Source organism: Xenopus tropicalis, chromosome 3, assembly GCF_000004195.4.
Source record: "Xenopus tropicalis strain Nigerian chromosome 3, UCB_Xtro_10.0, whole genome shotgun sequence".
In the NCBI taxonomy this organism is placed as follows: domain Eukaryota; kingdom Metazoa; phylum Chordata; class Amphibia; order Anura; family Pipidae; genus Xenopus; species Xenopus tropicalis.
The window spans coordinates 114015195-114087283 of record NC_030679.2 but is presented as its reverse complement, the minus strand read 5'-3'; positions in this window follow the sequence as shown (position 1 = coordinate 114087283).

The following is a 72089-nucleotide window of genomic DNA, read 5'->3' as shown; positions in this document are numbered from 1 at the left end:
AAGATGCCACGATGCCATGTGAATTAAATCATTTGTGATTTCTTGAAATAGGAGACAAAGAGACTCTTAATTCCCATCCCATAAAACAAAGGGTGAAGTGGGCTGGATGATATTTATTCCAGGCAGTTGCATCCTAACAAACAAATATATGCAGAGTTCTAAAGGGTTTCTACATTTCTGGAACATAACGATCCAGTTACAGTCAAATGTTCCTGTTATACGGGGCATTTCTGCATAGAAACCGAAGTATCTGCATAGAGCCTCAGCACTGGAGTTTATTTAGCATGCAGATAACTCTTCTGCTGATTTATACAGATATACAACTGGCAAATGTAACATGCAGAAAACTCATTTCTGTAGTATTGAGAAATATATTGTAGCTCCATAGTTAAGCAGAATATGTAACATGCAGAAAACTCAGTTTTGTTGTATTTATAAATTTGTTTTTTTTTTTTTTAATTGTGGGATTTTCTTTCTTTTGCATTCACAAGTATATTACATATATAAGGAAAAATCTAAAAAAATAATTAGAGCTGATTTTTGGGTCAGAATATGAAAGACTGGCTTTGATATGTCTTGAGTTGGAAACTTAAAGGAATACTGTCATGGGAAAACTTGTTTTTTCAAAACACATCAGTTCTCCAGCAGAATCCTGCAGTGAAATCTGTTTTTCAAAAGCCATGTGACCTGTGCTCTGATAAACTTCAGTCACACTTTACTGCTGAGCTGCAAGTTGGAGTGATATCACCCCCCCCCCCTCCCAGCAGCCGATCAGCAGGACAATAGAAAAGCAGCAAGATAGCAGCTCTCAGTAGATATCAGAATAGCTCTCAATAGTAAGAAACCCAAATCCGGCTTGGGACTCCTCCAGTTAAGGACCCCATACACCTTAAGATCTGCTCGCGGATCTTCTCCCGATGTCCCCCACCTACGGGTGGATTCTCCCGATGTATGTATGATCTACAAGGAATTTTATTGGCTTACAATCTCATAGTAACATAACAAGTTAGGTTGAAAAAAGGCACATATCGAGTTTTATATATAAAACCTGCCAAACTGCTAGATGAACCATAGGAAAGCAAAAAACCCAATCTGAATCCTTACTGACTTACTGACTAACAAAATGGCAATCGGACCAGTCCCTGGATCAACTTGTACTAAGAGCTATCTTCCGTAACCCTGTATTTCCTCACTTGGTGTAGGGGTACTGTATCTAATGTATCAGCCAGTACAACTGATTCAGGGAGAGAATTTCCCAACTTCACAGCTCTCACTGTAAAAAATTATTTCCAAATATTGAGACAGAACCAGCTTTCTTGTAATCGTAATGGGTGCCCTTGTGTCTGCTGGAAGGACCTACTGGTAAATAAAGCATTAGAGAGATTATTATATGATCCCCTTATATATTTATACGTAGCGATCACATCCCCCCCCCCAGAGTAAACAACCCCAATTTGGCTGCACCGTGGTAATAGAATACAAACCCAAGAAGCATGAGCCCCATGTGGGAACCAAGGCTTAAGAATAATAATTGCATAATGATTAAGGCATGGTCTGTTCATGTTCTGTACAAATATATATACAGTAATAAGCAGATACCCTTTTTCTGGTAAGGATAAAATGGCTGGCTATAGGCTTGCTTGATCTTCTGTGGCTCCAGTGGTCCAGCAGTCTTCTTTGTTTCCAACTTTTGACCCTTATAGAACAAGCAGACTTATTGTAATTGTACAGAAATATTGTTGCCTTTATGAGATGCTCCAAAGGCAGGGGGCAGTCAGCGTACCCTAGTTGTAATCTTGGTGTTAAACCAATTAGTACCCTGCTGAATATAAGGGATCCCAGTTCCCCTGTTCGAATAGGAACACAGAGCATGTGATTTGGCTCCCTGGGAAGCTGCTGTGGGGCTGAAGATCAAAGGCCTAATCATAAGCTTTCCTGGTACCACATCCAGTATTTTGCATTTCTTTTTAAATAAGTAGTTTAGCAGCATACTTTACATATTTATATCAGACATATAATTTAAAAATTCATTGAAAATGTAACACTAGGAAACTATAGGAGTCATAAATATGGGTAATATTGAAGATGAATTTCATCCTTTTTAGAGTATATATATATACTCTGAGGTATTTGGGTAAGTGTTTGGTTTGTGAGTGGGAGGCTTCATTGTACTATCCTGGGGCCAGGAGCAGGTAATGCGTATAGTCACTGAAATAAAGGAATATCTGTTTAACGTTCTAAGAAACATCAAATTAAAGTTTAAATCAGTGAAAGAAAAGATTTATAGAAAAATACAGTGCAGAAATGCCATGCCGTATTGGAGACACTAATAGCGATTAACTTATCCCTTTTATAGTATTTTTTTTTTAAAAAGGAGAGGTTACAGAAAAGAATAAAGAATAAAAGGGATTAAGTAAGTCTAATGACACATCGATATTTTGTGCTGTTTTGTCCTGGCAACTGTTTCCTAGGGAAACACAAGAAAATGCATTCTGTTTCATTACCCTCTCTGCTAATCTGATGTTGCAATTGACTGGGCTATTTCTAGGGGCACCTCCAATGCTCCCCATCCCCCCCCTAAAAATTTTTTTTTAATATAAGGAAGAGAATGAGCTCTTCAGACACTGCTGCTACCACTAATGACTAGTGATGGGCGAATTTGCCGTGCGTCCAAATATTGTCGCCCGTGTCAAAAGAATTGTCGCAAGTCTTTTGAAAGATTCGCAAATTTTTCTCGAAGCAAAACGGACAGATTCGCTCATCACTACTAATGACTCTTGTTTGTGCCGATAGTGGGCAAAGACACACAGAGCTACTTAGTAGCAGCTACTTGTCACGGCTACTAAAAGCCAGAGAATTGTCGCAAGTCTTTTGAAAGATTCGCAAATTTTTCTCGAAGCAAAACGGACAGATTCGCTCATCACTACTAATGACTCTTGTTTGTGCCGATAGTGGGCAAAGACACACAGAGCTACTTAGTAGCAGCTACTTGTCACGGCTACTAAAAGCCAGAGAATTGTCGCAAGTCTTTTGAAAGATTCGCAAATTTTACTCGAAGCAAAACGGGACAGATTCGCTCATCACTACTAATGACTCTTGTTTGTGCTGATAGTGAGCAAAGACACACAGAGCTACTTAGTAGCAGCTACTAAAAGCCAGAAAATACCCTGCCATAGACAGTACTTAGAATTGCCTCTGCTAAAACATACTTAGAGATAACTATTAGCAAATGATCAGCAAGGGCTGGGGAGGAAAGACTTTAACCCAGTTCAGTTGATAAAACATTTTGAATCCAGTGCAGGGGGGTGTTTTTGAACCCTCCATCTGCTGTTTTGTGCAACTCTAACAATCCTTGCTGCGAGAATCTGGAAGTAGTAGTTCAACAGCTTTTAATCGATGAATGAATCACTTTTTGTCTCATCACCTTGCACCTCTCATTTTTTCTCATGTTATAACACCAGCTGGTACCTTCTACCTATTCACTAAAGGGCAACTAAACATGCGTAGTACATTATTTAGTAATGCCACAATATATAAGTAGTCTTATGGTACAAAAATTGGCTTCTGAATATCTTCTGCAGCTGCCATGTTGGCCTCCACTCAGTCCCCTGACTTATCTGACACTTTAACAACTGTTAAAGGCAATCTGGGTCATTATGCTGCCTGAGATAACGCTGTGGGCCTTATCCTATCTATGATGGGTTTGGGAAGGGGCTCTGAATCATACCAAGGAGAGCATGTTCCTGTGCACTTATACATTCATACACTTTAGAACTAACTCTCTTGGCTAAAAGCAGAAATTTATCCTGTAGGCCAAGGGTGCATGCAGCAGATCATCCCCTTTCCTTTGCCTGGTTTTTGTATGCGTTTCTGCTGTCATGCACTCCTTCCTGCAGCTCCACCGAGAGGCATGGTGTCGGCCTTGTGTGGAGCAACATGGAGCAGATATTGGCAATGAAATGCAAAAGTATGTGTTCTTATGCAGGCAGAGGAAAGTGGATGATCCCCTGAGTGCCCTTAGCCTTAATGTTATTTGTCTCCCAATAAAAGTTCCTGTATCTGCTACTGTCTGCCACCCTATTGTAGAATGAGAAAAAATAATAGGTGCACTCTCCATAGTGTTTGATAATAACATTTAAATGAAATAAGACCAAAGAGAAGTCCTAAATTTCGATCCTGTTGTAGAATTTATTATTATCACTGGCTTTGTAAATATATATGGTTGTTTGATGCTAGATAGATAGATAGATAGATAGATAGATAGATAGATAGATAGATAGATAGATAGATAGATAGATTTTGGAATAATTGTATTGAACAAGGGTCATTTATTGAACAGTCAGAGAGAGTGACAGGAGACTTCTCCTAAACACAAAGTCAGCAGCTTCTAATGAGGCTTGTTAGTGATGCTAATCTATGTAAATGTTATTAATTGAGTACATCTATCTTTTATCTCCAACATTTGGTAATCAGGCAATTAAAAACAATGACATTCCCGGGGGTTGTTCTCCCAGCAAAAAAGCGATCAAAGAGTTTAGCAGAAGGAAAGAGAAAGTCCCTTATCAAGTAGCAGGCCTTGCCTTGGGCAAGCAGGCCTCATTAGAGTCAGAAAATCTCTGTTGATCACCAATTAACCTGATTTGCAGGAACTCTGATAAAGACCTCAAACAACATGAGTTTTCTTACTCCCTTAAATTACACAGTTTATTGACAAAAATAAAAGCTTTCACTTTGAAAGGGAACATAAAGGAAGCCTTTTAGGTTTAATGGTTCTACCAAACATGTGTTATGGAAATAGAGATGGTTTCATTTTTTTAACACCGAGGAGTATGATTATGGTCATTCCTTGTGCAGATAACAGGGCATCATGCTACAAAATGCCAAAAATAGCCACTTGTCTAGGACTGGTGCGTATCTTTAGCCAGGCAAGATTTATTTAATAAAATGTTAATCTATAATGGATTTATTTTCCTTTATGAAATAAAGTGGTTGTGATGCCCTGGTATGGTTCGGGCCCCAGAGATGGGAACACTCTGCTTACAATCAACTCTATCAGCAAAGGCAGAGATAATGGCAAGTACTGATATTCACCAACCAGATATGGGACACCATATACATAAAGCAGCAGCTGCAGTGGGCAGTGTGTGTAAACAGACAGAAGGCACAGGTAGGCGGGAGTCATTGCAATCAGAAAAAAAGGCTACAGGTCAGGGCAGATGGCAATCAACTAAATCCAAATCCAGGCAAGGGTCAAGCACAGTAAGAAGATTCAGGCTGAAACAAGGCTTAGAGGAGTCTCATAGATGTCTGCTTGGACAAGAAGATGCATCAGGCAGAAAGTTCACCTTTTGTGAAGATCTTTCCAATTTCCTAAACAATAACTATTGTAGGAACTTGTTTAAATTAATTGCTCTAGTTTTTTTAAAATATTGTAATAATGCCGTAACCTTATTGTGTTCAGCACTGTTTCCCCAGAAGTAGTCAGGAAAAGACAAGGCACTGGGAGCCCCATGTATTCTTTAGAAGGTTTATTCTAGGCGGGGGCCCCATTACCAGTGGGACAGCTCTAAACCCCCAAGATCATGAAAGTACTCACTTTGTTGTGAAATTTAAAAAAAAAAAAATATTGGGTCTTTTAATTTGACCCTGGCTGCATTTGCAGGAGCATTAAGTGGGGCAAATGTGCTCCCCTTAAGTGATCATTTAAAAAGCACTTGTGTTTGCAAATCTGGAACAAATGCAGAGCAGCCAACAGGCACAAAGCAGCGCTGCCATAAGGAAAGCAGTCAATACAAGGAGCTAACAGTAAATATAGGGAAGCCAGCATCCGGTTGTGGGTTTGAATGATGCACAAGTTAGGGGAAGGGTAGGGGGCAGGAGGGGGGACACTCCTTATGAATACAGCACTGTCAAACACAGGCATGTCCATATTTATGGGGTAAATGAAACACAGAGACCTGTAGACATTTTCCAAGTTGCAGGAATCAAAGTGCAAAAAACGTGGTTCAGCTCTAACACCCCCTGTTTTTACTTGCTATACTTATATATAAATAATTGGGATTATATATAATTCTCTATGAGATTATTGTTTTCAGTCAGGTGCTGTCCACAGCAGATATATGTTGAGTGCACTTAAAGAGTTCTTTCCCTTAGTAAATATTTTAAAAAATCTGCATTATTTCATTTGCCATCTCGGTAATTATTAGTGCCAGAGCTTTGATCGAGCTAGTCAGCAAATGGAAAAGATAACACTGCAACCTCTATGAAGAGGAAATCAAAGGCTTCTCTCTACAGATATGAAGAGGGTTAAAAAAAATCAAAGGGATTAGTAACTCGTCACATTATTTATGGGTTATCATGGAGAAGAGGTAATGAAACTGAGACCTGTAATACTGATCAATAAGAGTTTGACTGCATTTTGAGTTCATTTTCTTCAGCAGCGAAACAGGCAGTAAGTTTATTATTGATCCCTGAGTTAATCCATAAGGAGTCACCGCTACTGAACGAAGGTAGAAAAAAAAATAAGATAATAAGCAAGAACCCTTGATCTTTTATTATGGAGAGTTAGACAAATAGAAAGAAGTGATCAGGGTAGAACACTTAAAGAATAACCCTTTCCCCTGTAGGCCATGCGCCTCGCCACTTTGTGTGCAGTCCTTGTGCCGGATCAGTCAGCTCTGTGACCGGCTTGCTCTCCAGACACAAGGAGACTGGAGCTTTGCTCAGCTTGACCTCTGATGGAAAAATAGTTGATTATCCATAACAGGGCAGGTCATTATCAGAGGATCCTGATACGGAAACCAATGGGAGCGTGACTGTGTACATACAGACGTAGGCATGCATTTAATCTACGGGTAGGGAACATAGGAACAAAGCATGGACGGTCATTAACAAAACAAGATTCTTCCCTTTCAACTTGCTGAAACCTCGGGATTGTTTTGTAATGTATTATTTTACTTGCAGGTATATATATGTGTATACACACATTTATATTATATATATATATATATAACACAGTCCACACGACAGCACCACACTCCAAAATCTGCTGCTCTGCAGTTGCCCCTGTGCACGGGATATCATATAAATATCAAAATAAAACAGCCAGCACCAAGGGTCTTTGTGTTTCAAAAAATCTCTCGTGTATTATAATTGCATGTACAACCGACGTTTCGGTCCCTTTTGGGAAAAAGGTCCCAAAAGGGACCGAAACGTCGGTTGTACATGCAATTATAATACACGAGAGATTTTTTGAAACACAAAGACCCTTGGTGCTGGCTGTTTTATTTTGATATTTATATATATATATATATATATATTATTTTTATTGTCTAGTGTACTGGACTTACAGGTATTATGCAAAAGAAATCAGAAGTGTTTATTAAATAATCCAGTGATTGGTTACATATTGTAACCTTCCTCTATCTTTAATATTATAACCTGTCCCTACGAAAGGGCTGAAAAAATTAGATTTTTTTTTGCACAAGATATATATTATATACAGTGGTGTGAAAAACTATTTGCCCCCTTCCTGATTTCTTATTCTTTTGCATGTTTGTCACACTTAAATGTTTCTGCTCATCAAAAACCGTTAACTATTAGTCAAAGATAACATAATTGAACACAAAATGCAGTTTTTAAATGAAGGTTTACGTTATTAAGGGAGAAAAAAAACTCCAAATCTACATGGCCCTGTGTGAAAAAGTGATTGCCCCCCTTGTTAAAAAATAACTTAACTGTGGTTTATCAATTTCAATTTTCAATTTCAATATCAATTTCTGTAGTCACCCCCAGGCCTGATTACTGCCACTTCTGTTTCAATCAAGAAATCACTTCAATAGGAGCTACCTGACACAGAGAAGTAGCCCAAAAGCACCTCAAAAGCTAGACATCATGCCAAGATCCAAAGAAATTGAGGAACAAATGAGAACAAAAGTAATTGAGATCTATCAGTCTGGTAAAGGTTATAAAGCCATTTCTAAAGCTTTGGGACTCCAGCGAACCACAGTGAGAGCCATTATCCACAAATGGCAAAAACATGGAACAGTGGTGAACCTTCCCAGGAGTGGCCGGCCGACCAAAATTACCCCAAGAGCGCAGAGACAACTCATCCGAGAGGCCAAAAAAGACCCCAGGACAACATCTAAAGAACTGCAGGCCTCACTTGCCTCAATTAAGGTCAGTGTTCACGACTCCACCATAAGAAAGAGACTGGGCAAAAACGGCCTGCATGGCAGATTTCCAAGGCGCAAACCCCTTTTAAGCAAAAAGAACATTATGGCTCGTCTCAATTTTGCTAAAAAACATCTCAATGATTGCCAAGACTTTTGGGAAAATACCTTGTGGACCGACGAGACAAAAGTTGAACTTTTTGGAAGGTGCATGTCCCGTTACATCTGGCGTAAAAGTAACACAGCATTTCAGAAAAAGAACATTATACCAACAGTAAAATATGGTGGTGGTAGTGTGATGGTCTGGGGTTGTTTTGCTGCTTCAGGACCTGGAAGGCTTGCTGTGATAGATGGAACCATGAATTCTACTGTCTACCAAAAAATCCTGAAGGAGAATGTCCGGCCATCTGTTCGTCAACTCAAGCTGAAGCGATCTTGGGTGCTGCAGCAGGACAATGACCCAAAACACACCAGCAAATCCACCTCTGAATGGCTGAAGAAAAACAAAATGAAGACTTTGGAGTGGCCTAGTCAAAGTCCTGACCTGAATCCTATTGAGATGTTGTGGCATGACCTTAAAAAGGCGGTTCATGCTAGAAAACCCTCAAATAAAGCTGAATTACAACAATTCTGCAAAGATGAGTGGGCCAAAATTCCTCCAGAGCGCTGTAAAAGACTCGTTGCAAGTTATCGCAAACGCTTGATTGCAGTTATTGCTGCTAAGGGTGGCCCAACCAGTTATTAGGTTCAGGGGGCAATTACTTTTTCACACAGGGCCATGTAGGTTTGGATTTTTTTTCTCCCTAAATAATATAAAACCCTCATTTAAAAACTGCATTTTGTGTTTACTTGTGTTATCTTTGACTAATAGTTACATGTGTTTGATGATCAGAAACATTTTGTGTGACAAACATGCAAAAGAATAAGAAATCAGGAAGGGGGCAAATAGTTTTTCACACCACTGTATAGTATAGTATATAGTATATATATATATATATATATATATATATATATAGGAACCCTTATCCAGAAACCCATTATCCAGAATGCTCTGAATTACGGGAAGGCCATCTGCCATAGACTCTATTTTAAGCAAACTATCTTGACATTTTTTAATGATTTTCTTTTTCTTTGTATTAATAAAACAGTACCTTGTACTTTATCCTCACTGAGCTGCACAAATCCATTTTAGAGGCAAAACAATCCTATTGGGCTTATTTAATGTTTAAAGGTTTGTTTTTAGCAGACTTAAGGTATGGTGATTCAAATTACAGAAAAATTCCTTATCCTGAATACCCCAGGTCCCAAGCATTCTGGATAATAGATCCCATACCTGTATATATACATACATATATTACCATCAAGTATTTTGAACCACCATCATATCTTTTTGCCAATGTACAATTAAGAGCAAAGTACATTTGTCTATGAATGCAAATAAATACAAAAAAATGAATGTGAGAACATTCATAAAATTGCTAACCAGTAATTGTTATACAGGTATGGGATCTTTTATTCGAAATGCTTTCTAGATAAGGTTTTCTCTGTATTTTGGGTCATCATCCCTTTTGTCTACTAAAAAACATTTAAACATGAAATAAACCCAATAAGTTTGACTATGTCTTAGCTGGGATCAAGTACATTATACTATTTTATTATTAAAGAGAAAAGGGAAATCATTAAGCGTTTTCATAAGGGATCCCATTCCTGTGCCACTACATCACTTTGACATTCCTCCACTATTTCCCATACGTATATACAGTACAAATGTGTAAAAAATAAAGTTAAACATTAGATACAACGTTAAAACATGAACAGAAAATGATCTGTATTATTACTACTTTGCGCTTCTGTTAAGCAGGGGGTAATCTCTGACACCAACACAAGTTCTTTTCCAGTCAGAATCCATTGTTTATCATGAACATTAAGTGCATCTGAAGAAGCCATCACACAGCTTGTCTATTCCAGACTTTTACATGTCAACAGATAAAGGAAAGCAAGGGAGGGAGAGAGGGATCAATGTATTGACAAAGTGGTGTTTTAGATTTCTGGTACAGCTATTTTCTCTGGGCAATCTAGTGAGTATTAAAGAGATTCAAATGGTGATATATTAGATGTGCCAAGGGACGTAGGAGCCGATCCATGGTGTGTTTGTAGAAAATAATTTGTATACTTTAATAAAGAATGTAATCATTTGGGCCCGTAATCACTATGGGGAATTTCAGAAGCAGTAACAGTGCACAGAAGAAGTAAATAATAACCAGTTTAATAAACTTGGTGTGTATGTGTGTGTATAATATATCTATATATATATATATATATATATATATCAGCATGTAGAACACAGAGCACTCATAGGACTTAAATAATGTGCAAAAATGTAATGGTTTAAGTCAACATTTCGGTCTTACAAAAAGGACCTTTATCAAGACATTACAAGCAGTTCCCCAAACCAAACAAACTGAAATGACCAGTAGTGGCTGAAAATTAACACCAAGGCCCCACCTCCCATGACATAATAGGTGTGAGGTGTAAACTGTAGATTACATCACTGTTAAGCTGATGAGCAAAGGAAGATACGAGTAGGTGCAATAACTGAGTATATTCAAAAGTGTGCATATAGATTGCAACAAAACTGGGTGTTCAAATGGTAGATAAAATCATATAACCTCATGGCCAAGAAAAAGAGAAGCGGAAGAGGGGAAAAAAAGCAGTCAAAAGTGATATAGATAAGGAAAAATAAGAGGAGGAAATGAGTAGGTGACTGACACGTACAGAGTCCTAAACCCAACCATAGGTTAGCAGAATATGTAGCACCGCAGTATGTATGTATGTATGTATATCTTTATTTATAAAGCGCTACTCATGTACGCAGCGCTGTACAGTAGAATACATTAATACAAACAGGGGGTTATTAAGATAATAATAGATAAATACAAAGTATAACAATAAATACAGATAGATACAAGATAGATACAGTTGCAATAAGTTCAAAAATTAGAAAATAAGTTCAAAAATAAGAGTCAAAGACACAAGAGGATGGAGGTCCCTGCCCCGTAGAGCTTACAATCTATATTGTATTATGCAGTGTTATGTGGTTATCCTGGGATAATATATGATCATCCTCCTTAGCAGAAACACTATACTAGGGGGCTGATTTATTAATGTACGAATTGGTTTGAATGCTAAAAATTCGTAAGTTTTAGAACTGTGTTTTTCTTCGATTTTTTTCGTTAATTTTTCGTACTTTGCAACAAAATCGTAGTGGCATACTCATGGCTCAGACAGGCGGCAGTGCCCCGGCACATTAGTAGCGGCATACTCATGGGTCAGACAGGCGGCAGTGCCCCGGCACATTAGTAGCGGCATACTCATGGCTCAGACAGGCGGCAGTGCCCCGGCACATTAGTAGCGGCATACTCATGGTTCAGACAGGCGGCAGTGCCCCGGCACATTAGTAGCGGCATACTCATGGCTCAGACAGGCGGCAGTGCCCCGGCACATTAGTAGCGGCATACTCATGGTTCAGACAGGCGGCAGTGCCCCGGCACATTAGTAGCGGCATACTCATGGTTCAGACAGGCGGCAGTGCCCCGGCACATTAGTAGCGGCATACTCATGGCTCAGACAGGCGGCAGTGCCCCGGCACATTAGTAGCGGCATACTCATGGTTCAGACAGGCGGCAGTGCCCCGGCACATTAGTAGCGGCATACTCATGGCTCAGACAGGCGGCAGTGCCCCGGCACATTAGTAGCGGCATACTCATGGTTCAGACAGGCGGCAGTGCCCCGGCACATTAGTAGCGGCATACTCATGGCTCAGACAGGCGGCAGTGCCCCGGCACATTAGTAGCGGCATACTCATGGCTCAGACAGGCGGCAGTGCCCCGGCACATTAGTAGCGGCATACTCATGGTTCAGACAGGCGGCAGTGCCCCGGCACATTAGTACAGTGTATAACAAAAAAGAAGCTGCATCACAGGCAGATAAAAGCAGTGGATGAGGGACAGGTTAGCCCATTACTGGAGGCATATCATAGCAATTAGTGCTGCCTAATAAAAAGTAACAGTGAGCCAAAAGCACAAAGAGAGTTGTAGTTGCACACCATCCAGAATCAACAATCTCATCTTTTGCACATTATTTAAGTCCCATGAGTACTCTGTGTTTTAAATGCTGATATTATTTTTTGTGGCAGCACTTGGGCTTGTCTTGCCTTTTTTGGGTGAGTACGCTGCCGTCATATATATACATATATATATATATATATAAATTTATTTATATAATGCTGAGTGATAGTCTAATCCAGATATGTGAAAACATAGATAGATATATTATTATATATGATAAATGTTAGAATTTTTTTTCCTTTATTATATTTTGTATTTTAAGATAAACATAACCCTTTAAGATTTACAAATAATAGGTAAAATAAAATTAGTGTAGCAAGCAAGGTGGCTGGTAGTTCAGGTAGGCACCAATCCCCTCTTCTTTCCCCTCCTAATGCTCCTATGCTTGCCAGTTGGGTCGCTGACAGAGCCTTGTTGAACAAGGTGGCACGAGAACCCTTTGCATTCAGTGATATAAATGCTGTACAGCAGAACCCAGAATTAAACCCCCTGAAAACTCCTTCACGTCTGTAGACCCTTTTATTGTGACAAATAACTGCTATTTATCATTATTATGGATTTAAGAGCAATCATTATATGGCATTATGGTAACATTGTCGAGCATTCCATTAATTTCCGACAGATTGATTTATCATACTAATGTGTTAAAAGCGGTGCATTAGAAGACAAAATAAGCCCTTCTCATTGTATGTGTTACATGCTGACCCCGGCGCACTGCTCTTAATACCGGCGCAGTCATTGAGGTGCCTTTGCCAATGGGCATTTGTTATTCTTGGAAACTAGACTGCCCCTGCACATCTCTCAGTGACACCGCCTGTAAATTAACAAGGCATAGTGTAAACCCTAAGTGTGTAAGTGAGCCAAGCACCGTGCATTGTATCTGTGGTAGGAAAAAAAATTGCCTATTTCAATGCAAACCCTATAGAAGAAGAATTCCATTTAGTCTTTTTACTAAGAATTCATTGATTTTCACAGCTGCAACTAATGTAAACCTACAGTACATGTTGGTTGTAAGGATGAGATTATTTTAATAGAATCACTGACATTTTAATAGAAAAAGCACTCAAACCATTTTTCCCTTCTATGTTTTTGAAAAAGCTTAGACTGGAGGTATAAATACATACACACAGATGCAGTTTTATTCCATACCCAGCTGACTGCTGACCAAGCTGACACTAGTACTGAGGTTTTTAAAAATGTCAGAGTCTTCTTTTCAGAGGGGTATGTTAGCCCTACTACTGTAACCCGAAGCCTGATACTGGGGACAGGTGGCCACCTTGATGTCACGCAGTACACTTGAATTGGCTCTGGACATTCACATGACCCCCCCACAACTATGACCTGGAATATATGGATTAGAGAGTTATGTATTAAAAGGACCGCTCCACAATTATGTGGTCTGAAATCACGGCACTGTAATGGGGTGATTTTTTAAGCCTGCTTTGAAAATTCTTATTGGACTGCAAGGAAGGACCAGCGATTGGGGTCACAATATTCTAGCTCCGTTACAGACCTAGGGAAGTTTTATAAGGTTGTCGGCCAGCAATTGTTTGGGAATCTACCTGTCTATTTAGTATTACGTGGGTAGTATTATGTAATAAACAAGAGTCATGAATATCTTGTGAATTCTATGCTTATAAATAGTGTCGGACTGGCCCACCAGTATACCAGGAAAACTCCCGGTGGTCCCAGGTGTCAGGGGGCCCTCCTGCTCATACAGCCATTTGCCTTGTATGCCTATACCATGGTCATTCTTCATTTGTACATGAGAACAAAGAGAAGAATGGAAGGAAGGATAGATAATAATATGTACATAGAAATGATTAAGGGAATGAAGAAGATGAGTGAAGAGAGAAGGAGAAATTGAGAGTGGGCCCACAGTCTAAGGTTTCTAGTGGGCCTCTGGTACCCAAGTGCTTCTTATAAATGGTGCTTAGTGGTGTCATCAGTGCTTAGAGATGAAAAGTGAGTCACATGACTCACTGAAACTAGTGGATTATAAAAAATAATGCTTGGGACATTGGGTTTTCTGGATACGGGATGTTTCTATAATTTGCATCACCATGCCTTAAGTCTGCTTAAACGCAAAAGGATTGTTTTGCCACCAATATGGATTCATGCAGCTTAGCTACCATCAAGTACACGGTATTGTTGTATTATTACAGGATAAAAGGAAATCATTTAAAAAAATATCTAGTTATTTGCTTAGTTCTTATATCTATAGTGATTTGCTTAGAATGAAGTCTATGGGAGATGCCCTTATGTAATTCAGAGTTTTCTGCATTATAGGTTTCCAGATAAGGGATCCCATACATATAAAATATAAAATTGGATGTGCTGAACTTGATGTAAAAAAACGAATGCTGGCTTAGATATTTCGACTATTAATAAAATCACTTTTTTATCTTTAATTAAAAGAAATCAGAATATTTATAGATTTTTGTTGCTGTTCTAAGGGCTCTGGCACACGGGGAGATTAGTCGCCCACAACAAAACTCCCTGTTCGCGGGTGACTAATCTCCCCGAGTTGCCATCAGTTGCCATCCCACCGGCGACTTACATGTTCGCCGGTGGGATGGTAGTTCGGGGAGATTAGTCGCCCGTGACAAGGGAGATTTGTCGCGGGCGACTAATCTCCCCGTGTGCCAGAGCCCTAATTGGTTCTCTTTGTGAAATATAGTCTAGGCGAGGCTACCGGTGACTCATATATTTAATAAAGGGTTATTATCTAGTGTTTGTTTAATATTGCTATCTACTGAGTCTCTTAAAGATTTGTACATTAGTGGTGACAGTGTTTATGTAAAATGCTTCCTTGATGTATTATGGTTTGTGTTTTATTTTGGATTTAGCACCCCTACTCCTGTCTAGATAAATAGATAAGTAGTGGACATATAGGGGTTAGTAAACAACATCAAGTTATGATGGGTGCAGTGTCACTAAATTAAAGTACTAAGAGCTGACATAGAGCTGTAAGCAGCTGCCAAATATTTGGGAACTAGAAAACCATGGTGACAATTCTTCTTGCCTTTGTTAATAAAACCCTTTAGAGGCTGTCCTACATGGGTTTCAGCAAGATGATAGAGAACCTGTATCAGCACATCAAATAAACATAAAAGGCATTAGCTTTGTCTCCAGTGTCCAAGATCTGTTACTGAGCTAAGAGTGAATGAATCTTTTAGTAAGAGGGTTGAGGAGATTTGCCTACTCAAGCTTTTTCTCCTGCCCTGGGAAAGAGACAATGGCTTTTCTCTTTAGATGTGAAACACATGGTCCTCTCTACATGTAGACGTCACTGGCTGCAAAGAAATATATCCTTCTGAAGAAGATACTTGTTGTGTTACTGAGATTCTCATTGCCAAACAGGTTTATTGTTCATCCTGACCAATTGGTGCCATAATAGGGACTTAGACATTCAACCATTTTTTTCTAAACTAAATAAATATACATCAGCTGTCCTGCAGCATTCTGAACACCAGCTCAACTTGTAGGTCTGTCTTGTGCAATTGTTACATGACAATGAGGAACCCATCTAAAGATAATCTATGTCCCAATGGCTGGTGGATCCCCTTTCACTGTAATCTTCCACTAATTAGCATGACTCTATAGGCATGGAGCACAATGGGTGCCCTGCTCTATGTGATAGTTCCCCGTAGATCAGCAAGGTCATGGATTGCAATTATGGTGGAGATTTCAATGGTTTGCCCATTCTCTAAAATAGTCCTTGTGGGGGATGGGGGGGGTGGTTAATGTACAGAGCTGAACATAAATCAGCTCCCATTTCTAAAATGCTTAAAAAGTGTCTTTCTCAATAAAAATAATGAAATAAGAAATATATATGCACAGGCCATCAATTTTCCAAACACCATTTACTGAATATAAATAGCCCAGGAACTATACAGATATGCTGTATTCAAATAGGTACAAAAAAATAGGTGCGCCCTGGGAACCTTTGAAAAAATGTATTTCGTTCATTTAATATATATATATATATAGTTAAGTCCCAAGAGCTGCACTCCCTTAACCATATGTATCAACTTGCCTGGGTGCACATGAAACTGTAGATATGAAAAAATGCCATTGCACTTTGCAGGTCTATATAAAAAAAACTTCATATATTAGTGAAAAATTAGTTTGGTGACCATCTGGTTTGCTGTCCCTGAAGAAGGTCACATACTTGTGACCACTAATGGCAATGGCCTTTTTTCATATATATGTGTGTGTGCGTGGGTATACATATGTGTATGTTATTATTTTTATATATTATATATGATATATATTGTTGTATGTATGTATGAGTGGATAGATAGATAGATGATAGATAGATAGATGATAGATAGATAGATAGATAGATAGATAGATAGATAGATAGATAGATGATAGATAGATAGATGATAGATAGATAGATAGATAGATAGATAGATAGATAGATGATTGATAGATAGATGATAGATAGATAGATGATAGATAGATAAGAAAGAGTGAACATTATGGATATTAAAAACAAAGTAATACATATATATGTAAATATATATATATATATATATATATATATATATATATATACATATATATATACATATATATACACAGACAGTGAGCCGCACACACAGGGACTTTGCAAAAAATAACACGTTTATTTGGAAAAAAGGTCCAACGTTTCGAGCACCAACTGTGCTCTTCCTCAGGGACAAACCAGGAAGAGCACAGTTGGTGCTCGAAATGTTGGACCTTTTTTCCAAATAAACGTGTTATTTTTTGCAAAGTCCCTGTGTGTGCGGCTCACTGTCTGTATAATTATTTTTTTGCCAGCCTGGGCATTTGAACTCTTATAGGGTGTGCTCTGTTTGTTCCTATGTATATATATATATACATACACATATATATAATGTAATAATAGAATAATTAATTATTTTACGGATATAAAATTGCTAATTGTTTTGGACCATCAGAGGCAGCCCAGTGGGGTCTGTGATTCCCCAGGCAGAAGGGGGAGAGTGCACATGTTCCCAGCTATTCTAATGCACAATAAGATACATAAGGTGAATCTCTATGGGCTTCAAGGCTGCTGTGGGAGAAGAAAAGCTTTTAAAGACCCACACAAAACACACAGATGCAAAACTTCATTTATTGAACAGAAAAGAAAACTAACGTTAATTACTTTCTAATGGATAATTATCTTTCAAGTAACCCAACAACCTTAAGTCCTTGTGAAATACCACCGTAGCTGTTATCTATGAGACTTTTCAAAAGGACCTAGGGATGCCTCAGACTCTCGCAGAGGTGGGGAGGGGGGTTGTGAATCGAAAGCTTAATTAAGAATTTGCTGGTAGAAAATGAGAAAGCTTTAGGTCCCAACAAATAGGCTGGCTTGGAAACTGATGCTGGGGTCTTTTCAAGTGAAACAAAGCTAGGCCTGTTTTGGGGTTTATCTGTGGGAAGGTCAGTACCCCACCTGCTTGTAGCCTAACCTTTCTCTGCCCTTGGCCGTCACTAACATGCATGCTATATTGCATTTAAATAAGGGCTTTTCTGCTGCTGTTGTTGTTTTCTCCCCAAATCTCACAAAAACTGTGCTGCAGAGACAGATATGTGCCCGATGTTCAGACCAGCACAGGGCTCCCTTGGGTGAAAATGTTCATTACAATCCAAAAGAGTTATTATTTTGTTTTACAGTGCTCGTTTAAGTATATAAATCAAGGACCTGCCTCCTGTTGTCCTGCTGCCATGCAGCTGCAACTGCCAGCATCCATTGGAAAAGGATGATGGGAGATGTAGTCCAACAGCTACTAGAAGGTAACAAGTTCCCCAAATAGTATGTGTTTTTCCAAATACATTGGGACCCCTAAATCCTTAACTGTAGCTCTGTTGGTCTGAAATTATAAATCATCATTTGTTTATTTTTTCTCTTTTCTGTTTCTAGTTCTGGGGATTTTTTTCCCCTCATTTATTTCCTAACATAAAATAATGAACATGAGAGGGCAAATCCCATTTCAATTCATTTCTGAGCTCAGAGTGTGTAACTCTATCATACTGGCTGGTATGGAGTGTATAAACTGTTAAGCAAATGCAGAGGTTGATCTAGGGATAGATGTATGTGAAAGCTTTAGTCAGTAAAATCTGTCCTTACATTGGCGGGACAGATAAATAAGGAATAATGTTGTGAATTATAAGGATACCAGTATTATAGGGCCCTTTAACGTTCATTAAAGATACTTAAGGCAAAATGCACTCCTTGCACTTCCGTATAGTTGTGCTCTGCGCGGCTCAGTCCTTCCTGCCTTCTGTTCCGACTCATACACTGCTGCTACTTATTGAGGCAGAGGAATCCTAGTGCTACCGCCACCTCCTGACCAGGCTGTATTTCCAGGGTCTGCCATTATGCCCTATGTCAACTGCGCAGTTGCGCCAAAAGAATGCCAGCAAGCACCAGAAATTACACCAGGCAGGCTTAGAAAATATTTGAAGCAATTTGCACACACCTCTTACACTCCAAACACCAGAAATTACACCAGGCAGACTTAGAAAATATTTGGCTGATTTGATATTCAATTGTGTTCATTTTGGTGAATCACACTCAACTGCAGTAGGTGCAGCGCAGTTAAGTCAAGAGGATCTCCTGTTTGTGTCCGCAACGACACCGGAACTGGAGGACAGTGGTACATTGTAGGAATAAAAACATGGAGATTGTGCTTGAAATTGCAATTTGCTCGCTGCACTTGAGTACATAAATGTGCCCTTATAAGTCACTGAGAAGTTCCATGGCTATATTAAGGTGCAAGGTTGCAGACCTAGTTGTTTTATACTGATCATGGAACAAAAAGGGTAAATTATTTATTACAATACACAGGTTTCAATGAGTAATGTGACACAAATTGTATTACTAAGCACCGATTATAACTGATGACATCACTAAGCACCATGTATGAGGATATTATTTGCTGGATATTCATGCCTTTTGTGTAATGTAATATAATAAACCCACAATATAAAAGCTCCTTTGAAATATCCTGTGATCTGTTTCAATTTAAAATGTGTGTTATTTGTCTCCACTGGTGGATAGTGCTCAGTGTCTGTCCTGCAAATGACCAATGAGCATTATGTGTGACAATGGTAGGATCCCCTCTTAGTTCCACTCCTATGACCCTTAGCGTGATACTCTCCTGCACTATTTATTATTGATAATGTACCCAATGTACCCCTGTTGCTAATATATAAGGGTACTTGAAGTTTACTAGATCTTCAAGCCATTGCTCTAATACCTTTATATGCTCACAGAACATATCAGTAGCTTCTAATATTATTAGATTTAACTGTAAGATGTACATTAGAAAACACACACACACACACACATATATATATATACCTTGGCTGCAAATAGAGGAGACACAGAGAGACACTAATTTAATCAGCTCTTTTTCAGTGCCGATCTAAAAGCAAAGAAATAAACAGTTCATCCAGAAAATGGAAAAAGTCTATTTTATGTGGAAAAGAGAATTTGCCGAAGCAGTTAAAAGCCTTATAAAGATCACCGGCATTAAAAATAAATCCGTTTCTGTTCATTAGAGAAGTTACAGTCAATTTAATTAATACACATTAATCCAGAGTTGACATTAAATTCATCTATAAACCAACATTGATATAGATGATTACAGCTCCTGCAATGCTAAAGGTGACGGGCAGGATCTTGAGGGAAATCATTCGGCAGGATTTGCAGCCATACAGGTTATGTGTAATTTAGAAAGCATTCAGTAATAATGTGCTGGAGAGTGTCTCAGGCGCCGTGCCGCAGCTTATCCCAGTGCCTTTCCTGGATGTGCCGCCCTAGTGCATTCCCACCACTTGCACTGGGTTGATTGGGGTCAGTGCACTGTTGCACCCACTTCTTTACCCTATGCACTGGGGATAAGCAGGCTTGGGCACTATATGGGTGTTAAGTTGTGTGGTGTCAGACAGAATTCTCAATAGGACGGTGTTCAGTCTGTTTAGAAAGGTGTACATGACAGGTGCAGCATTGAGACTGCAACCCACCACCTATTTTATCCAAAACCTCCCAACCAATAGGGAGCAGTTCACTACATCTCTACCAACCAATTCTGTTTCCCTATTAAAGACACTTTAGTTAAAAAAGAGAAGGCTGCAGTTAACATTTTATTAACCATGACATTTAGCATCATTAACATGTATTATATTAGAAATCTGTAACAGAACTGTTTGTGTAGCAAACATTTATATAAGAATCAGTCCTTACTCAAAACCTAATCCCCATGCAACGTCTGGGTTCTGCTTCCTTTCTCCCAGCCCTAAACCAAGGCTGGCTACCTTCCCGTCAGGACCCCAGGCCTACCAAGCTGCTCGTGCTCCTTGTGAACTATCCTATTTAACTCTCCCCTGGTGCTCAGTGTAAAGGTACCCTCCTCCAACTGTAATGACAAATAAGGCCCTCACACCTCATAGGGAGACAGGGTGGGATGTTGCGAGCTGCTGGTCCTCTCGCCATCTGGGACCAACTGCCAAGATAAGACCCACATCCCTTATCTTGTCTCTTCCTCCACTTACTCTAAGGACCCTTAAACTGGCCAATCCCCACATAGCATCAAAGAAGAGGGAGAAGCAGGCTGCCCTCCTAACCCCATCATGCCCTGCTTCCCTACACTATGCTTGGGTCATTGGGTCCCCCTGGTGCAACCCTCCTGCTTTTACTTTAGTAGAATTTAGAGGATCAGGTGGGAGGTTGCTTAGATATATTCAAATTCTGCATTGGTAATGGTTAGGATTGATAGATAAGGTGTGGCAAGGTTCATTTACAAAAGGGTTGCCTAACTTTGCCATTGCTTACATAACTCATATTCATGATCCTGTAAAATATGTTTCAGGGGTTGAACCCAAGAGGAGAGGAGGGTGGGGTACAAAACCAATAGAATGGAATGAAAGAGTGAGGAGATGGGGAGAGGTAGTAAGAAAAGTTATTAAGATATGGGCAGTCAGTAATAACAGTGAGAGTTGGGAACCCTGGCTAAACACTGCCTAATGGTGCAGATGCCAAAATAAGCCCTTGTACCATAATCTAGAAGCACTGTATAAAACAGTGTGGTAAATGTTTAAATAAAAGCATGGATTTCCATTCTAAAACATTTGAGCTGGCCAGTGACAACTTTATGACATCCCTGAAGCTAACTTGTAACCTGTATTGGCTTGTTATACACCAAGTTCTACACATCAGTTTAAAAGGAAACATTTGGTTGGTTGTTGAGGGTTACTAGACCTGCCCCACTATTTGTACCACTATAGTCTTTTCCCTTCTACTCTAGGATTGTGTATGCTTTTATTGTTTTCTGTTACATTCTGTAAAGTTTAATGCCTTTTTTTAATACATAAAAGTGATATTATCTGTTGTCCTATACAGTATCACTGAAGAGAATGAGATTCATTTCTCACTGGAGATGATATCAATGAGTACAGCGCTTACAGCTATAGCCCAGGCAGTATAAAATCATTAGAAGCCACCATCTATCTTATTGTAGTGACTTGGCAATTCCTGAAGATGGAAAAAGTAAATATTATAGCTGATACAGAATGTTTTCTTTCTAGGCTGCACGTTCTAACAATATGGGTCTTCTACATCTCTAGAAGCATTCAGTATTTGTATTATAAGACCTGCAAGACACAGGATGTCTGCAAGCAGCGATATAAAGGTGGTGACAGAAACCCAGAGAAGTGCTGTGCGCAAAGGCCTATTAATTTCAGCATACTAGTGAATCCAACATGGTTCGAGCGAGATGGGCTAAGTGTATGGACCCACTGAACTATTTCTGGCGACTAACTGCTCTTAAATAGCTTTTTGCATCGCTTCTGTATTCCGAAGTCGCGCAAAGTTTCCTCTGGCAGCAAATTCACGCGACTTTGGAATCGTAAAAGGAGCTGAAGAGCCCTTCACAATGCAAGACATACAGTAAGAGCCTTCTTAATATTGAAGGTAATCCAGGTAAGCCATGTATCCAAACTTGCAGCCCCAGATTTCTCTTTTGGGTGCCCAGAGGCTGCCCCCTTTCTCCACTTCCTCCATCTGTTTCTATGTTGTTTAATCTCATCAGTACAAGAGATTGGAACATGGCTTTGGAGGGGGTAGGAATTTGATCAGGGCCTTTCCTGCCATGAGGTGAAACTGGCAGTAAGTGGCCAGTAACCAGGGGCAGCAAAAAGCCACCTCTGGTAACTTTTAGAGCTGAATTTCAGCTTTTAAAACATACAATTGTGTGCTTTTCAGACAACAGGTGTGAGCCCTTTGTATGCCTGCGTGCAGCACTGCATTCATGGCATGAAGGCAAATCTCTGCACTAAGTTTTTGGAGCATAGAGGCCTACCACAGTTCTTCAACGTGCAGTGCAAGGTGTGAAGTGCAAAAACATGGCAGCCGGCACACTTTTTTGCACTTTGCACCCTGTCCTGCACATAATAAATGATCTGTAATGTGAAGAGTATAGTGATCTCTGAGAACCACAAAGGAGGGCCCTTCCAAATTAAAAGAGTCCAATTAATTTCTATGTTCCTCATCTCAACCCTCTCTTTAATCCGCTCTCCATCATTTCATCTCTGTCTTTCATATTTTAAAGAACTTTTAAAAACACAGATAAAACACTGGTTTATTAGACTTGCCCAAGCACCTGGCTTCCCCTTATCTTTGAAACACATTACTGTCTCCTTCATACTATTGCCCTGCAAATACTGAGAGCTGCCTGAAGCCCTCGCCAAAGCTTCCTTTATGCTATATCTCTATATATTCAACACTGAGCTGGGAAGCTGATTAACTTTAAGTTCTTTGGTCATTATCTCATTTTGATAACAGTGCTATGGAAAAGGTAATACAGCAGAAAGGAAAGTGAGTTAAAATGTGTGTGATTACTTAAGGGAATAGGAGAAACAAAGGGATTGTTTCATCTGTACGACAAGAAAATGAACAGCATTTTCATGCATACATTCTTTTTTTGGTAGGGAGTTGGGGAGAGAAGAAAGGAAACAGCAGGCAGAAGAGCAGAGATTGGAAATAAAGTCTGATGAGAATTCATGAGTATTGAATAATTATCTTATTATTATCAAGTATGTATATAAAGAGCTAACACATATGAAGGTCTGTACAGCAACTATAGGACTAATAAGAACAAATACAATCACCTGTGAAGGAATACTTACAAAGACAGCTAACCCAAAATTTCTTGCCTATTACAGGATGACGCACTACACCCCTTGGTTTACTTGGCCATAGATTCTGATGGCTTTGGGTTACTATAGGGGAAATGTAACAAGGAAATAATGGTTGGAACTAGTAAGAGAAGGGTTTAACCAAATCTTCCCCCATGTCAATTATCTTGATACTCACACTTTCCTGTACACTTAAGCTCTATTATCATCTTCATTTTCCATCCCTTTGGATATATTTGCACCCAGCCACGATAGGGTTATATTTACATAGGATATTGTTTTCAGCCCTCCCTCCTTTTATTGCATATACTTTGTCATATCATTCAGTATGGATGCCAGGGATTCTTGTAAAAGGGGTCCTTAATCACTAACTGGGGCACTGGGAATTACATCCTCCAATTTGTTACTGTGACTTTTCAAGCATCAAGGCACGATGGCAAAATGCCTGGAATTGTTTCCCAGCAAAGTCTATGGGCATTGTGTTAGCAACTGTCCCCTCTGATGCCTCCCACTGGCTTTGTTGGCACACATTGCCAGGTGCTGTCACCACATCTTGAGATAACTCATACCAGCTCATTTCCTTATGGAATATAAGCACAGCAGATTCCATTGCTGCACTAGTTAGTGATCAATATCAGCAAAATAAACATATTTATTTCTGCCCTAAAACAGCTTGCAGTGTACAACGTTGTTATTTTAGAAAACTGGTATCCCATTTGTGTATGCATTGAGAATCATGCAGTATTTCCTAATAGTCATGTGGCTGTGTCTCAACATAATTCCAGCTATGTTTAATGACTGAAGCTATTTTTATATAACATCAAGTCACAAGAACCGAAGAACACATCAATGAGCCGATGCAGTACGATGGGAAAATCAAACCTGCCTGATCGACACCTGGCTGATTTTCAGTCTAAGCGTCTCGAATCAGCAACTTATATCTGCCCATGTTTTGCCACCTTTAGCCTGAGATGCACTACTATTAACAATGTTGTCATTGCTTAAAAAAAATAAAGCAGCAGAAATGATGGTTTTGGGTTTTTTTAACAGAAACCCTCACAAACAACTGCACATATATGGGAATATTGGTAGGATAGTTGTGTAAAAAAAGCACTATATTCAAATAATATCCAAAAAAAACAACATTTTTTTAAAGTATCCCACGCTTCATCGACTACTTCTAAAAAATCCGCACAAAGATAACATAGAAAGGTGCGGGGTAGCTCACACAAACACTCTGCACTTGGCGCACCTGCGTCTATCACACCGTGTGTGTTTGCACTCTAACAGGCTACACATACAGGTGAGTTCTGAGAATAAGAGACTGCCTCCACTGAAGAATAATGATCCCTAAACATTTTAGCCTGTGCGAAACAATAGGAAACATTACAGATTAACGTGAACTGTCAACACTCCTTTGACCCATATGATTATGGGAGATCTATTAAGTGCCACCTACATTGCACTTTTACTCACCTTGGTACGACTTTGTACCCCTAGCCACAGTTGAGTCATAGGCAAATATTTTCCATGCCAGGCCGCCCTTTCTCTTTGGACCCTTTGTGTACTCACTTTGATAACGACTGTTTTCTTAGCAGAAAGATGGACCTCCTGGAGCCTTGCAAACATTTTTGTCATCCAACAATATCTGAAGTACAAACACCAAACCCCTGAATGCAATGTCCAACAATGACTTATCAGCGGTGAGGACGTGCCACTATGGAGACTGGGGTTTGCCAAACCATCAGTGTATTTATGATATAAAATGACCTTTGGATGTATTTATTTTTGTTAAAAGCATCCAGATTTTCCACATGGAAGTAGCGTGCTTTGTTAAACCCAGAGACATAAGGCTGCCTGCGCCTGCAATGATTTGTATTTGTAGGAATATCAGTGGCGTCTTTTTGATTAATAAGGGATATAGATGATGCACCATAATGAGAGTGAATGTGTTATTCGCCTTGTGTTGTACACACAAATGGTTTTCTAAACATGTTTTATTATTGCACTACAACAAGGGAAATGTATACCCCAGATTACAATTCACATCTTTGCATTTCACCCCATGGGAATGAGAGCATATAATCCAGTTATTCCAAATGAAGAAGTTATCAGGGCCATTGTCAGTGCAGTGTATTATGGGATAAGTGGGATCTTTGCTGCCAGATCCCAATAAGGGCCTCATTTATTAAAGCTTCAGATGCAAGTGCTCAGGATGCCATCAGATTTGCACAAGGGGTACTGTATAAAGGGGCCCCATAGCAAAGGGGGGAACAAAAATTGAATCTGAATCCTTAAAATCACAAAACTCTTTGTCTTGTAAATACGGCAGCGGCATTTAACCCTTCCATAGCCTAATGTGCATATGCAAATAGGGTTCGGATTCGGTATTCGGCTATATCTCTCATGAAGAATTCGGGGTTCAGCCCAATAAAAAAAAAGTGGATTTGCACCAAATGCATGCAGAGCTGTGTGTATGGGGGTGTCTAAGGGTACTCACCCATTATGCAGGGTACAAAGTACACAAAATCTGGCACTTTTCACCCTGTCTTGTGAGAGATAACTGACCCCTTATGGCTTTATATAAGTATATAAGTAATTTTAGTCACTTCTGCTAAACCACTGCAAAACCACTGGTACCCTCTGTGGGAAACAAGTCCCCCCAACAAATGTGTAATGGCATCAGTACAGGGGCACTTTGCACTGATATCACAGGGAAGCATGCTGTAAATCAAATTAGGGAGCTTATCTTCCTTTTATTTGTTGTCTAAAAACAGCCCAGTAGGACAGCACAGCTTATTGTGTGCCTAGGATTTTTCTTCTCTGTATAGTTGCATTTATACAAATGAGTGCTGGTTGTCATAAATAGATAGTAATAGTAATATCCATATAGAATACATCTACCTCAAGGCAAGCTATATAGCAGCTCCCATTAATACATACAATATGCAGAAAAATCAATACCCTAATTAAAATAAATAGGGTCTAGTTTGCCTTTACACTTAATTTGGTGAAGTCTGCTTTTGTCAATGCTTAGTACTAGGGGTGAATACCTGCCTAGACTCTATCTGTTGTATACAATTCACTGCAAGCACACACAGTTAATATTGCTGTATCGGTAAATCCCACCACCGATTTGCAGTCTGTTTTCCAATGAAACTCTTTTATGAGAGTTTTTGAAATGGAGCCTGTGATGTAGAACCTGCTGCGTTAAATTATGATCCAAAGGCTTTGGGTGGTAACAATCAATCAGTGTACCTGGGGTAGTGTGTAATGTGTGTGCTCCTAGCAGCATGAGCAAAGTGACCTGGAACACAGTCCCCCAGCAGGTTAAATAAATATGATACCATAGACAAGCAGGGAGGATCACATGGCAGCTTCAATCAGCTGTTGGTAAAATACAATCTTGCTTTAATACACGCTGAGAAAGTTATTTAACACTTACAAAACCTGCATCCCTTTTATTTCTCCCAGTGCAAAAAAAAAAAAAATAGATCTTTGAAAGTATTGCCCTTTCAAGTGTTGGGAAAGAGATGGCTTTCTGGGCTTTGATGCTGGGTGCAATAGGCAGTTTAAATTAAGTCACATAAACTGAAAAAAGTACATCTGGAAAGGGACACTGAGTTATAGCAGAGCTGCGGGAAATCAGGCAACATGTTAAGAACTTAAGTGGCTTCAAATTGGGGAAGGTCCCTTCTCTTGCACAATTCAGCAGTCATCCAGGATCAAATATAGGCACTCTATGTTTTATTTAAGGATTTGGTGGCTTTGATCTGCAGGCAATATGCTGTTCTGCTCCAGTTTAAACAAAATGCATTGTGAGGAATGTAGAACTTGCCTAGAAATGGGGTTATTTGCTTCTGCTTTCTCAAATGGCACGTCCCTGCTTCTAGAAGATGTACAGCCGACTGGGAAACTGATGTAGCCATATCTGTGCGGGTGTGTATTTATATGTACTGCATGTGCATGTATGAGCATGTGTTTACATATACACACACGCATACAGTACATATGAATATGCACATATATTATACAGTATATATAACCAACATGAATGAATGAAGCAAGCAGAGAAACAATAAGTACAGGAATCAACTTACTTGTATTTACGGGTTATGAGCACAAGACATTTTGTTGCTTTTGTGAGAATTGCCTCCACTGCAGGCAAGAAAAAAATTATATCCTGCATGTTCTTACCATAAGTGCCTTGAAAGGGGTACATTTTACCAATCATTTAAACTTCACACCCTCGGGTCTCTTAAAACCAGGTCTAGACTGAGATTTAAAATAGGTCTTGGCATTTAGGTAAACACATAGCTACAGAGCCCCCCACACATGCCCAATAAATAATTACTGTCTAACTCTATAGCATTATACAGCAGTCCCTCTGGCATTTGCCAGAATAAGAGTTCTAATTTTACATGGGCTGTCCCATGTCTGCAAACTGAGCAGGCATTTCCCTTGATTGATGCACAATTTAGCCAATTACAGGCTGCATGTCGTATTCACACCCCTAAATGTCATTGGCCTGCCTCTGACGTCAGTTCAGCATCATATATGCAACTGAATGAACTTTTACTTAACAGCTGCAATTACACTGGAATTATGAGAGAAAATACTGAATTGTGGGTAACAAACATGGCAATTTATGCCCGAAATTGCACTTTGCACAATGCATCTCGGAAATGAAATGACACCTTCTGTCATCTATTGCTAGCAGACAGCACTAAGCATGAAGACAACAGAGTTCCAGCACTTCTACTATAGAACAGTATTCTGCTTGATTCTACCCTGGCATTTACATATTGCCTGGCTTGCTAGAGTTGCTGACCCTAGTAACAAAAATATAGCTTTGATGCCATGGTAGTTTTGTTTTCCTAAAGATTTTTTTATATTATTTAAATTTCTGTTCCCCTCTTGTTTGTCTTCCAGCCATTCATTCATAAAAACAACAGCCAGTGACCCAGCAAGCAGGCAGCAGTTTTAGTGCCCCATTGTCCATTTTGTTTAGTACACATTCTTGGGGGCAGCCTGCTCATCAGAGTATCCAATAATATCTTATAAATATCTCATTGATGTCCATAAATTCCAGACAGTGGCATTTTCTTGCCAAATGTCCAAAAAAATGGTAGATGTATTGCTTAGGTTTTCCAAGCATATACTGTGAACACCATCTTTATTATTATGGGAGTTTCAATTCAGTAGCAAAAGAAAAGCGCAAATTTGTGGAACTATGGCATCTATGTACAGTTTAAATTGGCTGAGCATCAATGCAATGTTCAACTACTGTGCAACTATGGCAGCTTGCATACATATAGATGAATACAAACAATTTATTAAGCGGGGCTCCCTGTGTCTGTTAACTTATGTTAAAATGTTATATTACTAGTACTAAACAGGGTAAATTCTCCATTTAATGTCTGTTAATATGTCGTACATGATGCAGGTTTGGATGCCTATGGTTCAGAATTATTAGGCTGCTTCTATGCTATTTGCCATTTGCCTAGTTGGAGGAACATTTGCATTCATTTTTGGTGGAAGGCTTCTTGCTGCATGTCTTGCTTTGCAAAGGGCCCATTTGACTCCTTAGGGCCCTTCTCACGCTTTACCATGATGGTTTCTCTGCTCCGTTATACACACAAAACACATGTAGCTCATCAGTCAAAACACATGTTCAGTCCTATATATAAACAGAATATTCTAATACCCTGGACCAGTAAGATTTGAATGATGCCTTTAAATTATATAAAATCCACAAGCTGCTTGACTGGTTAGTAATCAGTTAGTGATCAGATGCCTGCAGCAAAATGCCTTGTTTCCTGGTGCAGCCGAGTGGTATGTAAGAGATCTTACTAATCCAGGGATGCTAGGTAACCTGTGTCATTAGGGAGATCATTTTTTTAAAACCTAATTCCTCTTCACACTCAAACCTAAAAAAAAGGTCTAAAAATGTAGGGAGTGGATCAATCTCATCCTAATGACATCTCTGTTACTAATCACCCATACAATCAGTGCATATTATAGATGTTCAGTTTCAGTTCATGCCTAGAACAAATCCTGGCCTACTGAGTGTAGCACATATAACAGCTACTAAGAACTATCTGCTAGATTCAGGTAGCATTTTAGCAGATGCATATTTTCACTATTTATCAGCCTTGAGTTCTTTCTAGCTTGGGGATTGATGGCATATGTAACCTGCCTCTAACCCTGCACCAGTTCAGTAATGGTAGAGGCTGAGAAAGTATCTTGGCCAAAATCAATTGGCTATTAACCCTATAAATATTAGGCATCATTTCTAGTGTGGGCCATTTAGTATTTCCAACTCACAGGCTGATAATATTTCAGTATTGCAGGAAAAACCTTGCTTGACCACAGGTGGAACAATCAGAGGTTCAATGATCTTCATTGATTTACATGGGCTCACACAGGGATATGTTTACATCCCGGCCGGTCTGAAGCCGCCGTGTCCTTCCACAGGCTGGGACTATGGGAACCACACATAAGTGACCTCTATCTAATGCAAAAGGACAAAGGGTAACTTACACTCTTCAGTGGCACAATATAGAATATTGAGGATTTTGACCCCCCCTTTAAATGACTTGGAACAGGAGGTGTTATTGTGGTTGGGGTGGTTGATTAAAATCAAATACAAATAACTCACATATTGGCTGGAACAAGGCAAGTGCTAAAATACCTTAACACGTCGCCTGGATGGCTTGCCCATTGCCCATCTACTCCCTAATGCATGAGTGATATCAGTGATTATTTATCCTGAGAACAGAGACACTGAGATTTCCCATGAACGCTTCCCAGAGTACTTAAGACTGGCTCCTGTTAGGGCTTGCACTAAAAGGCTCTTTACCTGTAATAGACACCCTCAAACACTCTCCGGAGACTTGTTGTGCAGATGTAATGGCGAGGCCATGAGGGCCCTGTTTGGCTAGACACAGGGACATTTGTCATAAATGACCCATGAACTTCAGCCAAGTGACTTGGGCTAATGCAATAAAGCAGGACAGACAAGAGGAAAGGTCTCTCCTGCCCCAGGGCCAACACATGTTCACTCCCTTTTACTGTCACTGCAACATAGAAGCTGTGGCTTCATTTCATATTCCATTAATATTTACAGCATCTATTGAATTTCCCATCACAAAGTTCACCATACACACTGCTTCTATGAAATATTAATGCTATTGTGAGCATTATAAAAAGTCTCGCCATTAAAGAGGGAGGGGTTGGCAAGCAGTTTGGACTGGAGAATTCATTACTGTGTCACCTTAACCACAACGCTCCTTTAATGTGGGCCCCCAATAACGTATTCACATGCATTTTGTTACTGCAAAGCTAGATTTATTAGAGACCCTCTGTTGTAGATCTTTAAGTGGAGATTCCCAGGTACATAAACACTTGTTAACTGGGGTTTTAGTGTAGTTTCAGTAAGTGCAAATCTTTATGAGAGGGTGGGCCAATTAGACTGGCAGTATGACAGTTTCCTGGAAACAAGTTGCAGTGAGCTGCTGTTTGTGGTCTTCATTAATGCACTTCTTCTCAAAAAAAAATATATAGGGCCTGACAGATACAGTATATGGTTAAAAATCAGCAATTATTGATTAGGCAGGTTTGAGGAGAGGACTATATCAGAACATTGATTCAATCCTTGCATAACAGGTCCCCATAGGCCTGATCATGATCTGATCATTGGCCGCCAGGCTACATAGGGCTGATCAGACCAGCATGATTTGCCCCAACCAGAACTGTTGGTGGTGAAATGGGGAAAGATCGACTGATTTGGCAGCCTGACTTATGTCATGCTACAGCACCATGCCGTGCACCTTGCACATGATATTGGGGAAAAAGCCTTACATTTGGCAACCTCACCAAAGGAGTGGATCTTACAATGGATGGCCAGCTTTAGTCTGGGGAAGACTACCAGCAGAGTCAGTTGCACCTACACAAAAGCTAGAGAAATGCAAAGCAAGAAGAAACTTATTATACATTTAACTTGCTAATTAACGTTACATGAAAAAATAGGCTGCTGATTAGTGGGGTCATCAGTGGACCTGAGAGACTGGCCGAGGGTCAAACAGATAAAATCACTGACTGTCTCTAACTGGTACCAAAAACCCGTGTGGTTAGATTTATATTACACATTTGTTCTAAACTCATAGATAGTATCATCCCTATTTAAAGAGCCAATAGAAATCCAGGCAATTCTAAACTCCAATTCCCAGCATCCCACAACAGCCATTGATAGGCAGCTTTAGTTCAGTAGTATGTATATATACTGTATATATACTGTATATATATATATTAAAAGTCCAGGAATGGTGCACACAGAGAACTCCAGGTGCCGCCTGGGTGCATGGTTAACATAACATAATTAGTAAGCACACAGGACTTGTATGAAGCAAAAAAATGGTGTTTAATGCAACGTTTCTTCTTAGACTCAAGCAGTGTGTCCTGAAGACGGCTTGAGTCTAAGCCAAAACGTTGAATTAAACACAATTTTTTTTGCTTCATACAAGTCCTGTGAGTGCGGTTTGTTTGTGCTTACTGTACATATAGATGATAGATAGATAGATAGATAGATATAGATATACAAACATAATTACATTACCTCATAAATGCAGTGTTTGTGTGTGGGGGGAGTAAATATTCAATTTTACACAACTTATTTTTACACTTAAGAAGGCCAGCGTATAAAATAAGAGCATGTAGCTATATACCGCCTCACTTCTCTTGTCCTTATCTGTAACATTGCCCATAGCACCATAGCACAGATGAAGCAGGACTGGGAATGGAAATGTACCAATCAGATCCATGGTCTGTACAACAGGACACCCAGACACCCACAGCTTTCAAAGACACAACCCCTGTATGTATGCTGAGTGTGACTGTAATAATGAATTTGCTCTTGCAGGCTATTGATAAGAGGCAGATTCTCTAGCTTGCTAGGGGCTGGGGAGCCCTGTGAGGGGGCTCAGAGGAGCTGACATTTCAAGCTAAGCATTGCTTCCCCCCATCCCCTCTGTTTTTCTCTCCAGCCCTAAACGTGTCAGGCTTTGTCACATGCTCTGTGTGTGTTTTTTGAGAGCATTTGAATAAAAGGCTCTATGCCAGGTATTGGTGACACAGTGGGTGGAAATTTCAGCCTCTCCACAAAGAGTTGGAAGCTCCTATTTGCATAAGGTCAGAGTGGCGCTTCTGACAGAACTTTAGCAGCATCTCTGTCGCTTAGCAACCCTTGTGCACTCTTGCTCCCCGCATTAAATTGACTGGTCCTTCCCTTTTCTTCCTTTCACTGCCAAGCATACAATGAAATGTCACCCTTCCAACCTGTGCCTGTCACCCTCTGGGTCAACTGTGTCACTCTCTCCTCCAGCCCAGCTCTTCTTCTCATCAGCCAAGGAATGAGCTGATTCATTTGTAGTCTTCCAAACAGGAAAACATGCTCTACTGCATTTTCTTAATTAATATTAATAACCCCCCTTAATGTTGTAAAAAAAAAAAAAAAAAAAGTAGTGAGATAAACAGCACAGTGAAACCAAAGGGGCTCTTAATGTTCTGATAGGATGATGAGGAATTAGGTTGATACAAGGTAGGTCTCAGCATGGCCCCCATATATATAGCAGCCCCTCTTGGCGCTGAGATGAAAGTTGGTGACAGGATACAGATGCTGAGAGGTGGTGTTAATGGGGGGTCGCCGTCAAACAATAGTAGCCATGACTTCACTGTCACATAAATCCATTCCTGACAATCAATCACACATAAGAGGGATCCTATTATAATAGACACAGGGGCAGCAGTGGGTGCCAGCCAGGGCACTGAGATGCATCCAATCCGCACTGCCAACAGGGCAACCCTCCCAGCTCACCCTGCGCAGCTGAGCCAACTGTTTGCCGCTAACCAGGCACTGACACATGGCAGCCCTCCGGCTTTCCTTCATAACTTATCTCCTATTAGAAACAAATGAAACCGTTCCCTTCTTTGGGACTTTAGCAACACGGTGGGTGGGTCGGTTATTAATATTTCCATTACTCTTTGCCAGATGTTCATCACCTTAAAAATAAAGTCAAATATACCTGAAATTAAGTGCTGATCGGCACTTAGCGTATATCGGAACTTTTACCCCGAATTTAAGCCCAATTATAATCGGGGTATCACATATCCCCCTGAGTAAAATCGCATTGCGGGCAAAGGGCACCGTTTTCAGGCAGGGAAGGCGTTAATAATTTGCTGGGAATTCTCCAGATAGAGAGAAGGAACAGTTTTCATGAATATGAACAATGGCATTTCTATAGGGTTAATGACCCCCCCAAGCCAACTGAGATGCTGTTCTCTCTGTAGCATCTCCAAATAAACTCTTAGGTAACTAAAGGCAAAATAATGTTCCAGGATCTACAAGTCAACTGACATTTTTTTAATAATTCGTAGCTCATTCTTCAATCCTCCCAGCAAATATGCAGAATTGGATAGTTAATTGTAAGTTCAGATCTCCTACAGTGTCATATCTATGTCATGCAACGATAAGAGATGTTTCTAGATAGGCTTCCACACACATTGTATTGGTTTATAAACAGATAAAGATCATAGATAGATAGATAGATAGATAGATAGATAGATAGATAGATAGATAGATAGATAGATGATAGATAGATAGATGATAGATAGATAGATAGATAGATAGATAGATAGATAGATAGATAGATAGATGATAGATAGATAGATAGATAGATAGATAGATAGACGATAGATAGATAGATAGATAGATAGATAGATGATAGATAGATAGAACCTATTTGTAATAAATGTGAAATTCGTTTTAATTTCCACTTTCCACTAATTTCCACTTTTAGTTTTTACAGCATGTACATGTATGTAATCGATATGATAAATATAATTTTTCAATGTATTTATATACCCTTATGCTATTATCTATTTATATATGTCTATTCAAATCATCTCTTTTAACTACAATAGAAAACTAAATAGATAGATGATAGAAATATGGACAGATAGATAGATAGATAGATAGATGATAGATAGATAGATAGATAGATAGATAGATAGATAGATACATAGATATATAGATAGAAATATTTTTTTATATAAATGATTTATTGCTAAATACGTTTAGCAAAATCTATACATCGGTAAAATCATTTTTAATTGAATCCGTTTTTTGCAGTGAAACTAGGGTTTAAGGTGTCAGAACGATATTTCTAATTTTCCCTCCTAATTCTAAATCCACTTATTACTGCTGCTGAATTTATCCACATTGAATTCAGCGTTTCCACAAATCACTTCTAACGAGAAAAGCATTCTCATCCATTATGTTTCATGTGCGAATAATTAACTGCATTATATAATAATTCGAGATAATGTAATGAAATTAATACTAATAGTGTCCCCATGATATAACGTTGTCGACATACACTCTGTTACAATGATGGTATATTTTTAGATTTTACTTCTACCTGGAAGAATGTTTTGCACCATATTCAGTTGGTTATAGTAAATTAGACCTTACATTAATATATATTAAATCCTGTACTCATTTCCTGAAAAATATTCTGTAAATGATAGAGTACAATAGTATGTTTTATTTCTGCTGAATGTAATGAACTGTACCTGAGTGCTGTTGTACATCACATACTGCAGTATATTAGAGGGCTGCATTCTGTTACATATCCTACCTGCTATTTAATATCACTTTATTACATTCTCTTGTACGGTGTATGTGATGATACCTCCCAATAGGGTAATACAGCTCTACTTAATTTTTTGCAATAATATCCTATTATTTTACACAAAATTTTGAAAAATGAATAGATTATGAATAAGCGATTTGTATAGATTATTATTATTAGATAGCCCAGAGAAATGAAAATGCTTGGCATAGCTTGGAATAACCCAGGGGTCGTTCAAAATGAGTGAGAGAGTTGGAGTTCAAACGTTCCAGAGTGAAGCAGGACAAACAGGGGCTGCATTTGCTACAGAGAAGAGGCAGCAGTCCTGCCACATTACACAACTAGTCCAGTACTCGTACCTAGTGAGAGGCTACACGGGCAGCGTTGTGCAGCAGCTATACATTAACCATTTCAAAAAAGCGCAAGCAGAGTTATAAAATGACTATACACTGTATTATAGAACCCCCGTATACAGGGCAGCATGGCGCTGCCGATAAAGCTGCTTAATAGAACTATATATTGATTTTCCCTTTGCAAGGGACCCACAAGTGAGAGAAATCGCTTCCTTTAGTGGGTGACGTGCAGGGGAAACGAATATCTGGGTTCTAGTTTTATAGTTTGGCGCTTGGGACGAGAAAACTAGTGGGTTCCACGCATGCGCAGCAGAGGGGGATTTCATTCCATGCAATGATACAATGTGTTATTAGGTGTCCGGCAACTGGCTAGGAAGGGATACAAATGTATGTGCTGTGTTCTCTAAATTAGGCACTGCCAACCACCCCATACTATCTTAACCCCTTCTCTAGCTACTCAGCACAAATGACACCTGTTCTAGTCTCCTCATCCCATACCCCTTGCTCCAGCCTCCCGACCCCAGGTATCATAACCCCTGCCTTAACAGCCCCCAGCAAACCTAACCCCTGGTCTGGAGCCCCCTGCCCTGCTTTAGCCTCCCAAGGTATCATAACCCCTGCTTTAACAGCCCCCAGCAAGCCCACTAGTTTTCCTAACCCCAGCCCATCCCACTCCCAGTACCTGGGGCTATTCCAATCACCTAGCCCCCTAACCCATGCACCAGCCTCCCCAGAACCCCTAACCACTGCTCCAATCCCCCAGAACCCCTAACCCCTGCTCCAATCCCCCAGAACCCCTAACCCCTGCTCCAATCCCCCAAAACCCCTAACCACAGAACCCCTAACCCCTGCTCCACTCCCCCAGAACCCCTAACCCCAGAACCCCTAACCCCTGCTCCACTCCCCCAGAACCCCTAACCCCTGCTCCAATCCCCCAGAACCCCTAACCCCTGCTCCAATCCCCCAGAACCCCTAACCCCTGCTCCAATCCCCCAGAACCCCTAACCCCTGCTCCAATCCCCCAGAACCCCTAACCTCTGCTCCAATCCCCCAGAACCCCTAACCCCTGCTCCAATCCCCCAGAACCCCTAACCTCTGTTATAGTGTCCTACTCTTAATTGTATTTGGACTTTCTCATTGCAGTTAGCTGCTGTTCTACATGGGCCCATTGCAGATCTGTCTGAAATCATTCCTGGGATTATTTATAAAAGGGTGGCATGTGCAAAGTGCACCAAAGGGACACAAAGAACCATGGGTTTTCCCAAAATGCATCCTGCCACTCTAAAGGCATACCTTGTGCCCTGGGGCTCTCTGCACACCAAATATTGCTCCTCTGAATGCATGGGGCACTGCTTACTAGGGATGCACCAAACCCCCAAATCCATCCCAAGGGATTCAGCTGAATACCCAACTGAATCCTAATTAGCATCTGGGTGAAGTAAAAAGAATTTTTTTTCATTTCTGTGTTCACATGGACATTTAACCCTTCCAAATCCAAATTAGCATATGCTAATTTATGCTAATTAGGATTTGGATTTGGTTTGCCCAGGACCGAACCCTACCAAAAAAGGCCAAATCCTGGCCAAATACTGAACCAAATGCTGGATTCAGTGCATCCCTACTGCCTACCCTTACCCACAGTGCATGCTGTGCAGCACATAGAAGCACATAACCCCTATCTCCTGCCTAGCTTGCACTGTATTAATGGGACACAAGACCGAAGTGCTGGGGGATGCTAGGAAGCCCTATGCTTGCTACCTTGTTATGGCAGACATTAATCCAGTGTATGGCACAGATAGCAAAGTGCAAGATCTAAAACAAGTGCTCTACTTGCACCCAGCCCTTTATAATGTGCCTGTATCCCTTTATGTGTATGTTTGTGTACACTTACATGTGTCAGTTTATGTGTATGTGTCTATATGCTTTGTGTTTTGCAGCCTGCGGGTGTGTGTTTTTGCAAATTTGTCTGTATTTATGTGTCTGTATATTTGCACTTTTCAATCACTCATTAAGTGTGTGGGTGTATGTTTTCAAGTGTGTTTGTGTCTGTCTAATTCTGTTTGTCAGAATGTGTTGGTGTGTATGTGTTTATATATCTGTTAGTGTACTTCCATTTGTCAGCGTGTTTGTGTGTCTGCAAGTGTGCATGTTACTGTATGACTGCTTGTCAGTTTGTTGCCATGTGTACGTGTATCTGTGTGCCGTACTTATCTGTGTATGTTTTATGGTTCAGTGCCTGCACCTTGTGGTTGCCAGTCTCGAAAGGGTTTATTACATGTGTATTTGCTACAGCTGTTGATGCTTGAATGCAATATTATAAATGTAAGTACCTATATCTGTGTTTGTATATGTTTAGGGTACTTTGAGTGTATGCATTTATATATACTTTATATATATTATGAGGGGTGGGAGTTTATTACATAATAAAAACACCATTTATGGTAGGGTTTAATGTACTGGCCACAGAACCTAGAAACATACAATCTACAAGACTGGTGCCCTGGTACTTCTGTGTCGGTGCTGTATATTCTTCTGTATACACAACCTTATGCTTAAAGCAACCTCTGGCACTCACTACACCTTTTACCAGAAGCACAGAACTGGGGACCCAAGCAATCCTGGACTGGGATTTAAAATAGGCCCTGACATTTCAAGCACACAGAGCCCCAAATAGGCCCACAACAGCCCACTTAATATTGACTGTCTATGGCATCTTACAGCAGCCCCTCTGGCATTTGCCAGAATCCACAGATTGTCAGTCCAGGCCTGGACCCCACAAAAACTCCATAACTTCTCAGCATGACCTGTAGGAGCCACGTTGTTGTCACACTTTACTGCTGAGCTGCAAGTTGGAGTGATATTTCCCCCCTCCCTTTCCCTCCCAGCAGCCGATCAGCATAACAAAGGGAAAGGAGCAAGATAGCAGCTCCCTGACACCTGTATTACTAAAAGTAGTACTCAGTAGTAAAAACCAGTTACATGGGAGTAGGAGAAACAATAGGTTACCTGAAAACAGGTGTGTAGCACTGGCTCCTTCTGAAAGCTCAGACTCAGGCACAATGCACTGAGATGGCACCTACACACCAATATTACAGCTAAAAAATACATTTGTTGGTTCAAGAGAAAGTTTTAAATGGTGGAGTGTGAAGTATTTTCTATGTAAACAGTGTAATTTAGAAACAAAAATTATACCATTAAAATCACGACAGTATCCCTTTAAAGGGATGGTTCACATATAGGTTAACTGTTAGTATGTTCTAGAGCAGTGATCCCCAACCAGTGGCTCTGGAGCAACATGTGGCCAACCCCTTGGATGTTGCTCCCAGTGGCCTCAAAACAGGTACTTATTTTTGAATTCCTGACTTGGAGGCAAGTTTGATTGCATAAAACCCAGTGTAAAGCCAAACAGAGCCTTCCAAATAGCCAATTACAGCTCTTATCGGCACCCCAGGAACCTTTTTCATGCTTGTGTTGCTCCCCAACATTTTTTCCATTTGAATGTGGCTCAGAAGTATAAAAGGTTGGAGATCCCTGCTCTAGAATGAGCAATTCTTAGCAACTTTTCAATATATTCCTATTTCCTTTTCATCTTTATTTTTAATTTCTTATAGTTTTTAAACTATTCGCCTTACTCTTCAAAACCTTTTCAGCTTTCAAATGGGGGTCACTGACCCCAGCAGCCAAAAAATCATTGCTTTGTGAGGCTCCAATGTTATTGTTATTGTTACTTTGTATTACTTATTTTTCTATTTAGGCCCTCCAAATTGTCTCACGACATGGCTCACGGGTGGGCAAACTTTTAGGCTCAGGGGCCACATTTTTAAATTTTGACAGACAGGCCGGCACCAGACACCGTCTCCGCTCGCCAGTCCCCTAGGTTTTGCGTCGCTGCGCATACATGCAGTCTTGATCCAAGTCTCGCCTGATGAGACTCGTGGAGTCGGGATTTTCTGAAAGACAGAAGATTGCTGACTACGGTCTCTGTTAGGAAAAACGAGACACACCAATCCTCGGCGGGCCGTATTAAAAAGACTAGTGGCCGTAGTTTGCCCACCACTGGTTTACATCATACTAACAATTCATTTAAAGGGGAAAACCCCTTTAAAGGACATGTAAAACCTAAATTTTTCTACCATGTATATAAGTTGGGCACATCTCCCCCACCAAAACAGCATCATTTGTATTGCATAGTTCCCCTTATTTGCCAGTATCATCACATTTTCCTGAAACAAATAGCTTTCACTTGGTGGCCATTTTCCCTCTCACCCATTTTCAGTGATATTTACATCTGCAAACAGCACATGAACAGCTAGGGCAGAGTTTCTATGGAAACCAGAAATGCCATCTCTTCATTGGCTGCTAGACTAGAGGGGGGCATGTTTAGTAAACTCTGTTTAAAAAAACTGAGCATGCTCAATGGCCAACAGCCAAAGCCAGTTGCTAAGGGAGAAGGTGGAGTGGGTTACAGGGGGAGAAGGAATCCTAAGTGATTAGGGGGATGCTGTAGCCTTACTGTTAACCTTTAAACAACCAGAGTGGCAGGTATTTAAAGATTTTAAAGAGGCTGTTCACTGATTATTTTTTTTTGTGGGGGGTTTATCTGTCCTTTAATAGTAATAGTCTTTTATTTTTTGCAGAGCTGATCTGGTTAGAGAGGGCAGACAGTCTCCTTGTCATCTTTACTCTCATTCTCTTTCTCTCTGTGTGTCTCTTTCTCTCTCTAGGCCCCGCTCAGCATGGCAATGTCTCATATAGCTGATTATATCAAGAATTCTGCTAACACCTATCATTTCAAGCCATCTAGTCATCTTCGTTCCGTCTTCAAAACATCTCGAGCATTTTTATTCCACTTGCTGTTACTTCTTATTGAGTCCTTCGTGTCTCTCCGCAGCTTGTCATAACCCATAATGAAATACCTTTCTGTCGGGAGTTTTAGTCCACAGGCCATCAGATCTCTTTCCAGCTGACGGAGGAGCCGAGGAAGCGACTTAGAGCTCACATTGTGTTGAGTTTTCCATATTTCCACTATTGGATTCACTGGATTTGTGTGTTTTATTTAATAAAATCTGTTTAACACCTTTATTAACCGTTAAGACTTGTCTTGCATCTACTAGCTTTATACAAATACTTGTACAAGTACACAAAACACACAAATGCACATACATAACACAACTCAAAGCACTGGTACATTAGACTCCCTAATCATGCATGTTGCTTTTTTAAAGGGCAAGTATAAAGTTTACTTTAGTAATGATTTTACTTTGTTTGCAGTCATTTTCTTATTACCTTGATTAAGCAATAGATAGTCAATGGCTGAAAAGGCGAGAGTCCCATTGACATCCCTAACAGGCAGACATTGGTTGCTACCATATCTAGACATATCTTACTTGCAGAGTCAGTAGCCATATAAAGAGTAGAAAGAGTAATTCCTTTGGGATTATTGTCGGCCTAATAATACTTATCCTGTGTAACACTCCGAATTATATTCAGTTCTATGCAGAAAACTATGAAAGGACTGTTCTGCAGCGCCCAGTTTAGCCATCTTTGCATATATATAGATGCCAGCTTACTGCTATCGGTTGAATTGTTATGGTTTACAAAAAGATAAGAGAGAATTCACCTAATGAGAAACTCAGGGAGGCCCATGCCCTTTTCATTGTCTGGCGTATGACACAAGTGGGAGTCTTCAAAGCATTATGGTGCAGCTTGCAGTTCCTCTGCTGTTTGCATAGCCAGACTTTTTGCATTGTATTTGCTCTCAGTGTTCTGCCTCATAATTTTATCAGGCAAGCAAGCGCCGGCTGTATAGTCTCTGTGATGATATCAGAAAGATTTGTTTCTTGGTCCAGCCAAAGAAAGGTCATTCTAATAATACCCGAGGTCATTGTTGGGAGCCAGAGTGTCTCCCAGTCATTTTTCATTTGGTTGCAGCACTTAATGACAGTTGCAAGCAACTTGGAGCTGGTGTCTTGTGATGTCACCAGCACATGCCAGGAGATTATAAGGGCAGGCAGGGGACAGACTAGTGGATTAATCTGTTGCAGAAAACATTAACCGGTTCATTTCAGGCCTTAGCAAACAGCCTTGTACAGCTAAAACTAAGCAGTCTTGAGAGTTACCTCCTTTTAGCATCTCCAATTCTGTACTTGTTATAATACAAAGTGCCCATGTCTGAGTGTCAATGCAATACATGGTGCATTTCAGTACAGGGTAAATGTGGGAATGAGTACCACAGCATTAATATTATCCATATGCAAACTGCAAAATAAAGTGTGGGATCCATCCAGGCCCCAAAAAACTGAGTTGGCTCTAAAGGTGCCCATACACCTGGGTGATATTGGGAGAATCCAGGCTAATTCGATTGGCCCTGGGGCCAAGCAATCGAATTATAACGACGGGTATAGGCAAAGTCGGTCCGGGGACCACATCAACGAGCCGATGTGGTCCCCGATCTGACTAGATTTTTTAACCTGCCCAATCGATATCTGCCCGATTTCAATCCATGGTGACCATGTAGGTTAAGCAAGGTAGATGGCCCTGGAGATACAACAAAGACATTTATATTTACAATCTTTGTGTTGCGCTGTAGTGAACACAAAGTGATGTCGTGTACTTAGCAATCCCTTTTGCACTATTACAAACCCTCTTGGGCCCAACATGGAGGGCAGATTTGAGGCCCATTGTGACATTCTGAACAGAGCTAAATGTCGTTTTTCAAGGCCCTGGCAACAACATTGACCCCTACAGAGGTACCATCTGTACCCCCCTGATGTATGACCTGATTACAACCATCTCTTTCTTTAGGAAAAAGTCTGTGTTCAGGTTAGGAAACCCACACACTGACCTACTGAAAGTCCTCCATAAAACAGGATCCTGAATGGGAAATTGGGCTACCTCCATAAATCAGTTCTTTCAGGGTACCTGCACCCTTCTAACTGGACATACGTGGAATCATTAGGACCACTTGGCAGGACCTCTACAAACCACAGTTACTGCACCATCTCACTAATGCTAATGCTAAACCCCAAAATCCAGCCATACCTTTTCCTATTAATAATAAGGGTGACTAAAAGTGCAGATAATATACTGTATGCAAGAACATATCTTTTCAAAATCACCCCTGGGGAAAAAATCACAAAAATACAATAAAGAGATTGGCCCATTTAATAAAAGAGGAACAAATTTAGCTCACTCCACTAACAGTCACCTATTATTCTAACACCACTTGCCTAATAAAAACTAGCTGCTGATAGGATGCTATTGATTATTGAATTAACCCAGTTTTTTTGTTTAGAAAATGAGCCCTGGTGCAATAAGGAAACATAACCCCTTTGTTTAGACCAGATTTACACTAAGTTATAAAATTCAATACACTAGCTTTTCTTATATCTGACAGTTAAAGGCAGAGGTATGCAAGCAGTCTACAATATAACATGGCAATTGAAGCAAGGGGGTTATTGTTTCTCAGGACAATATTTAACTGCTTCCAGAGGAATTGCTTGATGAGGAATTATATTGCAGGTTCTATACCAGAGGTACACAAAATATACACATAAATATGGCTAATTTTTTACTGAAGATATATAATTGCTAAACAAACTTAAACACTGCTGATATATAGGATATAATTTCTCATCATTAAACTAATGCTCTTCATTACTGTAGTTAAAAATTGAAACACCCTTATTTTAACATTCCTGCTCTGCACTTGGCATGGTATGTCTGACTTGTAGCTATTTTACTGTTAGAGGACCACAATTCCCAGCAACCCCAGTGACTTACTGAGTGAATGCTACAGATAAGCCTGAGTAGAACTGACTGCTGAAAAGAAGTCTGCACTTGTTGTTTTGCCCCCCCCCCCCCCTTTTTTCTCCACTATTTGTCTTCTCTTGGTGTAGCAAGACCTACAGCATAGAATGCTCCATTTGTAACTCCTGCCTCTTCTTGTCAATAACTCTTTGTTAAGCAGCATGTCTAGCACCTCGCACAACATTTAACTGCCCGTCCCTTTAGAGAATGAAACCGGAGAATGAAAAATGTAATGCCCTCTTATCACTTCAATTACCCAAAGAGGACTCCGAGAGTCTCCTATCAGGACTTCATCAAGGTACTTTGCTTTTCTCATTAGCTTCATTCAGAGCTGGGATCCAAGACAGGCGCTGCCATAACGCTGATGAAGATGACAATTCAACAACTTTATGCCTCACTTTAATTACTGACCCTCTCTTTCAGCAGGGCAAAACTGAATATTAGCTCTACGTTTTCCTCTATGTGGTATTTGTCATGGCTGTCAAGATCATTTTCCTGTATCAATGAATATTGTCTTTTCAATGACAGGAACATAGAAAAGGGCTTTGCAAACATATTGACACTTGTCAGGTATATGTTGCCTGCAATACACAGGTTCTACTGTCTACTCTTATTATCAATACATATATATATATATATATATTATCTTCAGACAACGTTAGTATCCTGCACACAATACCCACGATAACTAGACATACTGTATATGATATCTTCATCATGAATTTTGATATTGCTTTGTACTCCTTCGGGGCTATGGAAATCAAGGGAGGGTTCTGCCACAGAATATGGCTTCCCATAACAATGGGTGAGAAGGGCTCTTGCTGATGGCAGAACCACACGGAGGCAGACTCCAGATGACTGGTGTTACAGTTTGAATATATTGAACTTTGGCATGGAGGCAGGTGGCATCAATCCCTGCCCCCAGTATTTCAAATTTTCCCTCTAGCTTTTAACCCCATAATGATAATTATCAGAGAGCTGCAAATCCCCCGATGTTCTTTGTTCATGCAGGAGGGAATTATTGCATAAAAAGGACACATCTCAAAGACATAACACAGTTGGAAAAAAAAAAAAAAAGAAAGAAAATTTAAGGCCTGTGGGTTGCAGTCTGCAATGGATCATACCCTAATTTTACGCCTGTAGAAGTAATTTGCAGGGGTAATTGACAATTTCATCTACAATCTATGGATAGATACATACAGGTCATCCCATTTTTTTGTGATATTATGAACACTTTATTCATTTTGCTACAGAATTTCGATTTTATGTTGGAAACATTGGGTCTTAATTTGAATTTTTTCTTTGTCAGTTCACCATAAATGATCTGTGTGAACACACTTTTCTACATATATTTCCCCCTCAGCATTTTCTTTTAGTTAGAACTAGGCCCAAGTTTATTCATGGTCCTTAATAGGATTAAACTGTCAACTTCTCTTTAGAAGCTCTAACTTCATAGTGAGAATCCTACTGAGTCGCCGGTGTCTGTTTTCCTTCCTAATGTGCATAATGACTTGGCTAAAAACAAAGGGGAAATGTTCCCCGAGTGAGCGGGTGTATCATTTATATCTATAGAAACAAGGCACGCAACAACACTAGACTTTGCCAAACCTGAAGCTTTAAAAAAAGCAATATATATATAGTTTTATTGTTTCACCATCACACTCTTCATGTGCCATTTAATTTCTGATTGTAATTGAAAGGCTGGAAAGCAAACATGTAGACAAATCCCATCTTTGTTGAGATCTGTTTCTTCTTCTCCTACCACGTCCCACCATTAGATAGTTTCACTCCCTGTACAGAAGGTCAGAGAGTATAAATATAAATTGCATTTTCCATTACTTCTAGATGAGTGAAGCTGTCAAAGCAATAATATGAGCTTTCAGTCCCGCATTTTACCACTTCTTTACCATTTCTGGCCAAGAGGTCATGTGCAAATGAAACATGACAGGCCAGACGGCATGTCCAACAGACTGATATTGTTTGGCTGCCTTGGCCACAGTGCTCACAACTACATCACAGACTGAGACGCACATTGCTCTTGGAGTTGCTCAGCACCCGGAGATAATCTTGTGCACTTTTAAAAGTTGATTATCCACATCGGATGGTTTATATTTTTTGTGTTGCATTGATATTGTGCATTTATATTAATGGGAGTGGTGGAGGTTATAATAATTGCACATTAGAATGTACCATATCATGGACAGGAGTTCAAAAACATTCCACCGAGTCCAAATGTCAACCCTCTGCGACATTGGCTAGGCTAGATGATGTCTCTCTGCCTCAGTAACCAAAAGTGGTTGGAAGCTCTGTTGGAAAGGCATTCATCCTGCTATTGAATGCTACAGTCAATGAAGCAATCAGTCTTATACAGTACTGCCAATCTGGCTGCATGTCATCAGAAGACATCTGTCGAGACCTTGTGTTCTAGCTCCTGTGTATTTTACAAAGTAATAGTATGGTATGTGGATTACAGGGAAACGCAGAAAAACCGAGAGGTTGGCAATACCTGCAAAACAGCAATCTATGTTAATTCAACAGCATTAAAAATGAAAATGGCCTGAAGCAGAGTGTCATACAAAATATAGGCCCTTGTCATAGAGTGAGAAGATCCTGGACATCCAACATGATAATTATTTTATTTAACAGCTCCATCTCTGCTGTCTCGTTTAATTCTTAAATGCAGATGTCAATAATTCTGTTTTTTTAGTAATAACAATGTTCATTTCAACTCCAATATCAATTATATTTTTTTTCAATACAACCAATGTTAGAACGCTGGGATAACAATAATATTGTTAAACCACTACTTGAAATGGCCACAATCTTATACTGCCCCCAGGCAATCACAAGTCACAGAATGACCCCTGTCACACACAGGGCTGGGCTTGCTAAATAAATTCAGTGTCACTTGCTTCCCAGGTGTTTTATATGACACCTAGTTGTTTTTTTATATGAAATGTATACCATGGAATAAAAATGAATTATTTCTTATGTCTTTTTATACAATTTCATTTTGACTGTTATTATCCCCTCAATACTTTCTGCATATCATTTGTATGCTCATGGGGTGTATTATAACTGCTTTTAGATGGGTGTGAGCTTACTGTAATCACTTTTGCACCCTCTTCATTCATGTTTAACCCAATCTGAAGGGGTGTTAGAAAAAAATAATAAGGAACATATATGTTTGGGAACAATGTCCAGCATTACTATAAGCAGGACCATTTCAAGTCTCTGCTGCCTTGGTCTATGTTAATTGCCATGAGTTTGTAACATATATTGTTGCCTTTTGTACTTGCCAACCCTTGTACATTTAGTATGTGCCCTAACCCTATGCCTGACATTTTACCAGCACTCTTTCCTGATTACTGACTGTGTCAGTTTGCCACTAGACATTACAGTATATTCTGCCTGAAAAGTGATGTTATACAAGTAAAAGCGTAAAAATGTAGAGTGATGGTTCCTGTCAATCATGTCCAGTCCATTATAATGAAGAAAAGCTAAAACCACCTGTAAACTGCAAGTGAACTCACGCCATCTCACTCACCAGTCACCCATCTCACCACATTTTTCAACATGCACTTTTAGGGCAGTGACACACGGGAGATTAGTCACCGTGCAACAAATCTTCATTGTCGCGGGCGACTAATCTCCCCGCAATGCCATCCCAGTGGCTTAAAATGTAAATCACCGGTGGGATGGCATATGTGGCGCCGCGATTTGCCAAAGTCGCCCAAAATTTCCTCTCAAGGCAACTTCGGCGACTTTGGCAAATCGCAGCGCCACGTATGCCATCCCACTGGCGATTTACATTCTAGCAAGCCATGAATACTTATGCCCCCAGTATTCTATCAAGTCTGTTGCCTTCAGAACAGTTACTACATTCTAGCCAGTGTTACTGGTGAATAAGCATTTCTATTTCAGACTCCTGAAAGCCTAGCCTTTAAGGAAAACTATACCCCCAAACAATATGTAAAACCCAGCTTCCTCTAAATAAGCCATTTTCATAAAAATATACTTTTTTAGTAGTATGAGCCCTAAATAGAAAATTGCCATTTTATGAACTAAGGGCCGCCTCATGGGATCATAGGATTCACAGTGAATACAAACAAACCAGAGGCACACATACAGTATATGTTAGGTCATATCAGCCAATGAATGGACAGAGTTCTGCCTTTTACTCCCACACTACTTCCTGTTACAGTTAGAGCTGCATTATTTCTGGTCATGTGATCTCTGAGGGAGCACACAGCCCATCACTAAATGGTGGCTCAAGATGTAAAAGGGCAATATTTACTGACATGTATATTGTAGTTTGGTAAGATTTTTTTAATAGACCACTTAATATGATCTAAACTATCTGTTGTTTAAGTATTCTTTCTGGGGGTATAGTTTTCCTTTAAGGTGGCACGAGGTTAGATTTGTTAAGTACATCTATTTGCTGCCTTATATCACACTAGGGGGCACATTTACTTATCCACAAACACTCCGAGCATTCGTTCGATCGGTCCAATTGTATTTTCCACGACATTTTCGTATTCTTAGCTCGAAAAGATTGGATCAGTTTTGCCGCTGTTTACAATTGATCGGTATGAAAATTTCGGGACTTTTGGATCGCCAATACGATATTATCATGACTAATACGATTTTTTCTCAAGCATTTTCGTGATATTTGCGATCTTCAGAAATTTTTGTTTCCAATCCGAATTTTTCCCATTCGGGATTCGAACTCGTGTTTCGATAAATCTGCCCCTAGGACTATGGCTGAAAGACTGATATACTGTTTTTAAATGCAAAACGAGATGGTACTTGTATCAATAGTCTCAAATTTGAAACAATCAAGAGATAATTGGGTAGTTATATTGTTTTGATTTGTTTCCCGTAGCTTCTGTGCAGGTGTTAGGGCTGAAATACATAAAAAGACTTTGGTTGCCTACACTTATCTGTCCCAGAAAGCTGCATGGAGCAGGATAGTGTTTTCATGTACGCTACAAAATATGACCCTGTTTTAATGCTGTAATGTAAAATCAGACTGGTTCTCGTGTCTTCATCTGACAGTGTATTCAAATAGAAACAAGTCTGTCAGACTTTATCTTGTTGGATGAAAATGCAGCATGGGGGGTTCTATTCCAACAGTCATGCAGTGTCAGATGGCAAATCTTCCACATAGGTTACAGATCATATCTTAATATCTTAATTTCAAATGCTTCAACTGCATCTGAATTGTAGGAGATGATCAGTCAATGGAAGGACATCCAAAAAAGGCTCCCATGTAGTTCAGCCCTTGGGCTAATGGCACATGGTGCATCTTGCTGGCTGTTGCCATTCAGTAGAAGGCAATGGCAGTCAATAGCAGACAAAACGCCCACCAGCCTGTAACTGCTTGCAATGTTGCTTAATGGAAACTGCCCTGACCAGCACACACAAAGGTATTTTACTGGTGCTCCACCTGCCCAGTCTGACCCTGCCAAAATCCACAGATTGCCAGTTCAGGTCTGGGCAATGGTAAAACACAGATAAGTATCACCAATTTAGAGGTTTACACCAAGGCAGACCTACCATTGGTGCAACAGGTAAAAGAGGCACCATACTGTCCCATATGTGACTGCAGTAACAGTTATGCAATATACCCCATTTACACCGTGATGTGCAGCTTGCATTTTACTTGCTACAGTCACACACAGGCAGTAGGAGGCTGAATAAGTGGCTTCTCAACTAGCGGAATAACTCTAGTGGGGATATTGCTCTGTATGACAAAAACCTTAGGGCATTGTCACATAGGGCAATTCTGGACATTTTGCCACTCAAGATTTCTAGCCTGGTGTCCTGGTGACAAGGAACCTGGAATCACTACCTATTCATTCTATTCACTGGTCAGATGATAGTATCTTGAAATGCTAGGGCCTAGTTTAAAACATGTACATGTTCTAAGGAGGTGAAACATGGATTTATTTTATGTAAATAGTTATGGCAATGTTTAGTGCAGCCAGCAGGTAGCACCAACCCTTAAGGTTTCCCTGTAGGGGAATTTCCCTACAGTAGCTGATAAAAGAAAGTGCAGGAGCCAGGAACGTCCTCCTTTCTCTGATAACATCAAAAGGCAAGTCAGATGTTTGAGCGAGACCAGGTACAAGGCTACACCTTTGGACTTGGTGTAGTTAGGAAACTGATACAAGCTTACTTCAGAGGTGAGAGATATCCAGGCTATTGAGCAAGGGCAGTCTGTGGCCTTGAGTAGGATCCCAGGCATTTGTGCACCAGTTAGGGACATGAGCATTCAGCTGTAGGTTAGTGAGAAAAATACGGAAGCTGAAGTTAGTTCAGGAGACGCTTGTGCACTCTATGATGGACACAACAGAGGAGATACGCGAGAGAACAGATTTTACAGGAGGGGATGTACCCTCACTATCTAAAGGCACTCTGTTTGCATTTTTCCACATGACGCTGAAGGCTTCTTTAGAGGGAACACTGTGTTTATTTGTGTAACTGATATATTTGGGAATGTCAGGCTTCCAGTACTCAAGTCTGTACCTTTGCTACCCAAATGAAAGCTGCTAAATAAATGTTGTGCTTTGGTTGATTGCATTACTTTGTCAAAAGCCTACTTTACACAGCAAAGGCCCACACCACCATCTTTCCTATTACAAGAGTCCCCCAATCTCAGGTGGCCCTGTTACATTTTGGTTTAGTCGTCAGGATGAGAACATTTAATTGCTGGAACACAGGTGGAGAGTTGTTGTCAAGGATAGAGTTAATTCACCACCTGGGTTGGCAATGAAAAACAGAAAAACGCACTGAGGAACTGACCATACAAAGGAGGTGGATAAACACGGTACTTATACACACTGTGAAAGGTGTTGGAAAGCGTGCTCCACTGAAGTACTTTAGTATCGATGTTATACTGCCAGATGGGGGTGAGTGCTGTGAAGTGTTTTCTGACTGACTGACAGAAACAATTTTTAGTAAACAACTTACATTTTGCAAAATCTATGTGTCTGTTTTGCTTTAATTGTATGAATGTTACTGGATGCTTAGATTGACCTGTTTGCTGCTGCTCCAGCTGTTTTTGATGTGTATGTGTATCATGTGGAAAAAGTGAGGCCTAGTCAGCATAGGCTTAGTTTATTTCTAGCACACTTAGTTGTATGAGCCAGATTTGGACAGTAAGCATGGGCAGCTAAAAGCCCCACCGGGAAGTAAGGTAAGTAAGTAAGAATAGCTTCCTAGAAGGTAACTCGCCAGTGAGTTAAAGTGACACGGTAGTGCTAGGCCCTGGAGGGCCTCGGACAATAGCAAAAAAAAGATTTTAAGACCCATCGCAAGTGCCTGGCAAAGCTGGTATGCTGAGCTTAGCCCTGTAGAGGGAAAAGTGGTTATAGATGCCCTGGAATGACACTGATGGCAGGATGGGAGAGAGAACACTAATGTGGTTGTAAGTTATTGAGAAGAAAATTAATATATATTATATTAATATATAATATATATTTGCTAAACTTAGTAGAGTTAGACAGAATACTTGTTTAGGAATCAATAAATTTATCATTTGCTGATAATTGCTGGTACTCCTCATTTTCTTATAGTATGGGGGAATTTATCTCTGGGTATTACTCCTTACATGTTTACATTGCCTACACTGATAATGTAGGACCAAGAACTATTGAAACAGAAGGGGCTATTTCCATCAACTGTAACTGGTGCATGAGGATGTTTAGAGATTTGTGGAGATTTAGGCTCATCATTAGCTCCTTACAAGTTTGCCTGAGTGACTTTGCTTCAGGTTCTGATGCATAGATTGCAAGCTCTGCAGACAATGGGCTGAATGCATTTTATGTACATTGCTGTGTAAATTAGTAGTTTCATCTAAAAAAAAGGGGGTTTTTTTTGCATTTTTATGTTTCTGTGTGATTCCTTATATCTCAAGGAGCAACATATAAGACCAATAATTATTCTCAGTCCCTATTGTCTTGCGAATCTAGACGTACAAATCTTGACAATGGACTAATGCAATGTTTGTAGATCATGAAATTATTTGTGTACCTTTCTGAGCCAGAGAACTGTTCTGCCGGGCTGGGGAGATGCCAGGGAGAACACTCATTAAATAGTAGAAATTAAGTAACATTTTAACCAAGGGCCACTACACTTTAGGCCCCAAATATATACACTCCTAAGGTTATATTACCAGGCCAAGGGCTACTATTGTTTCCTTTGTTTCCCGGGCCCTGTATTTATCCATAACCTATGAACCCTGCCTTTGGCATTGTGTTTTGCCTCTTTCTACTGCTATTTTTTTCAATCTTTTAAAATATTTTTGTACCTATTTTATTGGGTTCAAGATACTGAACTCCAAATCTTGGCACGTATGTCCAGCTTTTGCCATTGCTATACAAACTTAAACTTTGTCATGGCTTTGGAGGTTTAAGAGTTACTGTACATTATATACTGGCATTTTTTGCTGTCTTTGTTCTGCCATTATTAAGTACAGGTATGGGATCCTTTATCCAGAAAGCTCTAAATTACAGGAAGGCCATTTCCCATAGACTCAATTTAAATCAAATTATTCACATTTTTAAAAATGTACTTTTTCTCTGCAATAATAAAACAGTACCTTGTACTTGATCCCAACATAGGTAAAGTAAGATAAAATGAATCCTCAGTGGAGGCAAAACAATTCTGTTGGGTTTATTTAGGCTAATGTCAGACCAGGCATATGGCGTATATTTTTGGCAAGCTGAAAAATGCTTGTCAAAAATACCGCCATACGCCTCCTACATGTGCCTGCACCCAAATGAATGGAATACGTTCGGGTGCAGGCACATATAGCCGAAATACGCATAAAAACATGAGACTTTGCATTCTCTCACGTTTTTATGCTGATATCGGCTACATGTGCCTGCACCCGAGCGTATTCCATTCATTCAGGTGCAGGCACAGGTAGGAGGCGTAGGGCGGTACTTTCGGCAAGCGTTTTTCAGCCTGCCGAAAATATACGCCATATGCCTGGTCTGACATTAACCTAAGTGGAAATTATTTTCTAGCAGACTTAAGGTATGGTGATCCAAATTACAGAAAGACCCCTTACCCGAAAAACCCCAGGTTCTGTAAATTATGCATAAAGGATCCCATACCTGTACTTTTGCAGTGACAAGCTATAGCTATAGCTTTGCCCTGCTGCAGAAATCCATAGCATCTAATTACCAACAAGAGGTGTACATTTGCCATAGTGCATTCATCTGTTTCAGCCAATCAACAGTCAGACTTTTGTTCTGTATGCGCCCCATTGCATTATTCCATAGCAGTCAATCAGTAATAAGAGCTGTTAATCTGCATTGCTCTATAGCAGTTAAACAGCAATAAGAGATGTAAAATTGCACCAACCCTTAAGCCATTGTCATTGTTAGACTAATAGATAATGATTGCGGTTTTGTGCCCTGCTGCAAGTGTTCACTTTCTTACTTCACAGGTTCTTATATGTACAAATTCAGCTTTTCTGTGATCCTTTGCTATTGTTATTTAGCATTGTGATAGGAATCCAATGCCCGATGGTTGCTTTTATCACTCCCTTCTGCCTCCCCTATTGCAATTGTTCCTTGGCCAGATGAGATCCCATAACAACGTAACATTTAAGAACAGAGAATTTAGGAAATATCAGCTGCGTGCCTGTCATGTTCAGCCTCATGGCATTTCAGCAAATATATAAATACATTAAAATTATGTGGAGAAATAACAGCCAATTCTAAAGAGTAACTATCAATTCTCCCTGTCAAATTTAATTAAATCTCGCAAAGAAATAAAACTGTCGTTATGCAACGTTTACATTTCAGAGATTTGCATAGAAGATGGGGGAAATAATTGAATGCCACACATCCAGAAGCCACCCACATACAGAAGCTGAAAGAGTTGCAGTGAATAAAAGTGACATATGCTAACAGCTCTCTGGTTTATGGCAACGTAGTTTTAATGAGCCTTTAAATGTAGATATTGAAAGACTGACAGAGGGTAGGGATTTCATGGCTGCATCATTAGCTCAAGGTAGTAAAAAGGCCTGGGATTTTGTACCAGTGCACTTCTACATTGCAGCGTATTTGTTAGGAAGGGGGCATTTATGCTAAAGATATTTAATAAATAATAGTCCCATATATAACAACAGATAATTACCTTTTACTGGTCATATGCAGTTCTATTGATATAAGCTGTCTATACACCATCCTATCATATATGGGAACAAATTGATGGCTTACCCACTCTGGCCAAGAACTAGCACCTGTTTGACAGGTTTGGATTATCAAAGATTTGCTTGTTGGGTGACCTTACCAATGATCTACATTGAATTTGTATTTTTTTAATGTATGTGCATGCCTGCAAGAACAGACCATATTGGCCTTACACATGCAGTTGATGTACTTTCAGGTTGTATTCCACACAGAACTCACAGATCCCTTATTGCTAACTGCACAAACTGCTTGGGATGTCTATTACCAAGTTCCAGGGCATTCTTTGGGTAGTAAATCTCCTCTGGACATTGTTTTTAGACAAGCTCTGTCTCTCATTTGCTCTGTTCTCTCCTAATTGGCTTATTTGCTTCTTAAAGTAATTAATGACCCCAACTGTCAGATAAGATTCTGTTCATTGACTCTCCATCCTACTGGCATTTACTGATTTTTCAGTTTCTTGTCCTGAGATCAACCATTACTATTTCTATGTATGAAGTAGTAGTTGCATATGAAGGGGTAATATATTTAATGCCAAAAAGGAGGTAGAAGTTAGTGGAACATAGAAATTTACTAACAACAGAAGTTTTGCCTTGGGAAGCTTCAGAATACACTTATTCACTAAAATACTGATTTTCGTTGCAGCGAGAGAACAGTGGCAAATTTTCACCAGAGATTTTTCGCCAGCGTGTACTTTTCCTAGCGAATTTTCTCTAGCATCTGTGAGCTAGTGTTAATTGAAATCAGTGGCTATATACAGGACAGATATGTGTATTTATTAATGATGTTGCTGAACTTGGTGAAAGTACCCAATTATTTTTCTAAATGTCCATGGAACCAAAAGGAAGACTAACTCTCTTGTCAGCTGCAGTAACAACAAAGTCAGATGCAGAAAAAAATATTATTGTTACTATTGTTAAGTGCATTATTACCTGGACAAACAGTATAGATGTTAATGACTTTAATGAACCACAACCACAACAATTAACAGGTTAAGATAATATTATTTATTTATAATCATTTGAGCATTTAAAAAAAAACAAAAAAAAAAAACCTTTGTAGGAGGATGGCAGTCAGCATGTGTGAAATGCACAGTCAATAACAATACAGGAGGTACAGAAGAAAATAATTCAAGTCAAATATGTTTTACAACTAAAGAATACCACTTTAAATATGAAAAAAGGCATGTGATTTGGCGCCAGATATGATGTTTTTGTTGGAATGCAGGATTTTATATTACTGATACAGTCAATTTGCAGATCTAGTTTTATCAATTTGTAGGTCAGAACCAGGGGGAATAGATTTTGATGAAAAGGGGAACGAAGAGAAGATTACCTTTGATATTACCGAATTTTCGCTTCTTTGCCTGGGCAAAAATTCGACTGGCAAAAAGATGCAAAAATCCTCTAGCACTTAGCTTTTTCGCCAGTGGAAAGTCGCCTTCGCCCTTTGGTAAAGCAGCAAATGTGAGGCGATCATCTTTTTAGCGAATTTTCGCCCGAAAAAGACAATTCGCTCTTTAGTAAATGTGCCCCTAGGTCTAGCATAATGTTCAGGCACACACTGAGTAGGAAAAACATTGTTGCAACTGGAGCATGATTTAACAACATAGTGGGGTTCATTTATTAACACTGGGAAAATTTGCCCGTGGGCTGCTATCTGCAAGTAAAACAATGAATGCAACAATTTGATTGATAAATTACCCCCAGTGTGTCAGTGTTGGTAAATCCCAAACAACTTTTGACATTTGTTATTTTGGGAGTGCCCCTATCATGCAGGAATTCTGGTAAATATAAGGCTTTATTGCAGGTAAAAATTAATACAGAACTGTTAGTAAATGATCTCTAATGTGTTTAAATGATGGAGAGCCGTTTGTGCCCCACTACAGTGACATTAATAGGGATGCTCTGAATCCAGGATTTTGTTCGGGATTTGGCCAAGATTCTACCTTTTTCATTAGGATTCGGATCTGGCCAAATCCATGTGCCTGGCTGTACCAAATCGGAATCCTTAAAATCACCTGACTTTTTGTCATATAAACATGAAAGTTAAAAGTTTTTCACCGCGGTTCTCTTCTACTCCCTCCATGGCCTAATTTACATACGCAAATTAGAATTCGGTTTGGTATTCGGCCAGATCTTTGCCAAAGGAATCAGGGTTCGTCCAGATCCCAAAATAGTGGATTCCATGCATCCCTTACATATTAATAACATTAGTGCACATCAGGCATGTCCATTCTAAACTGCAAAAGATGAGCATAGACCACCAGTGCATATGGAGCTAAACACAGTCAACTTACCCAGTTTACAGAATAGCACCTCTCTCTCTCTCTCTATGTATATATATATATATATATATATATATATATATAGAGGATATATACCTGAAGAAGGGTTGTCTATTTATTAGGAGACTGTATCATCATTGGAATATATTTCTGTCAATCTTTTACACCATAGAGCAACAGAAATAAGGATAAGACTTCACTATATATATATATAGAGAGAGAGAGAGAGAGAGAGAGAGGGAGAGAGAGAGAGAGACAGCTGGAAATCCAATGAAATAAACATATATGCATGTGTTAGAAAGAGATTTTATTCTTGTATTCGTTTAAACCTAAGCAGCTTGTATTTTAGTTATACTTACCCTTATTTCCCCAGTGTGAGGTTACAGCACCAAGTACTTGATTATACAAATGCCGTATATACCTCCTTTTCATTAGTTATATTTTCCCCTGGAATACAATGAATGAAGGTTGCTCTTTATAGAGTAGGCGAGAGTACGCAGACTGACACATTAGACGGTGCTCTCATTACACCTGACCATATGTTGCAATAACCAAGGTGTCTCATTTTCTTTGGTGTGGTTCTACACTTCACAGGACTGTTGCAAGCCATCAGGGTCATCTTCATTCACACGCTAAGCCAGTCACTGAGTAAATTTCACAGGCTTAAGCACTCTCAGAACAACAAATTCTATGGCCATGTGCAGCTAGATAATGCTTCCCCCATTGTGCCTTGTTACACACGCAGAAACATGCTAATGATGTAAGAATTGGAATAATTATGGAAGATCGTCCTTTAGAGGAACACAGATTTTCCTTTGCACAGATGTGTGAAGAGGCCAGGCTCTGATAGAGTTAAATAACCAAATTACCACTCTGTGTCATAATATGCCAGATAGGCCCTCCTTCAGAGAGACATCTTTGTGGCTGCAGATAAAGCTTAGCAGGCAGTATATATATGTTAATTTATGGATGACACGTTTGGTATTTGTTTTGACACTTGCCTATTCCAGCAATTTACTAAGCTGCACATATAATTGTGCAAAACATTACGCTCTGAATTAAATCCTCTCTTTAAGCACGAGAGTGTATATTGGGAATGTGGCCCATTAGCGCCTGCCTATTTACAGATATACCTTCTACATTCATAGCCCAAGAGTTGGAATACATTATAAATTGCAGGGACATCACTTGTTTCTTGTGGTGCCCCAATACCCTACAATAAACTTATAGTATTTAAAGGGGTAATATAGACTTGCGTCTGTGATGAACCCAGTAAATGGTGACATGCTAACAATGTGTTTTCTGTCTGTCCCTATCTATATGTTTTATATTTGTTGAAGAGTTCAAATGGAACATGGTTTGTTTGTGTACTACATTAAAACAGCTCCTGTCCAATGAAATCATTAGAAAGATTAAGAGCGCCTTAAAAAATACAATAAATAAAAAAGATATTCAATAAAGAGCCCATGTAACATGAAAATCACATGAAAACATGAAAATGCCATTTGATTCTCATATAGTGAGTCTGAAGATTACAGTAGATGGTGGTAATACAGGTATAGGAAATGTTATCCAGAATCCCCGGAATTGGGGTTTTCCAGATAAGGGATCTTTCCGTAATTTGGATCTTCATTCCTTAAGTGTCCCAATAGGGTTGTTTTTTCTCCAATAAGAATTAATTATATCTTAGTTGGGATCAAGTACAAGTTACTGTTTTATTGTTACAGAGAAAATCATTTTTGAAAAATTATTTGTTTACAATAAAGTCTATGGGAGATGGCCTTCCTGTAATTTGGAGCTTTCAGATATGATGGTACAAATGTAGACTTGCTTGTTAGTAATAAGGCACCAGCCATGAACAAATACTGTGGCACAAACTCCCTGGCCTCCCTAATATAGCAGCTAGATTGTGCTAGCTGCAGCTCAAGGACTGCTCCACATACAGGAAGTACACATCACACATCACTTCCTGCTTACTGTCACTAAACTCCAATAAAAATCAGTGTAGGTCTCTATAAAAATATATTGCATCAACCAGCTCATATGTAAAACCCTGCTTCATCTAAATAAACCATTTTCATAAAATATACTTTTTTAGTAGTATGTGCTATTGGGTACAGATATGGGAAAATATCTATGGGTTAGTCAGTCATAGTTTAAAGGACATGTAATGTGTATTTCACTGAGAGTGCCAAAATATTAAGTACCACACCTAAATAAATCACTATGTTTTTTTCCCCAGGCCTCACTAAGCGATGCGGCGGCATTTTACTTACCTTTCTTACCAGCATTCCAGCCATCCCTTGAGAAAATCACTGTTAGTGCATGCACAGTAGGGTTAATTGGGCAGATCTACTCTACTGTGCACGTGCAGAATGCCAAGTGCCAAAGGATAAATGATAATAAGTGCCGTGATGCACAGTGCTTAGGTAGCTTTTCCATGGGCTGTTTTGTTCTAACAGGAGCCCAATGAAAAGCTTAGCAATCTATTTGACTTGGGGGATACCTAACATTTTGGCATCCTCAAGTGAAATAGACTTTACATTTTCTTTAAGAATATCCAGGACAGCAAATACATATTCACACCCAAATCGCATCCTAGCCAACCCATAAACTTGATTTTCGGGTCTGTCTATGAGAGCAAATGGCTATGGCAATTGGCCAAATCTCAGCCTTACTGGCCTTCAGTCTGATCTACCTTCTGTGGGGACAGCCCCACAGTTTCCTCTGAACTATGTAAACCTTCCAGTGGCAACAGAACATCGAATTATTTGAATAAAAATAATTTTTCACGCTGCATCTTCTCCAATTGCAAAAATTAATTTTATGGCACCTAATACCATTCAATAAGTAAGATGTTTAAAAACAAAAAAATCCATACATTGAGTAATGGTGTTGTCATAGTTTGGTGAAAATGGGATTTTTTCCAGCTGTATGCATAGATTTATTGATTTAATGTGTGAAGTGTCTCTAAGGAAGTGCCAATTGCTTTTTTGCATCAAAACACCATTAGTTTGTCAATGCATATTATTTTTTACAAAACTAGACACTTGATAATATGCTTAAATGAAATTGTTTTAATACGAACATTGAGAAATTGGTGTAGAAAACCTTATTATAGCAGCCTATAAGAACTGTAAGATAAGTTAATCGTCTGATGGCCACTTCACCATTGAGGTTAACAGTTGTCACTTTTCATTTTGGAAATAAATTACTGAAATCCCAATCTTTGGTGTTATCCAGCTGTCATGTTCCTGAATGGAAAAGCTAGCTAAGTTGCTGCAGACAGTGTGGGTTTTTATCCGGTTATTCATCCAAATTTTACATTGTATATGTGTATATGTAAAAATACTAGATGATGTGAATCTGCATAATCTAATTGAAATAAAACCTCAGTGCCAGTTCTATATCCTAAGCTATCCAAGCTTTTCTGGAAAGCTTGGGGCCTGAGGTTTTCTGGATAAGGGGTATTTTCATAATCTGGATCACTAAATCTTAATTGCGTTCAAAATGTTTTAAACAAACCCAAAATGATTATTTTGCCACCAATATGCATTCAGCAAGTTGATTTCTGTCAATTACTAGGAAAAGGAAATCATTTTTAAAAACTACAATTATTTACATAAAATGGACTTTATGGGAGATAGCCTTCATGTAATTAGGAGCTTTCTGGATAATGGGATACCGAATAAGGGATCCCATACCTGTATGACTTTAATTATCTTTTAGATCTGATATGATCTTGTGGGATTCTGAGCAATTTTCCTGTAGGAAACCAAAAACTAAAGCAATTCCTCCATTCCTTTTAGGTTTGGGGAGATAAAGAGACTATAGGGTTGATTCACTAAAGGTCGATAAGTTTTATTGCACACTTTTTTGCGTTAAAATTGACGCAGAAAAAAACGCACGATTCGCAAAATTATTAAAGCATGCGTTAAGTCGCATATCGCGTACATTAAATTTCGGGCTACCGCATGCGTTAATTTGCGCATGATTCACAAATACTTAGACACGCTAAATATCGCATTTGTCTGTGCGAAAATTAACACCTACTTGAGGCAGGCGGTAATTATAGAAAAGTACAGTTAATGAGCTTTTGGCAACACAATAAGGACTTTGCAGTGGGATTTATTCAAGTCTGTGTTGGCCCTAGAGTGATGCAGCCGCCAGTTAGCAGGGAAATGGTCGTTTTCAGTACAGCGACTATTTGTGCGCGGTGTGTTGATTCACGACTAAAATAGCGCAAGCAGCATCACATGTAGATTAACGTAAGTATGCTTTTAGCGAATCGTGCGCTAATTCGCGAAAAATTAGATGCAATAAAATTTTTAATGCATGCTATAAATAATGCACGTTTTATCGACCTTTAGTGAATCAACCCTTATATGTTATATATTTCCCTTATCCTTTTATCATCAAGAGCAGCATTGATATGTGGTACAGCACTGTACCATGAATAAGCCATACACACAGCACTGGCACCCAGACCTGGACTGGGATTAAAAATAAGACCTGGAATTTTAAGTACGCAGAGGACAAAATAACCCCCCACCAGCCTAATAAATAGAAACAGTCTTTGGTGCCAGGGCAGGCAATAGCATGCAAGGTAGCCTGATACCTGACTGGGCACTAAGTGTAGGGCTTGCATTATACACTGTGGCTATGGGTGTTCAGAACAGCATCAATTGAAACACACACATTTGAAGAGGGCACAGGTTCTATTTGCTTGCCCTTATTTTACCTAACAGGAAGAATCTGAGACCTGATGCATGCAAGTAAATAATTGGTTTAAGATTTTGCATAGATTTGTGTCAGTTGCAAATGCTAGTTTTCCAGCATCATCAAATGGATCTTAATGTGTATGACCACCTTAAGCAGGTCCAGACTTATAGCGACTGTCTATGGCATCTTACAGCAGCAGCTTCTCTGGCATTTGCCAGAATTTATAAATTGCCTGCCCAGGCCTGAGCTTAAGGCAGTGTTTCCCAAACTGTGGGGCTGGCTCCATTTAGCAGTGCCAGGGGGACATAGCCTGAATGCCAATTAGGGCAAGATTTGGGGTGAATGTCTATTTACTTTAATAGCTATGCCTAAAAACCCATCTTGATGGTCAGTTGGGGTGATATTTAGGTCTATATACTATCTTAAATATTCTTGGAACTATGTCAGAAAGGCTGAAACACTGATATGTTCCTATATCTATAACTTGTTATGAACAAAAGTGGTGCCATGACCAAAAGTTCAACATCCAAGGGAGACCAGGACTGAAAAAGTTCAACAACTACCGATCTGAAGTCATTTTGCAACCCCTGCAGCAAAGTCTAAGCAGAAATCTTAGTGATGTTTGTATTTTTGTTTTTAAAGAATGTGTTTTTGGAAAGAAAAATAGTTGTGTGATAATATCACTACTGCAGTGCCCCCAGTTTTTTTTTGTTTTGCTTTGTGAACCCTGCAAATTTGTTGCTGCAAATGCTTTATCCAAAAAACTTACTGATGCCTTTGCAGCTGGTAACATGACCTTGGCTGATGGGCAGAGATGCCATTGCAATTTAGTTTTTGTTTTTATTTTGCAGATTATGACATTGCATCAACATCCTTTCACCCATATTTCAATCCTGTTACAATTTTCAGATGAAGATATATATTGTGAAATGCGTTGACAGATTTTTTTTTTTTCTCTTACCAGATTCAGGAATGTAATTTAAGCAGCAAAGACAGCAGGGGTGGGGGTTGTTCAATAGGCTGGCTTACATGTTATCATGAGTTTCCCAATGCTCATAACATTTTTGTTGTCTGACTGACCAAATCATAACATTATTCATAAAGCACAATGCTCAGTCACATCAATAATATTGGGATCAATGGAGTCCTATATTGCACCAAATGTGACTCCCTAAGGATCTCTCTGAGTTTACTCTGTTCCTTTAAGCTAATTCACACCCTGCTTTCTTATTACATGTCCAAGTATCATAGCAACAGGAAAGTTAACTGGGAAGATTTTAGATTAAAAAAAACAAAGTTAGTCTATCTATTCCTCAGAGAGGAAAACAATATGGTACTTTTTCATCTCCTGCATTCTTTTCTTATTTGTGTCTTTCCTTTGTTATTTTTTTTTTTTTGTTCTGTTATTTGAAATTTTTTTGTAATCCCATGGACTATTTTGTCATTAAGGTCCATGCAGCGCTGACAAGGTTAATTGGTTTGGTTTTAGTCAGATACTTTACTATAATGAAGACACCATTATGAGTGGCAGGTGTCAGCCTTGCCTCTCCGAGCCCTTTGAACTCTGGCTTTCCCAGAATGCCTTGGTGAGAAGGGGTGCAGCTCTTTCTCAGAGCTGGGCCCTTTCATTGCGGCATTCATCTGTACCTCTGTCTATTTATCTGGATTCCAGGGTTTCTCTGTCCTCATTAACATTTAGCATTAACTGCTTCAGCAATTGTTACCTTTATATGAACATATGAGACCAGAGTGCCCTTAACATTAGTGACAAGTATGGGAGCCATGAGAATTGTCATTCCGAGGAGCTGTTTGTGGCACCTAAATACATTTATCAGTGCATTGCCTGTAAATACATACAACACACACTCACTGACTGTAAGCTCCTTGGGGCAAGGAGCTATTTCTGTTAAATTGAATCTGCCAATACTTGTGTTCTTATTCACCTTTGCGGTGTTATATAAATAACTATACAATACAATAAGCTGGACAAGTCTTTTAAACTTAATAATAATAATTGAGACCCCCAATAGAAAGGACCCATACAGAGCAATGGCCACCCTGCCACCCATTACAGAGAGGCGGCTAAAAGGGCAGTGGTACTCATGGTATTTTCAAACTTTTTTTTTTAATGGGTGAAGTACTGAAGGTAAAGCACCATTGGGGTAATACAATGACAGTGCAAAGTTTGCTTCAGTTCTAGTACCCCTATAGCAGTGATCCCCAACCAGTGACTCAGGGGCAACATGTTTCTCCCCAACCCCTTGGGTGTTGCTCTCAGTGCCCCCAAACCAGGTAGTTATTTTTTAATTCCTGACTTGATGGCAAGCTTTGGTTGAATAAAAACAAGATTTCCTACCAAATAAAGCCCCTGTAAGCTGATAGTATGCATAGAGGCTGCCTAATAGCCAATCACAGCCCTTATTTGGCTCCTCCATGAACTTTTATGGTGCTTGTGTTGCTCTCCAAGTCTATTTACATTTGACTGTGGCTTATGAGTAAGAAAAGTTGGGGATCCCAAAAAAGTAGCCTTTTGCTTGCCAACATCTGTTTGGTTGCTGTGGGTTACAAGACCCGAAGCAAGATTAAATTGTCACCACAGACAAAAAGATATGTGCCTAGGGATCACCTTGAATCATCTCCAGGGCATGGAGGAACATTTCTTGTGAACAAGAAATCTCTACCCACTGCCTGATTTTTGCATGCCTGTGCCATAGGTATTGCCATTTCCATAGACTAAAGTAGGAGGCACTGCTACCCTCCTTGGAAAAAACAGCACTAATTTAAATGTTCCATTATACATTCATAAGCATTAACATTAATATATGTTTTATTACCTGTTTTGTGAAAGCCTTTGATCTTGAAGGAAACAGGAAATAAATCATACATAAAGTCTCAAAATATCACAAAACATGGATGGATGGAAAGGGTTACTGGAACTAGGTCTCAACATTCTCTACCTCATATCTCATATATGGGATCTACATTGAACCATAGGGAAATTAAATGCAAAGATAGCTAAAAGCATAATACAGCTTGATGGTACATGTATATATTGTTGACTTAAATTAGTTTTAGTAGAAGCAAGCCAAGAAATAGTAGCAGGTGAAGGTATGTCATAGCAATTTCAGTATGTGCCCCCTTCACTTGAATCCACCAGTTTAATGTAGCACTGCTGCTGTTGGTTCCTTGATATAAGGTTATTCCTGAATACCAGCAGGAAAAGTTTTGTCACCTTCTTCTTACACCTTCTACTTACAGTTCTGAGAAGGCTTCCAACCTACTGTGGACGTTTACTCCTTATTGATAGGGGCACCAGGCATTGGCTTTTTACTGCTGTTAAATAGGCAGGGCAGTAGTTGTACCAGGAGGGCTAGCACAAAGGCTTGCATTGCTACTTTACACCGCAGGGGTCTTTCGTTTCATTCTGTCCAGGCACTATCTATAAGTAATTTGTATAAGAGCAATATGTTGGGTTTCATGTGGGCGTATATACACAGCACTGTTTTGTTCACCTTCCATTGAGCGTGAAAATGCTCACTTGACAAAGCCCTACAAACCCAGCCTCTGATTAAGTGCCGTGTAGCACAACACTCATTAGGCATGTTTCTACTTAACACTACACCTGCTTGTAAGATACGTTAGTGCCTAATGCTGTCTTGGTGTTGATTACGTGTCTGTGCATCTGGGCCTCCTGGTTAAATTGGTGAGCTATTTAGGCCACAGCACTACATTGCCATCTCATTTTTTTAACACTTTTGCCCTGTATGCTACTAACCTAAAGGGCCAGTATCACCAAAAACTGAAAATACTTGATATTTTCAATTATATCTGTTGCAAATAAACAGTTTGTTGTGAGCAACAGACATGTTTTATATAAGAGAGGATTTCATGCTATAGGGTGTAGAGAGCAATAAATAACATATGATTTTTGCCTATCAACATTGTACTGCAGCTTATCTGGTATCTGCTATAGAAGTGAGGACCCTAGAGCCCAATTGGAACTTGAATGTCAGCCCCCATGGCACCATAGTAGCTTATTTATATTGTATACCTTTATATATTTATAAAGGGATTCTGTCATGATTTTTATAGTGTGCTTTTTAGCAAATAATTCACTCTACCACTTAGAGTTCTATTCTTAAAACAACAAATGTATTTTTTAGTTGTAATATTGGTGTGTAGGCGCCATCTCAGTGCATTGTGCCTGAGTCTGAGCTTTCAGAAGGAGCCAGCGCTACACATTAGAACTGCTTTCAGGTAACCTATAGTTTCTCCTACTCCCATGTAACTGGAGGAGTCCCAAGCCGGACTTGGATTTCTTACTATTGAGTGCTATTCTATCTACTGGGAGCTGCCAGGGTCAGACTGGGGGGTGAAGGGCCCACCGGGGCTCCCACTCCAGGGGCCCTACAGGTGCCTGTGCCACCCCCCCTAACCCACCTCGCAGGGCCCCCCACCCGACGTCCTCCCCCGAGCGCATAAATTTAATGTGTCAGGGGAGAAGCGGTCCGGCAGGGGGAGCGCCAGCAAGGGTCAGGTCTGGGCCAATTTGGCAGCTAATCGGCCCATGTTTGGGCACTACCGATGGACCTTCCCGACCAATATCTGGCCTGAAAACGGGCAGATATCGATCGGGCAGGTTAAAAAATCTAGTCGGATCGGGGACCGCATCAACGAGCCGATGTGGTCCCCGATCTGACTAGATTTTTTAACCTGCCCTGAACCGACTGCCCCATTGCCGCCAATATAATTCTATTGTTTGGCCCCAGGGCCAAACCATCGAATTAGCCTACACATTCCCCGATATCGCCCACCCGTAGGTGGGGATATCGGGTGAAGATCCGCTCACTTGGTGATCTTGCCAAGCGAGCGAATCTTCACGTGTATGGGGAGCTTTACTCCCTTCCCATTGTTCTGCTGATCTTCTGCTGGGGGAAGTGGGGGAGGGGGGTGATATCACTCCAACTTGCAGCTCAGAAGTAAAGTGTCACTAAAGTTTACACAGGTCACATGGCTGTGGCACTCCGGGAAATAAGAATATGGCTAGCCCCATATGAAGTATAAAAAAATCTCTTTGTGCTTTTGAAAAACAGGTTCCAGTGCAGGATTCTGCTGGAGAAACTCTATTAACTGATGTGTTTTGAAAAAAAACATGTTTCCCATGACAGTATTCCTTTAACAATATTAGAGATTTATTTTTGTTGCTACTGGCCCTTTAAAATGAATACAGCAGGTGTCACTGTGAGTTTCAAAATGTTCTTTTATTTGGGCAACTCTGGGACACAACTGTGGGGATGGAGCCTTTACTCTTGCATGTTGTGTGACCATTCCAGGTGCTGCAGACATCAAGTGATAGGGGAGAGAGCATGGTATCTTGCTTTTCAATGGAATCTCTGGGCATCTTTTAGGCTATGGTATTAATTTATGATGGGGGGGTAGTGTGTTTTTTTTTCTGAGAATAACTGATGAATGTATCAGTGATTTAGTTCCAGAGAGAACCATGAGATGAATTGCCATTATTTGCTTGATTAAAGTCTCTCTACATAGGGACACAGTGCTTGGAGGTTGGAATCAATGACCTGGGCTTTTCCAAGATCAGATTGAGAAAGAAGCCTGCAGGAATAGGAACACCTCTGAGCATGATAAATGGGCCAATTCCCTGGTTATTTCATTGAGTGGAATTTTAAGGAGCCCAGTCTGTAACTGCTTAAGGAACACCAGATATTTGCATAGAAATCAAAGACTTGCTCTACTTTGGCTTACAGGGGCCATTTATCAACTCCCTTCACTCAGTTTTAAGACTCCTAAAATTAACAAGTAAAAATAGTGCAGATGTGGTGCTGCATTGGGGAGTGGGATGTAGCGGTATGGCAACCTCCAAACAAACCCTCAAAGATCCCCTGAATATGTAAAGGGAGGGTCAAAGTGTCCTAAATTGGAATTGTACGGAACATTCGTAAACGAATAATATATGTGGCAGAATAATAAGAGTAAAAACCGAGATACAATGTATAATGTTGTTAATTTAAGTTCAATTCCTAGTTATATATTAGGGAAGATGAACCTTGCGACGAAATTAGAGATTAACAAGGAAAGTCAAGCCAGGCAGATTTTTATATCACCATGTGTCAGTGGGTTCTATGAGCCCTTACCTTTATTATTGTCAGTGGAGGCTGCTGTTATTATATTATTTTAACACCTTATTATAAGCTTTGGAACTTTGAAAACGCGTGTAGTTTTTTTCTTATTTGGAAATTTTGTACTAGCAGCCCAACATAACGATTTCTTACTTGCAGGCTGTAAAAATATTGCTTTGTCAATAGATAACAAACGGAGTTTAAATTGGATATCTAGTTATATTTTCGTTTCAATATAATCGTCTCTGGATATAATCTCAAAGAAATCATATTTCCCCCCCCCCCCCCAGCGATTGTTAACATGGATGATTCTGTCCCTTGTTCGTTGAGCACAGATTCTGTTTCGTGGAAAACTCAGCTCTTGTATTAATTGCATTCTTGTATTAGTTGCTTTATTGTTGTTTTCTCTATCAACTCAAATATTTCTATAATATTTTCGAATAACTGATGAGCTCACATCCTTAGCGGGAAGAGTAGAATGTGCAATTAAGGTACAAGTTCTGTTTAATCGGACTCCCGAAACCTTTGACACTTAGCTAATTAAGAAATATTATCTTGCAAGTGATTACTGTCCTTTCTAACATTTTCGTTGCACCAGGTTTCCCACTTTAAAAGGCGCACAGAAAATTACAAATCAATTAATCTCAATAGGCGCACACTGCTAGCAAAACTTCTATTCCTAGTTACTAACACTCATTAAACAAGAAATAACGCCTTGGAATTTTTTTTCCAGTCATTTAATTTTTTTTGTTAATTATTAACAAAGATTGGCTTGTGGCTGATGTAAGTCCAACAATGTCAGAGTATGCAACTAATTATACTGAATCCCAAAGAAAAAGGCTTTATTTGAAAAAAATAATAATATATTCTCATATTCTCCGCCTCTAAAATTCTAATATATTTTAATGGTGCAAAATGATTATTTGTTTGAGATAACCCAACTCTTATAGTGTCTGGGAACAGACTGTCTCTTTACATGGAGGGACTTAAATAAAATGAGGGTTAAAATAAATATTCTCTTGCTTTAGAAAGCCAAACCTGCGACCAGAGAATGGAGCAGAATTTTTTTGCTTGAAAGGATTTGGGTGGGAATGTTTAATTATAAAACATATAACTCAATTTCTCTTCCCATTTTTTTTTTCTTCCTCTCCCTCCTTTTTTTTTTATACTTTTCCCTGACAGATAAGTCTAAAGCCTCTTTGATTGAAAAGCAGTTACAAGACGGCATGCAATTGTCTCTTTTTTTCTGACAACTCTTGTCATCTCAGAGATCAGAACTGTGCCACTGACAAAAAGGAGAAGAAATCAGTGCAGGCTGTGACCAAGTTTGCATCAAAATTCTCCAGCCCTCTATTTCTCATTGTGATCCCACTGATGTGAGCTTCAAATACTGCAGCGTTCCAACCAGCAAAAACCTTCAATCGTCTGATTTTTTTTCCCCTTTCTCTTTCTTTTTTTTTTTTCAAAAGATCTCCAAAAGCAATCTGAGGCTTCCTGACCCTTGACAGGAGCAGATCTGCCTATTCCTCTCTCTGCCAGCACTTCATTTGCTGAAATATCCTTTCAGACTTGCACCTCTAGACGATAAGGCGAGTGTTTGCCATTGCATATATGATCTGATGGGATACATGTTGATAAGGCAGGTTGCATTAAAATGGAAATACGGCCTTTTAATTTCAGGCTACTTTATTGTTATCTGAAGTCCAAACACAGATCCACTTAATCCACTCCCCCCCCCCTCACAGAGACACAGGCGGGCATGTATACCTTTTGTTTTGTATCTAATTAAAGATTATGTATCAGAGATAGCAAATCTGTGGCCCATCGGAGGCTGCTGAACTACAACTCTCACCCCCCACCATTCTCAGGGTAATTCTGGGATTTGTAGTTCGGTGCCAAACAAAAGAACAACAGGTTTTACATCTGTTGATATAGGGCCGTATTTATTATATAGTAAAACTGAAGATCATATAGAATATCCCAAATGAACCAAATAAAAAAAGGAGGCGCAAATTTGTACAATCGTTTCCCTTTATTGGAATATATGGAATAATCACTTTTATTCGTTATCATCATTTTACTTTTCAATGGTTTTTTATTTGAGTTTAGTTTGAAAGCCACACTGTGCTGAATGCAGATTATTTGGATCAGTCTCCTATTTAAATTATTAATAAATGACTATTTATACAATTCACCCCAAGGTGTCGGTGATGCATTTAATCTGGCTGGAGACATTTCGCTGTAAATTGTTGAAGCAACATTTTCGTTTATTCGTTTCCACAAACCAGGGCCAAGAGCCCACATACACTGCAGACCCCTCTGCACCCAGATTAGCACGTACATTTGCCCAATAATTATAAGTTAAATCTTGACTCCTAACTAAATGTGATTATTAACAGTTGAATAAAATATATGTGATGGAACAGATTTTAAGAACAGCTCCCAGCCGCTCATACAACAAAATACAAAGGTTTTTCCCCAAGTAGAGACCCTTATTTCGCAAGGAGAATGAGTCCCCCCAGTTCCAATAGATTTTGTAATAAGGTCACCTGGGTGCAGCCCCTGCATTTCCAAGTGTTACTGTCAGGGAATATAACATATGTTTTCCATTATAATGCTCAATACTCAGCCCTAAAAATCATACCCTGACCTTATATCCACGCTGCTATAAATTAGTAGCTCTGCTCCCTTTTCCTTTATGAAAAACATAATTCATTTTTAAATATGATTAATGCATTTTCTAGTGAGCTTAAAGTGTGTGTTTTATGGGAGGTATGTGTGCGTGTATTATATGTGTGTGTATGTCTGTGGGAGATTGTGTTGTGGGCAGCATGTGTCTGCCTGCGTCTTTTTTATTGTTGTGTGTAAGTGGCAATGTGTAACTGATATGTGTTTTGTATAGATGTGTGTGTTACCAGATCTGTGTTTGTGATCTTATGGGACTTTGCTGACTGTGTGATAAACTGACGGATCTGTGTTGTAAGTTTTTGTTTATGAAGAATGATACCTTTCCATTTAAAAAGAGAGATCTATATTCGAATGATTGTATCTTTTTGTTCATTCCACCTGCTTTATTTGTAACTTTTTAATAACCCTACTATCCGTGGAAACTCCTTTATTTAATGTTTCTATATGTTACCAGTAAAATGTATAAAGGCAAATATGACTTTCTTTGCCTGCCTGTTTGTGTTTGTTTGGGCCACCCCCTTCTGAAGGAGACCTTGGGGACTGTCATTAGATCAGATGGCAAGTCTTTATGGAAAGTGTTTTGCATAATTACATACCAAAGCCAGAATAGTCACCTCCACATTTTATGGGTCACATGCCAACTACAATTGCCACATTATAGTCTAAGAAACCTCATCCCCTTTAGTGATAGGGAAAAACCAGAGCGCCTAATCTAAGGATGAAGATGATTTTCATTTTTTTATCCACATACGATTAGTGTGGGGAAGATATGCCAGTTGTACAGTACATTAAGGGGTCGGCGATCAGAGGAGCGGCACAGGAAGGGTTAAGCACCCCTCACATGCTCAGCCCCTCACGCCCTATTCTTCCCTTTGTCGTTCAGTAATTAAGATCGTCTCCTAGGGACAGACAGCTACCCGGTCGGCCAATCACACGCAGCCTTTTGATGTCTCACTTTCGATAGTTATCTCTAAGAAATCTTGAAAAATCCATTAAACCTCTTCAGTACCGGGGGGAGAATATGAAGAGGGTTAAATCTCGTTGCTTTTATAGATTTCTGTGTGAGTAAAGTGAATACTAGAAAGGGGGACCCATTTGTACAGGAATTGATTAAAACATCTCCTATGGGCGCCTCCATCTCTCTGTTTCCCCTCCTGCCTGGCACACACATTGTTAAAGCGCAATTTGTTTAGGGAAAAGTCCAGATCTCAGTCGCATGAGTTCTAACAAGGCCTGAGAATCGTGGGTACCAGAGTCCTATAGTACAACGCACTGCCCTATCTATGTACTGCCAAGCAGCGCAATATAGCGCCAACTATTGAGTGCTATGCACTGGCTTTGGCATACTGTGCTATACACTGCCCTGCGGTGCCAGATGTTCCATGGATGGTTAAACATAGAGTAACTACCATGTTGCCCCTTACAGTAAATACACTGGTCTAAATTACAGTAGCATATTATTAAATATTGTCTCAAATAGTGCCCTACTGTGTTGTATGTTTTCAGTAATGTCCAATACAATCCCATTATTTGTCATTTTATATATATATATATATATATATATATGTGTGTGTGTGTGTGTGTGTGTGTGTGTGTGTGTGTGTGTGTGTGTGTGTATCATAAAGCTCTGTACCCCAGTATCCAGCACCATACTTACATTATATTGGCATAGGGAGCCATGTAGTGTTCTACATTATCCTAAAGTAGGATTAATTCCTATACATTACACTATAGTAGTGCTATAACATACTTAATGATAATATACAGAGTTATAAACTACTCTGATTGGCTTTACCATACCTTACCTTATACTGCCATTAGAGTTATGCCTTACTATAGCGATATATAGTACTATACATTGCCTTATACGTTCATGCAATGCTCTGTTACCTTATAGTGTAGTAATGTTTATGCAGTGCACCCAGTGTTATACTGTACATTACCCCATAGTACCATTCTGTACATTACTTTAGAGGTACACACTACTTTGTAGTGCAGAACTATACAATAGCTAACTATATCATAAGTGTGTAGCACAATAGTACTTTCCAGTGATGTACATAACCCATAGTAGCATGTAGTGCCATATTTTGTAGTGCTATACTATGTTATATTGTAGTCCACATGTACTTTAGGTTGTCTTATAATGCTTATATAGAGAGCCTTTAATGCTGAGTTCCCTCTGCCCGGCACCTAATGGGGATTCTGAGATAACCTGAGCAAGTTATTTAGTAGGGGAGGTTGCAGTAGATACTTAGGCTGGCACTGTTCTTCCAATAAAACCCAAATAAATGGATTACAGTTCCGCTCAGCGCAATGACTGGGGAGAGGCTTACACATCCCAGACCAGGTTTATATGAGTAAAAGGAACAGCAATTTGGATTTGACCTATGCCTGTATTGTTTGTGCCGTGTATGTGTATATTCGATTTCCTTGATAAATAGCGCACCCATTCTGCTGGTCATTGGCACCAGAGGCGGAATATAGAGAGATGCCTCAGTCCTGGGGGGCAGTGACCCCACTTATATAGTCTAATTTCGTTTCCCGTGGAGGTTGCCAGACATCTTCTTCTCCTGATCTTTAGTTGTTTAGAAATATTGTAGAAATATGTAAATATTTATTTTCTTCTAGAAATAATCACCAAAAATGCACTGCTGATGCCGAGCTTCCATTTGCAAGATAGAAACAACTGGATAGATGA